Here is a 70,149-nt window from a genome sequence, read left to right on the forward strand (position 1 = left end):
GTACGGTTCAGTGAGTAACACTGCTGCATTTGTCCACCCTTTGCTGCTCCATCCTCTCCTTTTTGAAGATTAATCTTGTATGTGCTCTTGCCTGTAGGATTCTGCATGTGAGGACAACACAGGAATGAACATATCCATACAAAGGGTAGCACACATGACACAAATCACACCCATTAAGTTTAGAGAGTCAATGTGAAATGTTATTTTCTCCATGAGAACAAAGTGGTAGCATGTCCGAGTGCCCTGATCCTTGGCTGTCTGCTCGCTGGCCATGTGTCCAGATCCGAGCAGAGGATTAGCACCTGACTTTGTCCACGCCCATGGGAAATGGCTTCCTTAAGCCATTCTGTTTAAACTCCTACTCTGGCTTTTGGGACAAATGACTCCATTTCAACCAAATGTGGTATGAGTTTTTAAAAACTAGTTAGGGTTTTCTTGCTCACCCACTATTTTTCTTTAACATACATCCAGTTCCAAAGGAATGAATTCAATCACTTCTAGGGTCGTCATTGTCATCTTCTTTCTTTCTTTCTTTTTCTTTTCTTCCTTCCTTCTTCTTCTTCCTCTTCTTCCTCCTCCTATTCTTCCTCCTCCTCTTCTTTCTTCTTTTTTTCCTTCTCCTTTTCCTTCTTCTACTTCACTTCCTCCTCCTCCTTTTCTTCCTCCTCCTCCTCCTCCGCCCCCCCCCCCCCCTTGCAGAAATCTACAATTTTCCACAATGGCAGCTTGCCACAGAAAGCAGGGTTGCTCAGCGTCTCCCTTGTGGATTCACGCCGGGGCTGCTGGCTGAAGGCTGAAAGGAGCATTTTTCAAGCTGCACTTAGGAGCCAAGAGGGTCCTAAAATCTAAGTGTCTCTACTTTTACTGGGGGGGGAAACATTAAATTTTTTAACCTGGAGAAAGTGTATGTTTTCATTAGGCTTTCTCTCTCACAGTCATCCCAATTAAGAGAAACACCTATCAAAGAACTCTGACTAGTGTGTTATTGGCAGAGCAATTACAGTTTTTCTGAAAAAGCCACTGGTTTTTAAGGCCTTTTTCAGACTCCCATCAAACTTGTATCTATCTTCTGAATTGTGGAGGCAATATTTTAATAAATCTTCACTAACAAAGCAATTGAATTAAGTGCTTACAAAAGACTTGATTTTTTAAGCCAGCAAGATGTACATCAATAACATTACAAAAGCATTTAAGTGAACAAACAAGAGAAAAAGGAAAAGCAAAACAAAACCAGCAACGAAGAAAAAGTATTTGTTTACATAACAGAAGGTACATTGTATTATGTTAGAGCAAGGTACTTATTTTTTTTTTTTCGCTATCATTTATCTCATGTCCCTGTACAACTTTGACATCTTCTAGAAGGGGAGCCAAGTATTGATGGCTCCCACCTACAATTCTAACTAGTTAGGAGACTGAAATCAGAATCAAAGATGAAAGCTAGACAGGTCAGGAAAGTCTTTGAGACTCATCTCCAATTAACCATCAAAAAAAGCCAGAAGGGTACTGTGGCTCAAGTGGTAAAGTACCATGCTGGCCTTGAGTGACAAAGCAAAGAGATTGTGCTAGGCCTTGAGTTCAAGCCCCCGTAATCACACACACACAGAGAGAGGGAGAATAGGAGCCTCAACTTCCCCTAAAGTAAACACAAGCAGCATGACTCCATTCTGGGGCAAATGCCTGGATGCAGTTCCATATGGGTTGAATGGGCTGAAGAAATCATCTAACAACTATAAAACTGAAAGAAAGCCAACCTCTACTAAGTCTTCCACATCAGCGCTGACATTCTTGACACGAGATGGGCAGAGACAGCTCAGAGTTAGACAGCCCTGAATCACACTGTCAGGACTTTCTCTCTGGATGAAAGTTTCTTTCCTCAGAAATAGCCTCTTCTAAGAGGGTGTGTCCTGAGACTACGTTTCCTTGTCCGGCTCCTCCATCAACCTGTACATGCTTTAAAAAAACTCCTAATGGTCCTTACTCGGCAAGAATTTATTGAGAGCCGAGGGGGTGTGCGTCTGTACCAGCCGGCCCCTGTTACTCTCAAGCTCCTCTGTTGACTCTGACCGCGAACGTGGCCTCTGTCTCTGTCTTTGTGCTTCACAATGGAGAGAGGGTCAAATACCTCTCTAAGAAAACAACTAAGGAAAACGGACTGGGAATTTTCACCATAATCTATGGCAGCACTCAACTAGAGGTCGAAATTTTTCATCCTATGTTGAAACTAGGAGACTCCTTCATCGCACTTAGTCAACTGAGATCTCTGAAGAGCCACCAAACAGAACATGCATTTTTGTTCATTTAAAGGAAGTGAGTTCTGAAGATTATGATTACTTTACTTTCTGTGCAGCCAGGAAAAGAAAGAAACAAATATGGTTGGAATCAAACAATCGTGAATGGACATATCAGTTGAGACGTTATCATGACTCCAAGAGACTCGGTCAGTTATTTGGAGTAAATAGAAATTGTTAATAGATGGGAATATTTTATCCACTGATGTTTAATTACTAGTCGATAACTAATTGACAAGACACTGAATACTCACCACCATGCAGCATTAAAAAAAAAAACAAAAACCTCTGTGTACTCTGATTTGCTTATAATTTTTCTAGAGAAAAATTTCTAGTATGTGCCAGGTGATCTCACTTGTGTTATTATCTATATGCATAATCTAAAATTATAACTTTTTTCAATATGTTTACAACATACATCTTTTATAGACACATATGTACCTTCTAGAGACAGACATACACATACATTAAGTATGTGTTATATTCATAATTGAGGGAAGGGAGCACTTGATTTGTTTTTGACACAGTGTACCACTGCGTACCCAAGCTGGCCTTGAAGTCATGATCCTTCTGTGTTTGTATGTGTGTGTGTGTGTGTGTGTGTGTGTGTGTGTGTGTGTGTGTGTGAGAGAGAGAGAGAGAGAGAGAGAGTGTGTGTATGGGTGTGTGTGTAGGAGTCCTAGTCCTTGAACTCAGGGATTTGGCACTGGCCCTGAGCTTTTCTGCTCAAGGCTTGTTTTCTACCACTTCTGGCTTTTTGGATGGTTAATTAGAAATAAAAGTCTCACAGGCCTTTCCTGCCTGGACTGACTTCAAACTTTGATCCTCAGATCTCAATCTCCTGAGTAACTAGAACTATAGAAATGATATATCTAGGGAGGGTGTCGCAAGAGGGAAGGAACATACATACACATACAAACAAGCACACACATGATCTGAGCATCATTCAGCTAATAGACAGCTAATAGACCAATGCACTTCTTCTTGCCTACAAACCCAACTTTCTCTCCTTCCAGTCTGAAAGAGGAGCCAAATGAGGTGGGCTGGCTCCAGACTATTCATGACCATTCATGACTCTGGACCATCCATGTGTGATGATAAGGTTATGGTGTCACCAGGTCTGGCAGCACACCTGCTTCACAGATACGCCTGCAATCCTGCAGTAAGGTCTATCACAATCCCAAGGGAGCGACTGCTTCTGTAGATACCAGCTTTTTGCGTCGTGTACACTTCCCAGGGAGTTTTGTTATCTCAGCCGTCTTTATATCCTCACTATCTACGTGGTGTAACACATAACAGGTGCTTTGAAGATAGGTGTGAATTCCCTGTCTGGGTCACCCGAACAATTCATGGAGTCAGCTGGCAGAAAGTGGAAACTGCCAGTCTCTCTGTTGCTGCTCTCTGACAAATTCAAGTCCCTAAAAAAAAAAAAAAAAAATCACCTGTCCCTAAAAAAAAATCTGCTTTCTAAATCAAGAGACCAGTTCAGATGTTCCATGACAAGACCTGCAAGATGCTAAGGTATGCATTCGCCACTGAGGGATTACAATCCTAACAGTCAAACATCTGTTCCTGAAGTGTTGAGGCTATCAAAAATATGTCCACATAGTGCAGTGGGGTTTGAGGGAGCTGTGGAAGAGGTTGTGTGTGTGTGTGTGTGTGTGTGTGTGTGTGTGTGTGTGTGTGTGTGTGTGTGTGTACCAGTACTGGGGCTTGAACTCAGGGCCTAGCTGTTGCCCCTTAAACTTTGTCACTCGAGGCTAGTGTGAAATCCGACCACTTGAGCCACAGCTCCGCTTCTGACTTTTTGCTGGTTAATTTGAGATAAGCGTTTCATGGACTTTCCTGCCTGGGCTGACTTCGAACCACAATCCTCAGACCTCTGTCCCCTGAGTATCTGAGATTACAGGCTTGAGTCATGGGAGCCCAGTAAGTATGGCAGTGGTTTATTATCTTCCAAAATCATCTTCCTTACTAGTACTTCAACTCATTAGGGACAGACTAAGTGATTTTATGTTTAAAGTGGTTTAATTTAAATTTAATTAATCAATTAACTTTAATTTGTAATTAAGAACTATGGATCTCATGTCAGTTGCCCTCTGTCTGAATGAGGACCAAAACTTATCTCCATGGCAAGAGACAAAAAGAGAATCTGCCTAATTAATGAACTCTCATGTAGCTTCCTTTAATTAGAAGAAACTCGAGGTTCTGACTTGGATATACATAATGCTCTTCTGTTTCTTGATTTCCCAGTTGTCTCGTCTCCTGGCAGAATGAAGACCCCGGCTGAGAGGGAGGTCAGCATGGTGCAGAAACAGGAATGCTGGACTCTGTGAAGCAGGCGGCAGAGCAGGTTTTCCAGTGATGGATGTGGGAGACCATAAGGTGACAGGAATCTGGGATGTCCCGAAGCCATCCTTGGTTCTCACCTTGGAGAATGTTCCAAAACATAATACTAGAAACCATATCATCACCTCTGTCCTGACTCCATACTTCAACTCTGCTAGAAAACTCTATTTCTATGCTTCTTCCTCCAGACCGGGCCCAAATGAACACACATGCTACTTTGAATGGAGATTCCTTTCAACGTCTTATGTTGCATTCCTAAAGGCCTGTTCCAACCACATAACTGGGGTGGGGGTACATAGCTGTGCCCCATGGTGCTAATCCCCACATACACCCCCGCTGCGGGAGCTGACTCCTTCCTTCCAGAAGTCTAACTCCTGGTGCTGAGGACCTTTCTACTTAGGAGATGTGGTGCTTTCCTGGCTTACCTGTGGCTCACAGATTCCGCCCTCTTATAAATGAGTGTTTGTTACCTATTCCACACGTGCTGGCTGGGAAGCAAATAGGAGCTTCTATCCATCACTAACTCATCATTTCCCAGCTCTGTTCTGAAGAGTCCTGGCATAATAAGAGGCCCACTACCCGCCCCTAGGCCCTGGTCTTGGGCTCCTGAAATGGGATGTGGACAGAGGCCATGTTGCATGCTGGGAGAGAGCAAGGGAAGGAGTGGCATTGTCCAAAAAGAAATGTACTCTTTACCTGACTTATATACCTGCAACCCCTCTGAACATCACCTTTATAACAACAGTTAAATGTTCAGTGCCTGAATTAGCTAGTGGCTCACACCTGTATTCTAGATACCCAGGAGGCTGAGATCTGAGGATTACAGTTCAAAACCAGCTCCAGCTTCTTCAATTAACTACCAGAAAGCTGGAAATGGAGCTGTGGCTCAAAGCAATAGAGTGCTTAGTCTTGAGCAAAAACAAAACAAAACAAAAAGCTCAGGGACAGTGCTCAGGCCCTGAGTTCAAGCCTCACGACCCCCCACACCCCAAAAAGAAAAAAGTAGTAGAGCTTGCAGTAAAAGGCAGCTGGGGAGAGGAAGGTAGATTTGCAGGTACCACAGATGCAACTATAGTTCTTCTGCTCCTTTGAAGGAAGGAGCCAGGGAATCAGAATATGGAGAAATGCTATGCCAGAGCAAACCAGAAATACTGATCTCAGGGACTACGCCTTCCAGGGAGCCCAGTGTAAGTGAGTTAGGCTGGAGTGATCCAAAACATTGCTGAACACAACAGAGAAGCCTGCCATGGGAGGCGTTCAAGAGCTGGACACAGCCAGAAAAGTTGCAAAGAGCTTTGCCCCGCCCACTGTCCCCACTGGCATCCCAAGGATATGGAGGGAAATCCCTAGGCCCCAGAAGAAAGAGCCCAAGCTTCGCACTGTGAATAGCTGATAGGGGCGGCTTGTCTGTAGCGTGTACAGTGAATCCATCTCACAAGTAACAAGACAATTGCACTCATTCATTAGGAAAGCAAACAAGCAAACATACTATTGTGCCATTTGGAAAGAAATGAAAAGACCTGGAAAAAAATATATTAAATGAAGTTAGGCTCAGAGAGACAAACAACGCATACATGGTTTCCCTCAGGGGTGGAAGCTAGATTTAGTCTATAAACTTCTAAGTGAATACGTCGGGGGTATGCAAGTGTATGCAAATGTATTCGCTGAAATATGGTAGACTCGAGGGAAATCTCACATAGTTTAATTCCTGAGAAAGGCAAAATCAAAGTTCAGCAAAACAAAGCACCAGGAAGCAGGTACTCCAAAAGGGTGAAGTCAAGGGGCAAAGGGCATATGAAGAGAAAAGATGGTGAGAACATGCCCTGTCAATTATCTGCTTGTATGTACAGAAAAGTATCTATAAGCATTTCTTTTTAAGTTTGATTATTATCTTTAAGTAATTGTATACAGGATTTTCATTCACCAAAGAAGTTCCTGACATTACATCCTGATCATCATTCTTCCTCATCCTCCCCACCCCACCCCTTCCCTCAATTCTCTTAATTTTGTTGGATGCATGTTGACTTATTTTTGTCAGTCGTGGGCCTCGAACTCAGGGCCTGAGCACTGTCCCTGAGCTCTTTTCTTGCTCAAGGCTAGCGGTCTACCACTTTGAGCCACAGTGCCACTTCTGATTTTTTTCTGAGGATTTTTATTGGAGATAAGAGTCTCACAGGGCCGAATCCTGGCAGCTCACACCTGTCATCCTAGCTACTCTGGAGACTGAGATCTGAGGATTGTGGTAAGCCAACCTGAGCAGGAAAGTCTTTGAGACTCTGATCTCCAATTAACCATCAGAAAACTGAAAGTGGTGCTATGGTTCAAATGGTAGAGCGCTCTCCTTGAGCTGAAGAGCTGAGGGATAGCGCCCCAGGCCCAAAGTTCAAGCCTCACAACTGACAAAAATAAGAGTCTCATGGGGACTTTTCTGTGCCAGCTGGCTTTGAACCACAATCCTCAGATCTCAGCCTACTGAGCAGGAAGGATTACAGGCGTGAATATATTTCTAGAGGCATTACTGACACCATGCTGCTAGTGTGCTGGATACTGCACAAGCCTGCACAGGGAAGCTATGGGGTAGACAGATTTTCACATCCTGGTACCTAGTCTTCTGATCTGAAAGCAAAACATTTTGAGTTTCATTGCCCTATATTCTGGATCTTAGAAGGATATTTGAATCTGTGTTATGTCAATGAAATTAATCACAACAACAAACATAATTTTATTAAAACAATTCATTAATTTCCTGACACTATGCCCCTACGGTAGGCAGGCGTTTGTTTCTGACAGTCAGAGATTTCTGAAAGGACATGTTTATGAATTTAATAGTGCTTGGTGATGACAGTCTCAGCACAATTGGATTTATTTGAGCAACTTTTTTTTTAAGTCAATCATGAGGCTTGAACTCAGGGTATGGGTACTGTCCCTGAGCTCAAGACTGAGCGCTGAAGACTAGCACTCTACCACTGTGAGCCACAGTTCCACTTCCACTTTTTGGTAGTAATTTCGGTAGTTAATTGGAGAATCTGGGGTTGGCTTTTAGCCATAGTTCTACTTCCCGTTTTCTGGTGATTAATTGGAGCTAAGAGTCTGATGGACTTTCCTGCCTGAGCTAGCTTCAAACTGCTGTCCTCAGATCTCAGCCTCCTGAGTATCTAGGTGTGAGCCACCAGTGCCTGGCTTGAATGAGATTTCAATGATGTCACGGTACATCCTGTGAGCTTTGCCTGCTTCTCGATGTTTCTTCTGGGATTCATCTTCTAGATCAAGAGCCTCTTTCTCTCTTTTGATTCGGAGTTGGATAAACACCAACACATCTCAAAGTTTGTGTTTCTCTCTTTTCTACATCTCATGCAGACAGAGGCTATTAATACATCCTTGTATGAGGAATGGCTGTCTTTTATAGTCGCTCATAATTTTCTTGTGGTTAAGTGCTGGCACTATTGATTGGAATCGAGGTGCTATGTGTTGCTCCATTACCTACTCTTTAGACTATATAACCCCGGAAGGCTTCTAGAGTAATGCTAACTCATATTTTTTTGAGTCTGTAATGCACCATGAGGCTCATGCTCTCTTTCAGTGTCCACAAATGAAGAGCATGTTACAAGTGGGAAAGTAAGGGCCTGAGAGGAAAATGAGCACTAACACAGCTTGATCTCTCCAATGACCTCTGCCAACCTCTAGCTTAAACCTTGTTCTGTCAATTCTAAGTATGTGGCTTCTAATGCCTCTTCTTTCTCCTTCCTGGGGATATACGTACTGTCTCCATTTTGACAGAGCTCAATATTCCCCTTACACGCCGTTGGTACTATAAGCCATATTTGCGATTAGAAAACATGCAACACACAGTCTTCACATCCATCCGACGGAAGTCGTGTATAACTAGCACCTATTTGGCACTGAACAAGCATCGGGTATTCTATATGACCTACTGGCCAGGCAAGATTTTGCCTCTGCTTCTGAGTTTATAAAGCTATTGTCAATGTTGAAAGAACCCAAACAAGAGAAAATAAACAACTAATTAAACAACTTCTTACTGTGACTTGAGCCACGGCACAAAGCACTGTGGTCTGATCTGGAGCGGTTGGGATTGTTGCCCGTAGATGTGCACTGCCTTTGTGTCAACCAGGCCCTGAGAGTCACTGGAAAATAGTTGCATGCCCTGAGCTCTGTACCCACCGCATGCCAGCTTAGTGGCAGGCGATGGTAATAAATAACCCACCACGTTTTATAGACATGTAAGTGACAGAACCATCACAGAATGTGACAAGGAAGGAAGGGTATGGTGCCAGGAGAATACAGATGAGGAGCAAATGAATTCTGCCTGAGGGAGGGGCTTAGAGGCGTGCGTGGAGGAAAGGAGAAGTGAGGGAAAGGTGTGTCCTACAGCAGAAGAGGTGCTGGGGCAGGGGAGAGGCCAGGGGAGAGAGAAACATCATCTCAGACAGCAGCTGGAGGCCCTGGGGGCAGGAAAACGGGGTGGGGAGGGCTGCAGAAGGAAATCCAGAAGGAGCTGGCTCAGCCCTGGAAAGCAAAAGCCAGGCTGTGTGTTTTCTCTCGTATGTGGAAGCTAGAATTTATAAGTATATGCACATAGACTTCAGGGTGGCATCCAAGTGTACAGAAACATATTAACTGAAATGTGGTAGGTTCAGGGGAGAACTCAAATGATGTCATACCTTAGAAAGGCTATCAGCGATGCCTATAGAAATATATAGAAATATAGCAATCCTCACTACTCAGGAAGCTGAGCTCTGAGGATCACAGTTCAAAGCCAGCCCAGGCAGGAAAGTCCATGAGACTCTTATCTCCAATGAACCACCAGAAAACCAGAAGTGGAGCTGTGGCTCAAAGTGGTAGAGCGCTATGAGCAGAAAAAACTCAGGGGCAGTGCCCAGACCCTGAGTTCAAGCCCTACTGTTGACAAAAATTAAAAAAGAGAAGAGAAAGGTCTTTGTTAATGCTTTGTAAAACTTGCTGAGCAAAGGAGAGGACTACCTACAAATGAGGAAGGTCTTTCCACTCTCCACGGTTAAACACCACTGCCAGTGCCACACCCGCGAGAGATGACGTTAAATCATTTAAGTGACACTAGAACTCTTGCTTTTTACCTTCTTAAAATACAGTCGCATCAGCACTGCGAGAGACACAAACCAAACCACATGCCTTCGGAGTGGAGCGTTTGGAATGGAAGAACTGCAGAGAATTTCACAGTTTACTTCTTGGTGGAAGATGCTCTCAAAATAGGGAGCAGTGTTTCAAAGCTTCTTGGCAAGATAAAACGCAGGAGCCAAAAGGCATGCAGAGTGCAAAAGAGAAAAACCAGCCCCTGTGTTCCAGCCAAAATCTACCCTATGAAAACACACACTCTAGTAAGGAGAGAGAGAGGCCTGCCCCTTCCCACTAGCTCTCGAGGAGGAGGAGGAGGAGGAGGAGGAGGAGGAGGAGGAGGAGGAGGAGGAGGAGGAGGAGGAGGAGGAGGAGGAGGAGGAGGAGGAGGAGGAGGAGGAGGAGGAGGAGGAGGAGGAAGAGGAGGAGGAGGTGTGAAATGCTTCGGCCTCCAGAGAGCAATGTTTAGATCCCGGCTGAGGTGGGGATTCACACATCACATCCGCTACTAGAGCGGTCCAGATAGACGCAAGAGAAGCATTCCTTCCCGAAAGGTACAGATGTTCTCTTTCTTTCCTTCTTTCTCTCTTTGTTTCTTTCTTTCTCCTTTTTCTTCCTTTTTTTCCTTCCTTCCTTCCTTTCTTCCTTCCTTCCTTCCTGTCTCTTTCTCATAGCACTAGCTTATCAATATGCTACCAAATGGAACTGTGGCCAAATTTATTGAAAATCTTTTAGGTTGCAATTTCTTCAAATAATAAAATCATAATGAAGTTGATACATACTGAACATCCTAAATTCATATTAATGAATTCAAAAAGAAAGCTACAATGAATGCCACTTTAGTATCTTTCATAATGCCATAATCACCAAAGCAAAAGATCCAGAAGGCCACCAAACCTTCACTCATGAGCAGTGAAATGAAAGCACTCACACCAAGTCCCCCAAAGGGCTTTTTAATATAGCAGAGTGACAAAAAGAGCCAGGCTGAATTAGCCATTAACTTGAGTGTATTGTATTCCTAAACTACCAAAACTAAGGAGAGAGTCACCCACTGCCTACAGGCATGCCCAGATCTGGACCACTATGCAATGTTTTCATTTGCTAGAGACCTGCTTGAAGCAACTTTGTCACAGAGTCTCCTAGGCTGGGCACTGCGGCTCACATCTGTAATCCTAGCTGCAATCATGAGGCTCAAGGCAGCCTAGGCAAACAGTCCATGAGACCTCCTCTGGACAAGCATTCGGGTATGGTAGCCTGCACTTGGAATTTCAGCTACCTGGGAGGCTGAGATCGGGGGGGGGGGGGGATCCCCCTTCTAGGCCAACTCCAACCAAAAAAAGTTCATGAGACTCTACTTGGACAGAAGCTGGGTCTAGTGTGGCACGCCTGTCATCCCGGGTACAAGCGGAATTGTCATATAGGAGGATCACAGTCCAGGGGAAGGAGAAGGAGGGGGAGGAAAGGGGAGGGGGAGAGGAAGAAGGAAGAGAGGGGAGAGGAGGGAAGGAGGGGAGAAAGGGAGGGGAAGAATGGGTAAGGGAGAGGCAAAGTGACCTAGAGAGCCCCGGGGCCCCAGCACCCTCCACTTCCTATGTCCAATCTTCCTCTGCTGCTTCCTCCTGCAGCTCCATTTCCCCCAAGGTTCTTTGCAAGCACCACTGCTTGCTTTTCTGCCACCTAGTCCTGGCCTGCCTCCTCCTCAGGAAAGAGCATGCCCTCCCTTCCCCTCCCCGCTCCTGCTCTCCAGCCAGTTCTCCCCTGGCAGTGTTTCCTGGGCTGTAGGAAACCTGGCAAGCTGGGAGCTAGCCGCCCCCCCCCCCTCCTCCTCTTGCAGGAGGAGTCTTCCTCTCCCCTCTGTTACCCAGCTGCCCTGCCTTCCGCCTTCAGCAGCTCCACCGTGCACCCCAGCGTTGCCCAAGCTCAGAGGACAGGGTCTCCCACTTCTCTGCTTGGGGTGTCCCTCTCCTGTGTTTCCAGCCTTGAAAGACGAAAGACCCCCCCCCTCTCCTTTTTAATGATTTAGCACACTGACCTGCCATAAAGCCCCATGGCTCAAAACCCCTATTAAGGCCCCATACTAATAGAGTTTTCCTCAGAACAAACTCCCCCCAAGAGTACCTCCATCCCTGACTCCCTCCACAGATCTCTCTCCCCCAGGCAGCCCGGCATCTCCAAACAGCCAGCCTGGGACTCAAAGGCAGCTTGCACCTCACCAAGAAGCTGGCAAGGACACACCTCCAACCTTCCATGCAATTTGGAAGACTCTTTTAGATATGCATATAGATGGTATAGATATAGGTACTTCACTTTTGGAGATTTGAACCTTACCTGTGTTCCTCTGTGGAGCCCCGCAGTGTTTCTGAGATTTCATGCTCTCAGTGCAAATAGGTGCAAAGATCCTATGGTGTCTTGGCGGTGGTTGGGATTTGTGCTGTCATGACGTGTTGATCTCTACCATCTCGGTCTTTTTCTGCCTTTTCTTCAGGTGAAAACTTGCTGCCAGATTGCACTTGCAGACAAGCCTTAAACTCCCAGAGTTTAAGGCTATTAAAGAGGTGATTGTTGATACCTCTGTCTCTCTCTCTCTGTCTCTGTCTCTGTCTCTCTCTCTCTCTCCCTCCCCTTCCTTCTGCCCCTTCCTCTCTCTCTTCTCTCTCTCCCTTTCTCTCCAGAAGTTTGTTTTTGCCTTTTTTAATTCTATAGATTTTAAACTCCCTAAAATGTTTTATAAATTCTACAACCCAGCAGAGACTTCTCAAGCAAATGCCCGGCTACCTTGGTGGCGACAGCCACGGGGAGGTGTGCAGAGCAGATGGAGACCGTTAGGTAATCTGGATCCTTGAAGTTGATTCTAGGCCTATGCTGTGATTATTGATTAACGCCTAGGAACACATTAGCTTTGTGTGTGTGTGTGTGTGTGTGTGTGTGTGTGTGTGTGTGTGTGTGTGTGCGCGTGCGCACGCGCATGCCAATCTTGGGGTTTGAACTCAGGGCCTGGGCTCTGTCCCTGAGCTTTTGTGTTCAAGGCTAGCGCTCGACCACTTCAGGCACAGCTCCGCTTCTGGCTTTATGTTGGTGGTTAACTGGAGATAAGAGTCTCATGGACTTTCCTGCCTGGGCTGGCTTCCAACAGTGATCCTCAAACCTCAGTCTCCTGAGTAGCTGGGATTACAGGTGTGAGCCACCAGCTCCAGTTTACGTCAACATTTTGATTAGCCTGACTGGAAATAGTCACAAACCGAAGTCACCCCTAAGAGGCCAGTTCTCAGCTTTATTCTCAACTTCTATGACTGGATTTTCCTGGTGGGGGCAGAGGCCTTAGCCCAAAGCCTTTCTGTGAACTGCTTTCCAGGGCCACCTCCCTTTCACACACACCCCTCCCAGCAGCCTCGGAAGGTCCTGCCAGTCTGCCTCCTCTGGTACCTGACTCCAACGTGAGTGCTCTGCTGGCCCCAGCCCCTCCATCCGATCACCACCCTTCCTTTGCAACAGCTCAGCTTTCAGGACTCCTCTTGGGAACAGCCCTCTCCCCACGCCTTCCCCTCCGCCTTCCCCTCCTCCTCACCGCTCACGCTCTGTCTCCCTGGCTTGGCAAAGCTCCAGCTCCCTGCTAATCCCAGCCGCACCTGCTGGGCTGATTGTGGCTGCAGACCGCCTGCTCTCTCTGGTGCAATTCACCCCCATAACCACCTTGGAGGGGCCCCCCCGCGGCCCGGCTCCCATCATTTGCACGTCCAGGCTCTCCAGCTAGTCTGCACGGGGGGGGGGGGGGGGGGGGGGGTTCTTGTTTTCTTTCCCATCAACCATGCACGCCCCCACCGTCTCCATCCCCAGGTGGCACCCATTTCCTCCCCCAGCCCACTGCCTTCTTTTTCAGCTGAGGACATTGGGATTGTCTGGAGAGGATTCCCACCCGCTCCCAGCATCCCCTACACCCCGGGGGCCCCTTACCCTGCATCTGTGCTACAGGGTTGCCTCTCCTCCTGGGGGAATACCTTCTCCATGGTTCTTCAGGGCATCTGACTCCATCCCCTCCTACTTTGGGAAACACACGCAGCCAACCCCTCCGTCCCCACACACCACCCTCAGATTCCCATCCCCGCACTGTGCTTCATGCTGGCAGACACACACCAAGTCACTCATTCCATCCCAACCACGGCTGATTCTCACTCAAGACACCACACCAGTGTCAGTTAAGGCCAAGTGCTGGTGGCTCACGCCTGTCATCCTAGCTACTCAAGAGGCTGAGATCTGAAGCTTGCAGTTCAAAGCCAGCCCAGGCAAGAGAGTTCATGAAACTCTTCTCTCCAATTAACCAGCAAAAAGCCAGAAGTGGAGCTATGGCTCAAGTGGTAGAGCACCAACCTTGAGCAAAAATAAAGCTAAGGACAGGCTCTGAGTTCAAGCCCCAATTCTGGCACCAAAAACAAAACAAAACATGTTTGTGGAACAAATTAAGACTCATGAGCCTGGCATGGTGACTCCCACCTTTAATCCTAGCAACCCAGGAGGCTAAAATCGGGAATGTGGTGATTTGAAGCCAGCCTGGGCAAAAATTTCTCAAAGCCTTGTATCAACTGATAACAGCTGAGAAGCTTAAAAGAATTTTAATGGGCTATGATCACCTGTACCAGGACCTGATTTTATCACCCCACGCCCAAAGACTGTAAGAATTGAAAGCACCAAGTTGATCATGTAGCTCTGAAGATGCTGTATGTTTTTTTTCTTTTTTCTTTTTCTTTTTTTGTTGGTCATGGGGCTTGAACTCTGGGCCTGTGCACTGTCCCTCAGCTCCTCAGCTCAAAGAGAGCACTCTACCACTTGAGCCACAGTATCACTTCCAGTTTTCTGGTAGTTTAGTGGAGAGAAGAGTCTCTGGACTTTTCTGCCTGGCTGGCTTTGACTGAGATCCTCAGATTTCAGCCTCCTGAGTAGCTAGGATGACAGGCGTGAGCCACCGGTGCCCGGTGATTGTGACACTGTTAATGCTGCTATTTGGGCACGCACAGAGCATCATTAGCCTACCTTTGTTGTACTGTTGCTGACATCTCTCAAAGGCATCCTTTCTTCTTTCTTCCACTCCCTGCCGACTTTTATGCTCTTCCTTTACATGAATCCAGGCTTCAGCTAAATTAACTGGCTCTCTTTGAGGCATATTGTTATCATATTTAGTTATCTTTCTTTTCCACAAAAGCCAGTAGTAATTATTAGCCAGAAACTTGATATAGCGATCAATCCTACACATCAAGAAGAGACCAAAACCACATTTTCTCATTCCTATTTCTGATTTTCTCAAGACTTCCAATTGCATGTTTTTAACCCAATTTATCTAATGTGTCTTCCCAGACCAAAACTGCAAGTTTCTTGATGATAGCCACCATGTCATGATCATGTATTTAATTCCCTAAAGCTGTGTCCCTGGACTAACCCATCAATACTGCCTTGAACTTGCTAGAAATTTTCCTTATCATGTGAAGTATGTGTTGAATATTCTTCTTGAATAGAAATCCCTCTTGAGTAGAAATTCTGTGGTAGAGGAGACCCAGAAAGATGCTTTGTCAAGCCCTCAGCTGATTCAGAAGCTGAGGCAGGAGAAACGATACTCCGAAGCATTTAAAACTGCCCTTGGAACATCCAGGCAATCCGGATTCACTCAGCCAGGCTGGATGGAGTGCCTGCTACCTGCCTGGCATTGCATCAGGAATACAAGGCTAAAATGCACGTGATCCATTCTCTACACACACACACCACCGCCACTCTGTAAGACCAGTGAGCAGACAGACATTATTAAGGGATCTCATGAATAAATATAAAATGGCAGCTGTCATAAGCTGTAGAAAGAGAGGACACAGGAGCTTACAATGCCATGGAACCTTCTGATGCAGAGTTGATCTTGTCTGAGGTGTGCTTCTGAAACAGTGTCACTAGCCATGGAATTGCAGGATAAATGGGGGCGTGGGGCTGAAGCACTTCCTGGGCTGAGGGAACAGCATGTGCAAAGGCCCGGGGGGGGGGGGGGGGGCGGGGAACAATGTGGCTAGAGCTCAGGAAGTCAGGAGAAGCATCATGGAAGGTATGTGCTTTTTCCAGTTATCGTGAGCCACTGTTTAAATGTCTACAGCAGCCGGCACTAGTGGCTCACACCTGTAATCCTCCCAACCTCAGGAGACGGAGATCTAAGGATCCCAGCTTGAAGCCAGCCCCAGGCCCCAAAAAGCCCCATAAGACTCTTATCTCCAATTAACTAGCAAAAAAGCAAACAGCCAGTAGTGGAGGTGTGGTTCAAATGGTAGATCACCAGTCTTGAGCAAAAAAGCCAAGCAAGAGTGTGAGGCTTGACTTCAAACCCCAGTATTGACACACAATAAAAAACATTAATAGTACTAATAGTAACATTATAATAATAATAATAAATAAAAATGTGTTACATGGTAGGACTGGGGAAAGTTAGGTGACGATATGATTATAGTTCTCTTATGAACTAATCACCACTGAAAAATGAGTTCAAGGAGGCGGAGAGGCTGTGGCAGATGAGTCCAACACTTGTGTTGTCCAAGGGAGAAAGGAGCAGCTGATAGGGCCGGAAGGGCCCAGGGAAGATGGGCCGTAAAGGCTGACAGAATGTGACAACTGATAGAGATAGATAACTGATAAAAACTGATCATGTGGCAGAGGCGCTGGTTTGTCTGATGGGGAAGGAGAAACGCCATTCCCTAAAACAGCAAGCACTAGACGGGAAGTGTGAAACGCCACCATCCTCCGCAGAAGCACCATCTCCCCGTGATCGGTGGGGACGAGAGGCTGGATCTTGGTGGGATTTGGTTGGTAGGTTTCCGCTGGTGGTTGGTTTAGACCTCATCTCACACCTTCTGTATGTCCTGGGAAAATGAAGGTCCACTGCTTAGAAAGGAGTTGGGGGGGTGTAGACTGAGGTGATAATCCTGGAGATGGCATAAGAAGTGAGAAAAGAGTGGGAAAAAGATCTAGCTAGATGGGGCTGGGACGGTGGCTCAGTGGTAGAGCGCTTGCCTTGCATGCATGAGGCCCTGGGTTCGATTCCTCAGCACCACATAAGCAGAAAAAGCCGGAAGTGGCGCTGTGTCTCAAGTGGTAGAGCGCTAGCCTTGAGCTGAAGAGCTCAGGGACAACGCCCAGGCCCAGAGGTCAGGCCCCATGACAGACCAAAAGAAAAAATAAATCTAGCTAGATTCATTGAGTCAGAGAAACAGAGTCTCCAGGAAATGTGAAGATCCAGACATTGAACTTACCGCCATGCCCCTCGGCCCCATCGGGCAAACATCTCGGATCTGTCCACTACACTCATAGAGAAAGTACTCAGGCTCATCCATGTTTGAATTTCTGTCATCCGTGAGTGGTGAAAAGATGGACTGAGAGGATTTAGAGTATCAACAAAAGGGTCTGGTGGGCGCGGGGGAGGAAGGCGGAATGAATGCAGGGTGATGGATTGATTCCATTCTATAAATTCTTTCCTTCCTTCCTTCAGACATCGGGTATGAACACAATCATGGCGAGCCGTTGGCCGTGGCCTTGTAACAGTAACCTTACCCTGATTCTAACCTTGCTTTGAGGCAGCCCCCTCCTCTAACGATTCCAGCATTTGCTTGAAATTTTGGCTGTCACCTCCTCTCTTCCCGAGGTCCCTTTGATGAGCCCACGCTGCAGTGCGCACGGCTGGACAGTCCGGGGCTTTCCCTGGGGAAGAGTTTCCAGGATCTCATTACTGGTGACCTGATTGGGAATGAAAGGGCCAGAGCCGTGCCCGTGGCGTGGAGAGAAGCCGCCGCGTCCCTTCCAACGCTGCGCGCTCCTGCACGAGGGTGGAGGCCAGCTGCTGTGTGTCCCACCCAGGTGAGCTACACGCTCCCTTCCGAGTCGGATGAGAACAGGACTGTGGGTCTGCAGAGAGTGTTCAGAGGAAAGGTGGGCGGGGAGGGAGGGCTGAGCAGGCCAGGCATGGTGGGAGAATGCACAGGAAGCACCAAGAATTCTAACAACTCTCCATCTTCTCTGCCCTTCCGGCCCTTCCCTGTCCCCTTCACAGGACCTGGGTTCCCAGGGTCGCAGGAGGAGCTACTGTTAGAATGGATGGAGAAGGAGGTTCGTGGACCATCTCCTCATGAGCCCAGGTCAAGCTGCTTGATCTTTTTTATTTATTTATTGGGTCCGGTCGTGGGGTCTGGGCACTGTCCCTCAGCTCTTCAGTTCAAGGCTAGCGCTCTACCACTTGAGCCACAGCACCACTTGTGGCTTTTTCTGCTTATGTGGTGCTGAGGAATCAAACCCAGGGCCTCAGGCATGCAAGGCAAGCCTCTGCCACCGAGCCACCTGGCACGCACTGTGTGAGCTCGGTGGCCGCCGCCGGCGCAGCCCCCGCCTTTGTCTGCGGCATCCCTGGGTTCGCTGCAGGTGGGAAAGGCAGCGTGGTGGGCACGTTCTAGATGCTCCTTGGAACTGAAAACACAACCTAAAGTTGCCCAGAGAAAAACATTCCTTCTCCGTTCCTGCGGGGCCATTCCCCCTGCCGCGTCCGGGGCCTGCAACCCCACTTCGGAGTGCACTTAGGAAACGGGGTCGCTTCTCCACTCCCAGGCCTGCCCACTGCCTCCCGCACACCCTGCGTGCTCTTTCTCTTCTCTTCCATCTCACCCTTAGTCTAGCACTTATTCTAGAATTTCCTAAAGAGTGTCCGTCATGAAAGCAAAACTCAGACAAAACCCAGAACAAAGACATCATGTCAGAGCTACCAGCAATCAAAGGGTAAAGACGGAAAGAACATTCCAAGGTAATTGCTTTGTCCAGTCGCTCGGATGGCTCTTCCGGAAGGATCTGGATATGAAGAACTCAGGACAGGAAAGTCCAGGGGAATGGGGGGACTCAGGGGGGTAACTGGCCTTCTAGAGAAGGACCCTAGGCAGTGGGTCCCACAGAGACTCGCTCTCACCAGCATTCCAGTTCTGTGTCCACTCACTTAGCCCAAGTCAATCTCTATGTTTGGGGCAATGACCCTATTACACTATTGGTTCATATTGAGTCTGCTTTGAATGAAACTTGATCAGATTTTTTTTCTGTATACATTTCTGTTTGGACATGCTCAGTTTCTGCATACTGCTTCCCTCCATCATCCCAAAGCCCAAGAGGTCTCGACATGGGTCACAGAACCACCTTTGGGGTGGTGGAGAAGGGGTGAGGAGTCCTGAGGAGGGGGCTCCCTGTTTCTCCATTCCCACTGAAGGCAAAATCAATTATTCTGACATAAGAGCTCTCTGGTAAGGTTTCTTTGGACGGATGTATTCCTCGGTAACATACACTCCACTCTGCTGCCACAGTCTCTACCTGTATAGGCAGCGTTGAGGATCTACATGAAAATGGACCTTCTTTTCCTCCTCTACTTTATGCAATCACTCAGTGAGTTTCCAATCCTGATCTCGCAGAGACTGTATTTTCTGTCGCTCCCAGCTTTGTGCCATCTGTAAGGATGATTAGCTTGACAGCTCTGTCCTTAAACGGATTCAATAATAAAAACGTTGAAAATAATAAAGTCCTTGAGCAAACCCCCAGACGCTTCCCACAGGGTGTATTAATTCATTAATTGGTACTCTCTGGGACTGGCTTTTCAAATCACTTATCCGTCTGTATGACTGTATACCGTAGACCTCTCTCACCCTCAGCCTAAATTGAGATCCAACTATGCCTGGGAAACGTGGACACATCTGAGAAGAGAAAACTTGCAGGAGTCGCTTGTGTGAACAGGGTGTAGGTCCTGGAGAAGAAGAAGGATATAATGCAAATGCACAGAAACTAAAATTAGAGGAAACTCAGCTTCTTTGTTTCTCTTCAAACCTTCTTTTCTCCACCAAAATAAGTCTTATTCTTACCTATTTTATATATGCAGTTCTGTGGGGAAAAGTTTAGCAAGCAAGGTTTCTTGCCTTAGAAAAACATGAGAACAGTGACCAAAAATATGTCCCCCTGCAAGTCTGATCATAATTTGAAAGTTCACCTGTCTCAAAGGAAGAAAGAAAAAAGCTTCAGAACCACTCTTCTTTTAAAGTTCATTCGCTGTTCATTAATTCTCACAGCTGGAAACATCTATAAATTTTTATCTAAAGGTCATATTTATTTTCGTAATAGAGGGATGACCAGGTATAGCGGCCACCATGGTTCTCAAAGAGGTCATGCTTAATTAATGAAGGTTGGCTCTCATCAGTGTGGTAGAGGAAATGAATGTCTGTTTTCTAAGTGGAAGGATACAATCTCCACCGCTGTCTGGAAGGACAACCGGAATGGGTAGCGGCCTCCTCCAGCACGCAGGTTCTCAGCCAGGACCACTCAGCCGCAGAGCACTGCAAAACCCTCACCGTGCTGCTGTGAGGATTGCAAACGTTGGACGCCAAATGGTGTTCAACAGATTGTTTTTACACCCTGAGTTTATATACCGGCAAGGTGTCATGCTGTTGGGCTAACGTCGTAGCTTGATACTAATGCAGCACCAGGGACATGTGTTTACTAGATATGGGAATTAGAATATTTGTACTTACTAAAACGAGAAATTGAGAAACACTCACGCTTACTAAAATGAGAGTTTTTTGTTTTTTGTTTGTTTGTTTGTTTGTTTTTTCCTGATAAGAAGTCTGTTCAAGCCAGGCCCGTAATCCCAGCTGTAATACCTATAATCCCGGCTACTCAGGAAGCTGAGATCTGGTGTGGTCCAAAGCCAACCCAGGAAGGAAAGGCCCTGAGACTTTTATCCCCAGTGAACCATCAGAAAACCAGAAGTGGTACTACGATTCAAAGTGGTAGAGTGCCACCCTTGAGCAAAAGCCCTCAGGGACAGTGCCCAAGTCCTGAGTTCAAGTCCCATGACTGACAAAAAAAAGTCTGTTCAGTTTAAAATACTATCCATCAAACAATTCCAGAAAATGGAAATATGGGGAAGAGGGTTTGGTAGTGGTGGCAGTGGTGGCTTTGGATTTTGCTTTTTTTCTTGTTCTTTTTTCTTCTTGTGGGGAGCAGTAAGGGGACACAGAAATGGAGGAAGGAAGGGTGAACAAACACAAGCATGGTACTCGGTAGACACCATGGAAAATGAACTGTGCAACTTGTGGGCAGGGACAGGAGGGGAAACAGGGAAAGCAAAGGAAGAGGTCATATGGTCCAAAAAGCAATGTACCTCTTACCTGACTTGTGAAACAATAACTTCTCTGTACAACCCCTTAATAATAACAAAAATTATTTTTAAAGAAGAAAGAGAAGAAGCAAGGAAGGAAGAGGAGGAAGAGGAGGAACAGGAAGAGGAGAGGAAACTCACCAGCTTTCCCAAACCAAGGTTCAGAACTGAAACAGGCAACTATCCAACCACCTCTCCGGAAGGCTTTAGGATTCAGTAGTAGGGGTTGTGTGACACCACTACAGACTGATGTAATGTAATTCAAGTCTTTTTAATTTCTTTCCAGAGTGCCTCCAAAAATTCTTTAGAGGAAATGACCTTCCTATCGTTCATATATTTTAATTGTTAAATCTAAAAATGGTTGTACAAGGGAGTTACAATTTCACATGACTATTTGTGTGCATCTTAATCAATCACCCCTTACATCACCCTCCCTCCTGCTCCCACCCATCCTTCCCGCATCAGCCATAACAAGTTTTCCACTTCCTTTTTCACATGTGTACATTGAGTATTATCATTTCATGTACTGAGTGTTATGACTGCATTCATTCACCAGTCCCTTTTTTACTCTCTTCCCTTCTTTACCACTAACCCCACCATCACTGAACTTTAAGTTTTAACAAAGTTATTGTGAGTTATTACAAAAAACATTGCAAAAATTATATGTGGATGTTACATGATGGTTTGGGATTGTGAGTCATTTTATGTCTTATAATTTTCCCCATTTTAAGTATAAGGTACTCAATAAAGAATCTATATGGTTTAGATAGACAAGAAATAATTTAAAGTATGTTTTAATAAGAAAAGATACTGTGTGTAAAACATGGCAGTGGGAATTACTAGGAGATGAAGGAAGATGAGGGAAGGAAGGAAAAATAAACTAAAGAGGAGTGACATTGTCCAAAAAGAACTGTACCCTTTACCTGACTTGTCTAACTATAACCCCTCTCTGTACTTCATCTTTCTATCAGCAATAAAAAGTGAAAAATAGATGGAAAAGTTAGTTATATTTATAAAGAATGTCTTACCCAGTTTATACTTAATCATATCCAAGAGGGGACAAAGAAGGTCACCCTATGGCAGCAGGAAGATACAACAAGTATAAATCTACCTGTACTTTCCAGTCAGAGCACCTGGCTTTCTAAGACCAATATCTTCTTACATCTAATCAGATGTAAGTGGACAGACCAGTTCCAACACAAGAATAGTAGGAGGTTTCAACACCCACGGTCCTCACTGGACAGATTATCTAGATAAAAACTCAACAAATGAACATCCAGAATTAAACTGCATTCTAGCTCAGACGGGCTTCCAGCACTTACAGAACACTGGACATTCTATCCTACACTTGCACAACACATATTCTCCCATCAGTTCATGGACCTTTTGCTGGAATAGACTGTATATTAGGCCACAAATTAACAAATTCAGACATGCTATTTGAATATTGTACCTGAAATAGCCTTTGAGCTCTGATAGCTGATACATATGTGTTCAATGTAACCAGAAAGCACTGTGGGGGTGGGACAGCAGTAACCTGCATGAAGTCAACTGAAAAAAGGATGCATGTAGCTACCCCGAGAAGCGATATCTTGGTAAGAGAAAGGGAAGGAACTTACAAGGAAGCCATGGGGAATGGGAAGCTGAAGATAGGGAGACCGGACTTGGAGACATCTGCCCAAAATATGTAGCTGCACAGAGAGAAAATCTTCAGCTTCAAGCTCTGTCTTTCCAGTTAGAAATTCCCTCTCCCCATTTCATCTTGCAACAGATCTCTGTCTTGGTGTTGCTGGCTTATCACATATGTGTTCATTCTAAACTCTTTGTCTATCACACTATCACACTCAAAATTTTACTTAAAATGGTTCAATTCAGGGTAGATCTTGCTCAGAGAAGAGCATATAAAAATTACACGACTGATTTGAAATCGTATTTAAGTAGCCACTCAATTTATTTACACAGAATGAAATTCAAAGCCAATAACAAAAAAAAAGTTTGAAATTATACAAACAAAACTATAGTATTTAATGGTTAATGGGAAAGTCAGGGAGAACTTTTAAAAACTTCTCAACACAAATGAAAATGGAGACCCAGATTTCCAAAACCTGTGGGATACAGCAAAAGCAATATGTCTGAGGAAATTTACATTAAAAAAGAATGTCAAAGAAGCAACCTAACAATGCATTCCCACAACAAGGATGAGCCACACCTGAAATTAGAAGGAAAAAAAAAAGATAAACGAAAGGGTCAGTCTAGAATAATCAAGCAAAAAAGAAACAAAAACATAGTAAAAGAGATTGAAAAGAAGATATTACCAACAACACTACAGAACCACTGGGCATAATTTTAAAGGAAAAAATAGGCTACCAAATTTTTTTTAAAAAGCTTAAAGAAACAATAATTTCTAGATACTAATTTCTGAGGCTACTAAAATTGAACATGAAAAACCTGGAGACCAATAATAAGTAATGAGAGGGCTGAGAAGGTGGCTCAGTGGTAGAGCGCTTGCCTTGTAATGCATGAGGCCCTGGGTTCGATTCCTCAGCACCACATAAGAAAAAAGCCAGAAGTGGCGCTGTGGCTCAAGTGATAGAGTGCTAGCCTTGAGCTGAAGAGCTGAGGGACAGCGCCAAGGCCCAGAGTTCAGGCCCCAAGACCGGACCCAAAAATAAATAAATAAATAAATAATGAGATTTTATAAGTTACACAAAAATTGCCTCAACAAAGAACAGACCAGGATCAGATAGCATGATTGCTGAACTTTTACCAAACACTTGCCAGCCTGCCAAGTTCTCCTAAACTATTCCACGGGACTGAAGGTCAGGGAACCCTCCAAGTGAGGGAGCCTTGTGTGTATTTGTGATTGGCTGAATTCATATTGCTAAAATGTCCACATGACTCAAAGTGACCGTCAGATTCCATGTAATTGCAAACAAAAATACTGTCATTTTTTTTCACAGAACTAAAAACACAAAATGATCTTAAAATGCATATGGTAGCAGCAAAAACCCTAAACAGCCAAAGAACAAAGCTGGGGGAAATCACAGCACCTGATCCTAAGATACTAAAGCCAAATCAAACAGGATAGTATTGGCACAAAACCAGGTTCATGTGCCAATGGTACAGGTAAAGATGCCAGAAATCAACCTACATATGTACAACCAAGAGATTCTCAACCAAGTGGCAAAGCCTTACATTGAATACATTCAACAAATACAGTTGGGAAATTGAATATCTATAGGTAGAAGACAGAAACTAACGTCTCTCTCTCTCTTCCTCTCTCTTCCTCTCTCTCTCTCTATATATAATGTAATATAATATATAATAAGGTACTATATTAATAATGATATATTTGATATATTTATATTACATATATATAAAATGAACTCAAAATATTTTTTTAAACCATAGTGTAGAAGTTGATACTCTGAAACTCCTAGAAGAAAACAGGAAAAATACTTCAAGGCCTGGTACATGCAATCATTTTCTGTACAAGACTCCCTGGGAAACATAAAAAGTACAGGAAACAAAAGCAATATTGACAAATGGGATTATATCCAACTGAAAAGCGTCTGCCCAGGAAAGGTGTAAACAATCAATAGAGAAAAGAGTCAGCATACAGAATGGGAGAGACTATTTGCCAACTATTCATCTGACAGAGGTCGCTATCCAGAATATATCTTCACAAAGTTACTAATAAGAAGCAGTCATCCAACTTGATATTTTGAAAAAACAATCTGAATAGAAAAATATCAAAGGAAAACATTCAAATGGTCAATAAATACTCAATATTATGATGTATCAGGGACCTGTTCCTCCAAACAATCCAACCCCTTAGAATGGCTAGTCTGAAAAATAATAATAACAAATGTTGGCAAGGATGTGGAGAAAAGGGAACTTTTATACACTACAGGTGAGAATGTGAACTGGAATACCATTATGGAGGGCAGCGTAGGGGCTTCTCAGAAAGCTAAAGGCAGATCGATCTATGCTCTCGCTGGTTCATTCTGTAGGGGCAAGCAAGGTTTCATCTTTACAATTCAAGCCCTGCTTTACTTTTCTTGCCTTGTATATTCTTACTTGTCACAAGGTGAAATTTTCAACTGTTGAGGTACTGTCAAGTAAAATTAATAAAAGTCTGTTCTATATCAACTTTCTATGGGCTGGAAGAAATGCTAATAAATGAGAGGCAGGTACTTCCTAAATTCTCATGGAGAGTGTTTGTGCTCTTCTAGCTTATATACCTCGGCATTATGAAGAATAATGTTCCATATCATTTAGATATAATCTTTTAAATGTTTGTGAACAATGGTTCTCCTGGGGGGGGGGGGGCAGAGAGTGGGGTGGAAGAAAAGGATAATCTCTAAACTATCCATGTGGCTGCCTTCAGAACATGGTTCTCACAAGTGAAGAAGGCTTCGTTCCATTGAATGAGGATGGCAAAGAGAGAGACAGACAGACAGAGACAGAGAGAGCGCACAGCACATCAATTGACCTGGGTCAAAGACAGACGATGACTAGGCTTTGGCAACAACGTTGTAGAAGATAATTCCAAAGGAAAAGAAGAAGGTGAACGAGAAACTGATGACATCACCCCTCCAAAAAAAGGAAAAAAACAACTGGGTGACTAATGTCATTAACAGACACGACAAAGTCCAGACATTTGCCAAGGCGGAAAAGTGAGTTCAATTTCCACTTACGCTGAACCTCAAGCAGTATCAGAGAAGTCAGATGGAAACGGCCCAAGAAACGTACTTGGAGTCATTACTGGACAGTCGAACGTGTACGAAAGACTGTGGTTTCCATGGAAGCCAGGAAGCATGCGCAGAGGAGCTCTGCTCCGGAGCAGGCTGGTTGCACGGCCTCTTGAGTCCGCAAAAGCAGTAGGTGCTTGGCCCGCAGCGGGAAGAAGCCAGTCAACTATGGTGTCTGCTCTGGATGGAAGGCGATGCCGAGAAAGACGGGTCCGCACACTGGAAGCACATCACTGCTGACCTTCAGGACCAGCGGAGCCGAGGTGAGATGTTAGAATGCCAGAAGTCACTGTGAACAGCAGTTCATCCAAAGACCAGGAGCTGCGGGTGTTTGCGGGAAACTCCACCAGGGCATGGCTGCTGTGTGTGTGTGTCTGTTCGTAGCTGCCATCTTCCACAGTGCAATGTCAATTCCACCGAGGCGGATTTAGGGCCATGAAGAAGGTGTCGGTGGTACCATGTGGCTTCAGCATGATTGAAAAGGAAGCCTAAATCCGTGGAGACGAAGGTAGAGAAATCTGGACATCCGTGCTCTTCCGAGAAGGCGCACAGCTGTCTCACAGCTCAGAGCGTGAGACCGGAGTGCGATCGTGAGACCCAGGGAAGGCGCGTGGTGAGAGGTCGGAGGGGGAGGAGGCCGGCGACCGCAGGGGCCGCACGCCCCCAGAACGCACGCAGCCTCGAGCACACTTCACACTGTTAGAAAACCGAGCCACGAGGGTGGCAGAGTAAAGAAAGGGCAGAAAAGCAACCTCACCAAACCTGACCAGCTCTCATGGAGAGCTGAAGAAGGGCACCATGGTGACCTGAAGAGAACCAAGAGACACCGGGCATGGCGCAGAATGGCGCTGAACTGGCCAGGGCTCATGGTCAGGGGGCAGAGTCACAGGGTACTGGAGAGTCCCACGAGTTCCTGGTATAGGCCTGGCAGGTCCAGTAGCCTATTGTCCAAGCGCCAGCTAGACCTAGGATCTTTATTTCAAAATAGCCTACACATATCTAGATGTTTACCATGTTGAAAATGGACATTTGAACCAGCAAGTCTAAGAAGACTCCTCCGGCACTCAGAATGATGCTACAGATTTATCCTAAGTTAAAAATAGAAACAAAAGCCAAGTCTACCGGAAGAACTTTGACGGTCTCCGAGCTAAAGTATCCTGGAAAAAATAGAGAACATCAGTGTTCATGACAAATGCTTCATAACCCAACATGCGCTAGTTAGGCTTTTAGACAAATATAGGCACATGTAGGCTGGAGGCGTGGCTCAAGTGGCAGAGCACCTGCCTAGCACCCTGAACTCAAACCTGAGTGCTGCCCTCCCACACCCAAACCCCATAAAAACAGAGCCAAGTAAAGTTGTATATGTGGTCATTTAGATCCTTGAGGTCTAACCCTATTTACATAGTAATCCCTTTTGACATGACATGGTGGTTGTTTATGTGTCCAATTCAGGCACAAATCCATATATTTATATTTTGCATCACCTAACAAATTCACTGAAATCTAGCCACTGATGAATAACACTCCGTTTAAAACAAAATAGTCTTAAACTGGGAGAGAGCAAGGGAAGGAGTAACATTGTCCAAAAGGAAATGTACTCTTTACCAGACTTATATAATTGTAACCCCTCCATATAATAACCATAAAAATTAAAAAACAATTCTTTTGGAATTGTGAAAAAAGTGCTTTTCTACTGTCCTTCTAATAAACAACTCAGTCCAACAACAACAAATTCCTTTTTATTGAGATACAAATGTAGGGGAACAAAGTAGTTCCAAACAGCAACAAAGTTATTAGAAAACCAAATGTTGTAACCAAACTGAAAAAAAAAAAAAAAAAAAAAAAAGAGCAGTTTTAGTGAGCCTGGATGGATTACTACTGCCTTAGCTAGGAACCAGGATAGATTAGTGCTGCCTTAGCAGGAAAGCTAAAGGGAGCAGAGCTGAAGGGAAGGAGGCCAGGTCTCTTTTTTTTTTAAAGGCCACTATTTTGCCCTTTTTGTTTTGATTTTTATTAAATTAATTTTAATTAAGCTGGTTTGATGGGTTTCAGCAAGAAAATAACACAATTGCAACAAGCTCCTAATGTGAAATTTAAGACAAAAACACTACATCAAAAGCATTGGCTATATTAAAATATGCAGGAGAGTCAGACATGCTCAGCTCATGAGCAGCTATCTGTGTTTATTACAAAAAAGCCGTCTCTATATCACAGAAAAACACCATCACTTAGTTACCTCATCACATTTTGAAGCTTTTTTTAAAAAAATAGATCTTTACATTTCCCCTACAGGTTCTAGGCTAGTCTGATAAAATGCTTCAAATGTTGCATCTAAAAGAGTTTCTGGGATTTGTCTGGCTGGCTTTGAAGCAAGACCCTCAGAGCTCAGCCTCTTGAGTGACTAGGATTATAGGAGGAAGCCACCTGTGCCCAGTTGAAAAACACGACACTTGTTTGCAGAAGGCAGACAGCTTTGGCAGCTTGGAATCCTCTCAGGCCTTTGTGCTTTTTCCAAAAACCAAAACCAAAAAAAACCCCACATTTTATAAAGACCGTTTATTCTACAGTATTAAAGTTTACTGGATAATAAATATAACTTTAAGCAATCCAAGCCGTCAAAAACATTGGATGCCAACGTTATACAGCTTGATAACCCATCCTGATTTTTGCTGTTTTGGAGAAGGAAAAGCAGCAGAACGAAGATGATGAACTGAAGGTAATCTCACCTTTCAATGTCTTCTTCTTTGTATATTAGTTATAAAAATTTAAATATCCTCAGAGATTAATATTTGCTGGTTCATTATGAAAGCATCCAAAGAATATACTCATATGACTATTATACTTATATAAAATTATAATATTACCCACATATAAGGCAACAGAGACCAGAGCATCTTATTTGTAGCAAATTTTATTGTCAAATAACCATAAAAGGTATCCAGTTACTCATCAGAATAATTTATAAGATCATGCAGTATGTAAACAGAAAGTTCCAAAGGAAAGAAACATTCCTGACAATTCTAATATGGGCAGGGGACAGTACAGAGCAATGCATACTGGGAATCTTCTATCTGGATTTTTATTCTTGCCTGCTTTGTGTCATTCAGCACGAGATAAAATGGAATGCAAAGAAGCAAAAATTAATAATCCAAGAGGAGATACATGGGAGGGAGGGCATAATTATATTAATATTCACAGAGAAAGGTGGCAAACTGGGAAGCTTTGTTTGATTTAAAAGTATCTATTTTGCAACAGACTGGGGAAAAAAAGAAGAGTGGCAATCATGTTGCTACTTACATTACTGTTCAGAGCCTCGGGAGGTACCATGCATGGTCTGAACGTTGTGTTTTGATCCTTGCTATGAAACTGGATAAAATAAAATGGAAAAATTTTCCCAGGTGCCATTCAAAATATGTTTAATTTAGAATTCTATTTTCAAAATAAGAAGAATCATAGTATTATTTTGAAAACAAAACGCTATAAGATGGCAAAGGAGGTATGATTTTTAAAGGCTTAAAATCAAACTATAAAGGAAACAATTGCGCATCAGAGGGGCATATTTTTTAAATAATTTTTATCTTCTGAATTGATTCCCTATTGCGAAGAATAGAAAAGAGATCCACATGACCAACCCAGACTTCATGGATATTTACGGTCTCAAAGAAAATACAATGGCATTTTAGTCATTTGGACTAAATGTTACTTTTCTTCTCTTCCCCTGATATCTAGAGACTAACCTGTCTCAAGTACACCATTTTTCTACAAGTAGAGCTAACTTTGTAACATGCTTTTAAAAAATGGAGTAACAAAATTCTATACAAAACTAGGTGTTTAGGACAACGGTTACCATTCCTAAAATTCTCTTTAAGTGCTAGAATAACATGAGTCCAAGTTTCTACTTCAGAATATCCCACGTTTAACACCCTCTACCACAATGACCTTCACAGGTGCACTACAGTAGAAAATGGCATAATACTATCAGGTTCCTTTTTTTTTTTTTTTTTTAAAGAAAATGCTTTCACTCCAAAGAATGTACAATAGAGTCCACTGAGATTTCATTAAGTAAAGCTATTTATTTTTCAGGTAATGAAAATCACCAAGGTGATTTGAGAGTATTTACTTTGGTTATGAAGCCTTACTCTTATTTGAGTATCAAAAAAGTCTATCATCATTAGAATAGTTTTTGTCAACCGAAGCTTTCAGATACTAACTCTCTGAAAACCTATTTATTTGTGCCCATAATTAATTTACGAGAAGTGAAACTAGCCTAAACATCTGGGAGGTAGAAGCCAAAATATAGTGCACTCATCTAAAAAAGCTCACATTTCTTCTGTTCTATGCCAAACAAATTTTCAGTCACCCAGGCTGACAGTTGTGTTTCATCGGAAAGTGGGATAAATCTTCCAACTCTCCCTCATGTGCATTCTTTTCTCTCTCCTCACTCAATTACTACTCTTTGCCTATCTTCACACACACACACACACACACACACACACACACAGTGCCTGTTTCAAATTTATATTATTTTTTTCAGATGTCTAATTTCCCTCTTCAGTCTCTTCCTGTATTTCACATACCAGACAACTAGTTAAAGGTTTGTAGAACCAGGCAAGAGTCCAAAACATGTCCCTGAAATTGCCATCGGTGACATAACAGGAATAGAAGGTAAAGCTTACAGAACTACGATTTGAAAGGCTGGTTGAAAATGTATTGGAAAATCCATTTCCATTGCTAGAGTCATAGATATAGCTTCACTGTGGCCTAAGCTCTCGTGTGGCTAGAAAACAAACATTATCTCATGCTCACTCAGAATGGTCTCCTTGCCAGGGTGTATTGCTTCTCTGTTTTAGTAGCAAATGTTGTCTCTCCTTTCTACATTTCTTTATTTCTGTTTTAGTAATCAGGAAATGAAAGCATTGAAGAAAACATTCAAAATTCTGAGCATATACATAAGGGAAATATTTAATGTCTGTCATTCATAAACTTACATCATTTACATAGGGTTTGTTTGTATATAATAAAAAATTTCATCATCATAATGAAAAATTTTTCTGGAAAGTACTTTCTATGTTAATTTGTTTAACATATGCTTTGGATACACAGCTAAATATGAAGAGTTTTTAAAAGTCTTTCTTCAAGTATTCCCTTAAACAATTAACAAACAAAAAAATCTTATTCCTAAGTATTTGCTTTTCCTCTCACTTCTTCCTGTGTTTGTAATATTGTCAGTAACTGAACGACACAAAGATTGGACCTTTTCATAGTGCAGAATATATTTGTATATTCAATAAATTTTTTCATTGCATAGTGAATATGTAAACTCATAGAGGATCTATAGATTTTACCCTAAATAATCTAAAAAAGTTGCTAAAATTTTACACAGTAATTTATTCTGAGGTTTTCTTTTATGTAATTTGGGTTTACTTGTGATTTTTTTAAAGATGTGTAAATTGAATACAACAAATGAAAATAAGTCATGAGAAGTTATAAAGGAAGAAAGTAACTTCACCCTAGACTAACCAGGATTGAACCTCAGTATGCTGTTTGAGGTGCTGTCTCTTTAAGACAGCGTTCGAAATTAACTTCAACCATGTGTGTTTAACATAAAGCTATGTTTGCGTCAAATCAAATGTTTATTAATGAAAGCTATTTTTTATACAAGAAACAGCAAAGATAAGCCATCATTACAGAGATGTACACTAGAAGTGACACATGTAAAAAGTTCATGCAGAGGCTTCTGTTTCCAAAGAAAATAGTAGACAATAATACTAAAATTACTGGGTTTGGAACTCTATCTTCTTAAATGAGTGATAGCTTCTCTCTGAATTTACAAGTGGAAAATGCCATTAACAGATAGGACTAATACACATCAGCAGGCAGGTAGGGAGAGTGCTTGTGAACTTTATTTTACAACTATTGTGCTTAACAAATGTGTGGGGTTTTTTTTAATAATAATGTTCTCCAAATGAGGGGTGGATCTATTACTGCCAGGTTGCTCTGGTTTTATACATGGTTTATCTAATTCCTTTTTTAAGCCACATAATTTAAGCCTTCATTTGTGTCAGACATCATAAAGAACAGAAAGTTTGTTAACATTCAATAGATGACATTTAAGTCTCATTCTCTCTCTCTCTCTCTCTCTCTCTCTCTGTCTCTCTCTCTCTCTTTTGGCTCAATAATTTTTTTAAATGTATGATTATCATAACCTAATAGTGTCTTTGTCTTCACTGCAGTGGATTTCCGATCAAACTTTTCCCCTTCTTTTAATACTTTAGGGAATTTTCAAACGTCGGGATGTTTGGCTGTAATGCCCCAAGATTTGTTCTCCCTGAAAGAAATCATAGTGACAATTTATTAACTACAGAGCAACTTGGCTTGTAGGGGTCTTCAATTTCTATTTAGATTTACAAATATCCATTTGTGCTAAATAGACCTGACATTAACTCTTAATCATATTTAAGGCTTCTTTTCATGCAATTACTTTATCTGCTCATTTATCTTTTTATTCTAAAAATTGAATGGATGTAAATCAGTGGGGCATTACTTTTATTAGAAGCAAACATATTTAAAGGTAATTTCGAGATTGAATTACACTTGCATATGCAATGATGTGTGCATTTATGAATCAGAAGTTTGAAAATCTAACGTCTCTTTGTATGTTTGAATATTTTTCTAATTGCACTACTATTTTTATAGCTTAGACACATAGATATTGAAAACACACTAGTACAGGTAAAACTTCAATAAAACTGATGGGAAATAAAACTCCTTAGATTCAAAGTGGTTTATTCACACAAATTTAATAGGATATATCACAATTGTTTGGTCCATAAATATTTAGGGGCAATAGTTTCTATACAATGCAATTTTATCAATAAACAAAGAAACATGGACAATTTTTGCTAGACCACTTACTGTACTATAAACACGAAGCTCAATATATAAGATTATTGAATTTATCAACTATATTTGAAAGAGTGCACAACTGCTTTCTATGACATGTTTGTCCTCTCTAACAGGATACACCATAAAAAGGGTTTCAGAAATAAGAGGTAAAACAGTACAAAACTAGAGAGGTGTCAAAAGGGCTTAAAACAGTTAATTTAACAAACAACACATAGATCCTGATTTTTCACAAACTTACTCCCAAGTTAGATCATAAGGCACATATGAGAACTGAGTTATAATTAGTCTACTTAATAAAGTAGATCTAGAGTACCATAGATTGTTCTGTCAAAGAACAAAATTTATAAGTATCAATAATTTACCTGTAAAGTGTGTTCATAAGATCTCAGCCTTACCAAGTTGTTTGGTCTGGTTAGTGGGTAAATGCCCAAAATGTAATAGAAATATGAAAAGTCAAGATTTAAGCTCCATATAAGATGATAACCATACTTGCTAAATATATAATGGCAATCACACCTTTCTTCTGTTACAGTGTTAACTTATCTTCCATCCTCTTTATTTTTTTAAAAAATAAGCTACTTTCTGTGCTAATTTTCTAAAGACCCTGAGCAAAAGTTACAATAATGCACTTTAAAGTGGGCAGTGAACTGTCAGTATGTAACCACACATTTATACAGCCAGAAGGACACCTTTAAAATCTATTAAATAGCCACTTTGACCACCAGAGCAGATTTAAGGGGTCCAACATAAAGTGGAGAATTTGTGCAAAGTTATTCTTAACAATCCACTAAAGCAAGACGTATATCTTGACTTCTTTTTTTTTAATTATCTTAGGAAATCCACAATCTAATTGGTATTTAACTACAACAGAAGCATAGAGTTGAACATTCACCACTGCCCAGACCATTAAGATTTTACCTTAAATTAAAAGGAAAAAAATGCTACTGTAAACTAGGAAATATATTCAGATCAGCATCCACGAGGCTTCTGAGTTTATCTACTTGAAGATTCATAACTTCAAAATCTCAATGTCAGAGATGCTTTTTGTTTTTTGGTACATAAATCAACCTGTGCCAAAATAAAATGAAGTAAAGGAAAACCAAGGTATTCTTACTGGTCTATGAAGGGGGGGGAGGTGACATGTTATTTATATAAATAGAATGCCAGTTACAATACTGTGGAACAGCTGAAGCCAACCAAAGCCAATTAATAGAGCTACTAATTAAAATTTTAACCAATTTTTGACTTCTTAAAAAATTATATTTTGCTTATTTCCATTTTCCCGGGGAGGGGGAAGAGAAAGTAACATAGAAAGAATGGTCTCAGAACTGGGTTTTGGGGTTGTTTTGTTTTTCTTTAGCATGAGAAGGTCAAAAAGAATTTCAACTTCTAGGTAGAATTTTGATGCATACTCAGGGAGTTTAAGTATTTTTTTAAAAGCTAAAAACCAAATAGCTAAGTCCAAAGTTTAGGGGATTGTACCTTCCTAGGAAAGATTTCCCACCCAATTGTTCATACCTATTAAAATTTGCTATTGTTAGTACTTTAATCACATTCCTCATTGGAATAAACAGTTCAGGTGAAAAATACTCAGTATATTCTTTTTCAGTTTAAATTCTCTTAAGTGGGCAGTTTTCAAAATTTAACAATTACATACAATTTCAAGATTTTAAAAAAATAACAAATATTCCAGTTCATGATTCACCTAATCATTTAAGCAGGAATATGATTAATCACCCATTATAATAACCACTCTTATTTTTTTTTCCTTTGAGACTCTGGAAATAAGTAACATACAATTTTAAGAGGCACTTATATTAGAATGATTAAAAACTTCCCTTACCGATTGAAAGATCTAATTAGGTTTTTTGTTGTTGTTGTTTAAAAAAAAAAGAAAAGGAAAGAAAAGAAAAGAAGAAAAGAAAACAAGTCAAGTAGACAATTTATGTTCCTTTAAAGGAGACCACACTGTTAAACTCATTACCAAGTGGCTATAGATGCTACACACCGAGCTGTCATTTATATCCCCCAAATGTCTTATGGGTGAAAAGGGGGGGGAGTCTTGTAATAAAATAATAATAATAATTAGAATCATAATAGTAAGTAGTAAGAAGAGGAAAGCAAAGCCATGTTAGAAGAGGTTGGTTAAGGTAGTTTGGGGGGGACTCCCCGGCTGGTGGCTGTCCAGGGAAGAGGTCACGGCTGTCACTACAGTTAGGGTGGGGTTAGTCAGGTCTGTTAAAGTGGTCGCTGTGCCCGGTGGAGTGAGACCGCCGCTGTCCGCCGAGGGCGGGGCCGGAAGTGAGGAGCCATCGGCTTTATCGACACCCCCATTCTCCTGCCGCAAAAGGTTCCTTCTGAATTTGGCTCGTGCGTTTTGGAACCAAACCTGCAAACCAATCCCAGTGGATTTCTTTACCGATTTTTCTTTTTTTCTTTTCTTTTCTTTTTTTTTTTTTTTTAAGATTTTTCTGTCTTCCTTTTTTTTTCTTTCCTACTTTGTTTTTTTTTTTTTTTCAAATTATCTATTTCTCCTTTTAAATGAAAAGAAAAAAACATATCTTGTCCCCCTTGGGAGGAGAAAGGTTTTCTCACTCTTTTTAAACAAAGAAATGGAAGTAATACTACAGATCTGTTTTCTTTCTCAACTGTATACATATTCTAACCCCCAGCATCAACAAGTACAACTTGGGAGACTGGAAAGGAGACACACAGAGAAGGGGTGAGGTGCTGGTTACCCTTATTTCTCCACCCCTGTCTTTTGAGAATACGGGAAAGCAGGGCCACTGAAAGTATATCTCAAATGCGGGGCCACTTTGGTGAAGTAGACATCACCCACGCGGGGTTATTCCTGAGTCTAACAAGAAATACTCCACACAGAGGGAGAGGGAAAAGAAAAAACTTTTGCAGGTCCCGAACAGGATGAACCCACCATTTGTGTGTATGTATATTGTGTACACACGTGTGCACGCACGTGTGCCATTACTGGGACCTGCGGCATATTATCTCTTAGCTCTTTGACTCAAGCCCAGAGCTCTAACGCTTGAGCCACAAAAACTCCACTTCCAGCTTTTTGGTAGTCAATTGGAGATAAGAATCTCACAGAACTTACTGTCTGCAAACTACTGGCTTCAAATCAGAATCACCAAATCTTGGCCGCCTGAGTAGCTAGGATTACAGGCATGAGCCACCAGTACCCAGCTACTGCAGAATTGTGGATGCCTGCTATTTATCACTGAGGAGCTCACAGAAACCCGTTATAAGAATTGTGTAGTCACAAGGCCTTACCATGGGGACTTTGGAGAAGCAACTGGACAGCAGAACTAGCACCCCGCTTTTCATTTCTGTTTGTTCAAATGGGGAAAATGCTTGCTTCTCTTGGTTACTGAGACACTAACAATACTTGGCTTTTCAGGAGTTGAGGAAAAGAAGAAGAAGAAAAAAAAAAAGATGCACCTGAATTTGCAAGGTCCTAACACCTGAACAGGTGGCAGGACATTTCCATAGCGGGACAGCACCACCGGCTCCCTCACCGAGCGGTGCGCTGAGTCGAGTGGGAATGGCAGTCTCTAGAACCACAACTATGCCCACAATCTCACTGGTGTGATATTGCACAGCAGTGGGAGAGAGACCCTTCTCCCCATCTACAGGGAGAAGAAAGTGGCCGCGTCTTAAAATTCATATGAAATGAAACAAAAACCTGGCTCTCTTTTTGGGGGGGAGAGGGGCCTCTAGGGACCCCAGCCAAATCTCAGTGTATCCTGTGAGGAGAAAACTAGGAAAAAACACTAATCAGAAGCAGAAGAGCTCATGGGGAGGAGGTCTGCGCACTAGCATGGGGAAGGGAAATGCACACACAGCCAACGATGGAAGCGTCTTACCTGCAAAACTCTTTTGGTCAAGCCTGTTTTCTGAGCGAGCTGCTTCAGGTCCTTGGCGTCTGGGTTGTGGTTGATGGCAAAGTAGGATTTCATGGTCCGCAGCTGGTGGTGCTTAAAGGAGGTGCGCATGCGCTTGGTCTTCTGTGAGGGGGCATAAGGCTGCTGGTCCCGATCCAAGTGGTCTGCCTCGTTCTCATTACAACCTGTTGCAGTAAGGGGGCACAAACTGGGGTTAGAGGCCTGGCTCAGGTGGGAAGGCGCCTGCCAATGAGCACAAAGCCTCAGAGACCAAGTTCTAGTCCTGGTCTCCTACCACACCCCACCCCACCCCTGAAAAAAGCCAAGAATACACAAACAACTGCTTAGTGAAAACTCTTGCAAGCTGTCTGTGGGAAGCTGCTTATGATCATGAAGACGCAGAGAAAGAAAGGAAACTGTCAGTCCGAGGAGGACAGTCAGCTAGACAGAATTGCCAGTTGACCAAACTAGTCTGCAAAGGTGCACACAACCCCTTTACCTACTACAAAATCTACCAGATACCTCTTCTCCTGGGTTTAGTGATGGGGAAGATATACAAACTCTAAGTGGCAAAAGGGTATGCTAGAGAGAGGGCTCCAATAGTGAAAGAGAGCGAGTCTTCCTGTGTCTTCCAAGACTATCTCGTGTGTGCGTTACTGGGTTGCTTTTTATCATGAGGCATAAATCCTGGGGATTCACCAAGGAAAGAAGTGGCTCAGTTACTACTTTTTTTTTTTTAACATTTCCTCATCTTTCTAGAACTTTCTCCACCAGGAAGAAGAAAATGTCTAGGAAAGGCAGAGGTATTCGAATATATATATAGTTTGATTTGCAAGTCTCATGTACATGTAAGAATATCACCTCTGAGAGTCTTTCCCACTCTGATCCGTCAGCCTTAGCTACGTGAGGAAGGAAGTACTTTTCCTCTGGAGTTATTCTAAGGAACATTTTTGGAAGAGGATGAGCCCAGCCTACTCCTCCCTGGGCTCCACACCTGACACCCTCCCCACAGCTTAGAGGGTGAAAGTCCTTACTTGCAAGCTCAGATCTTAGTCCCTTCTGCTCTGGTAATGTGGGAGTAGGAAGCGAGCGGTGGCATAGACTGGTGTTACAGAGAGAATGCAGACCCTCTCTCCTCCTCTAAAGCCTGCCTTGGCACCAAGGGCCAAGGAAGTCAGCTTTGAGCTCAGCTACAAAGTCTTCCTTTCCAGGATGGGAAGCGCACATTTAACAGGAGACTTCTCAACCCCTCAGAGCTCTGCAAAGGAAATACAACTACCAAGTGAAAACACTTGGCAAAGGATTTACAGAGCTGCCAACTTGGCAAATTCATGGCCCTCTACATGTCCAGACCTTATTTTATCTGGAATCTGACACACGTCATATCTGGTTGTACTGTTTTCCTGTATTTCTTGAAATCAACTGGATCCTATCGCTTGACAAGGAAAAGCCTTGATTCCAAAGAAAAGTAGAGCATCTCTGAATAGCACTACCATCCTCTTTTTTAAACGTGTTTTGTGCCTACAGTCTTCTTAGGATCACTTTTTTGTGGACTATGCAGCAAATCATCATATACATAGAGGTATAGATATAGAGGACTATTATATATTCAGTAGCTACATCTTATATATATTCAGCAAATATTATACATATCTATGTTTTGCAGTCATCAACCAAAAGATCAACTTCATATGGAACTCATTTAACAAGAAATCCTCCCTAATAAAACTAAGCATGGACTCATGTCTCATAAACACACACACATACATACCTCTGTACACACACACACACACACACACACACACACACGTGGGAAGACACACATTTGGCAAAAGAGCAGATGGTAAGTTCTTTGAGGCAAAGGGGTACATAAAAGGATGAACTGCATTCTCCTTTGGCTCTCCTGAGTAAAGTAGAAGACTTGAACTCAATGCATATTCAATCAAAATTGTGTGTGAGCATCTGTGTATGTGTGTGCTGGCCCTGAGGCTTGAACCCAGGACCTGGGCTCTGTCCCTGAACTGTCTGGCTCAAGGCTTGTACTCAACCATTTGAGTCACAGCTCCATTTCTGGCTTTTTTGCTGGTTAACTGGGGATAAGAATCTCACAGAACTTACTGTCTGGTCTGGCTTCAAATAAGAATCATCAAATCTTGACCTCCTCCATAGCTAGGATTACAGGCATGAGACACCTGCAGCATGCTTTTCAATCAAGATTTTAAACTCTTTATTCACCAACAAAATTGCAAGTAATTATTCATGCAAAAATCAAATTACCTGAAATTGCATATAAGTCAGTTACCTGAGCCTCAGTGTCTGTAAACCCATGAGAATGGTAATGGATTTCCAGAGCTAACCAGAATACACTTTACATTTTATCCTATTTCAGCTCAGTGGAACTAGGTCAAGTTCAAACAGTCTGCAGAATTGCACTTCTATATCCTGAAATGGGCAAGACCTCATCTCCTGGCTGGCTATGAAACACCACTTACATCCAGTAAACGGAGCCATATTTCACGACCAGAATACCCACATGCCCACAATGAAAAGGTCCAAGAGCCACGTGCTAGGCACTGGGGTCTTCTTCAAGGCAGATCTCCTTTCTATCATATGTGAGAGATTTCTCCCAAACAGCACATCAGATTGAATATCACAATGGGGAGAGAAGCCTTAGCTTGATGTTTAAATTATGCCTTTGTTCATTCCCCCTCCTCCCACTCCTCGGCAGGATTTCTCAGAAAGAAAGATGGCTCCCAACTTAGCTATATAATCATTCGTCTTTACAATGGATTTTGTTTTCTAAAAAATCCACAGTAAGATTTGATGGAAGTGATTTCCTGAATATGTTCCCTTGACCATGATCACCGAGTTAAAACTCAGCAGAGCATTTTAGTGTATTAAATACAATTGCCAGGGTTCTTGTCTTCATGTGAAATTATACAATTAGGTGTGGAAGGAGAGAGAATGTCAGGTCTTTATTAAATAAACAGTGCTATATATGGTTTTCATGAGGCTAAGTTAGTGCTTGTATTATGCCACTTAATAGAGAACCTATTTCTTCCTCAGAGTGAGTTGGTTCCTTCTTCCATGCTGTCTTCATTTAATGACAAATGCATTACCATATACTTGGAAATGACTGGACCGCCCCCCACTCCACCACCTATTTCTAAGCTTTAGGGGTATTTTCCCATGGAAAACATTGCTTTAGATGTCCACCTATAAGTACATATCTGCCACTTTTAAGGTTTATAAGATCAATGTATTTTATTTTCAGTCACTAAGAGATGATCATTTATTCTAAAGGTTTATAAGCCTTCTGAGAATTAACTGACTCCTGAGAGACCACTAGAGGGCAGTGCCAGGCCAATTTAACAACCACAGGCCTCAGAAGTTTGGGGCAGGGGGAAAAGAGAATCTAAGGAAAGGAGATATTGAGAAATGGCACAATAAATAAATAAATGTCTCTTAATTAATAAATTATTCAAGTAGAACTTGTCTATCCTAGACTAAATCTTCTCAGTTCTGGAGGGCTTTATTTCAGTATTTCAGGTAAACTTTCCATGTCTCTAAAATATCTGGAAAATTCATTTACACAGAGGTACAAAATAAATCAGAAATCTTATATGACATTTGTCTTGTATTCAGCTCTAAGAGTCCCTGGCCAAGTTTACTTCTCTGATTGTCTTTGAATCATAAACATGCTTTTGCATACATGCTTTTAAAAACACCCCTAGGTAAATTATATTTTGGTTCCCATCAATGTTATCTTCTGTGAGACTTTACATTAAAACAGAAATGGCAACATAAACCCCAAAGAAGGCTAAGATGATGAGCTAAAACTGTGGGCCTGTTTGACTTTTGACATTTTAACATGTGCCTAACTTGCTGAAGGGTTTCTGTCTAAAGTTGTGAAACAAACTGGGATTCAAGTCATAAAGAATTTTTTAATGGGTGTGGGGGGGAGGGATTTCTGGCTAGGCATCTTTAAGCCAATTCCTTGAGATAACTTCCACCTAATCTTAAAGAAATATGTATTGTTTTCTCCTATCTGAGGGAAAAGTCTAGAAAGAATGGAATGGGTGTTGGGGGAAGGGGGAGAAGGTTTGGGGGAAGCCAGCAACTTTTCCTTCTTTCAAGATCAAGACATCAGCTTTCTCTCTGACTTGTTCTTCTCGACTTGTTTGCAAGCTAAAGGTCGAAGTAGCACCAGAGGAGATTTTCATCCTTTCTAAGAAATGAATTTGTGCTCTAATTCTCTTCAGAGAAGAGAAACTAAATTTATTATTCTTAAAGCTCCCTGGAACTTTCTAACAGAAAGATCCAGTGCAAAAAAAAAAAAAATCAAATTTAGCTAATTAGATTAAACAAACAAGCAGAAGGCAGGCTTGCTCATAGTTTACCTAGAAATCGCCAGGCTTCTTCACTTATCTGGCAAAGGGAATCTCTTTTCCAAAGAACATTCTCCCCCCCTGCCCCAGCCCAGTTAATCCCCCCCCCCCACATTAAGATCCTGGTGAGTGGGTCTAGACTCCAACGTCAGCGTCTATGACTAAAGACCCATTAGTGCCCTGCTTTTCCTGCTACAGGGACCACACAACAAAGGATACAACTGAGGCACTGGGCAGAGTGGCCCCTAACAAAAGCCACTGCCCAGAGCAGGGGGAAGAGGAAGTGAGGGCCACTGCGGCTGCCCTGCATTGGCAAAACCCGGGCTGCCCGCTGCCCTCACACCTACCCCAGAGCCTGTTTTGCAGCCCCTTGCCTTTTGTCTTGATTCACTAACCCTGCCTGGCAGGAAGACAGAGAAGCTAAGGCAGCCTCGCTAGGATTCATTCCTCCTCTCCCAGCGCGGCCACCGTGGTGCCCAACCAGAAGGGGTTTGTGGTTTTTAGTGAGGGGAGGATGGGAGCGGGCACCCGGGCAGCGCAGGATTGCACCCTGCTTTCACTCTGCCTGGGATACTTCTAGCGAGTCACTTGACTGAATGCCGGTCCTTGAGCAGCGATTTACATCACCATACCAGGCGTGAGGACAGGGAGGAAGGGGCGTGCTGTGCGCTGTGGGTACCCACGCTTGATCTGCAGACTAGTTGGGTGTTGGTGATCATGAAAAGGTAGTTGTCACAAGAATGAAGAGAAGGAGGTGCTGCTTGCTGAGACCCTCCCAAGATAGGTCTGGGCCCAGAACAAGAAGCATGTAGGATCTTGAGCTGGGGAAAGTTAGCCGGGACTTTTCTTTTCCCAGTGACTGAAAGCTCTCCAGAACTTCCATCCACTGCACGTTATGTAATGTCCCACTTACATAATGTGAGGTTATGGTCTGCAGAGCCTCTGGGCTTCAGCTGCAGGACGAGCAAAGGACACGGGCTCCCAACACGGATCAAGAGGGGGTGTGTCCCAAAGCGAGGAAGGGAGAGTGTGCTGAGCCTGTTGCCAGGTTTTTTTCTTTCTGAGTCCTTTCGTGGGTGACGGTAGACCCCAGGACCCACCCGAGAGGCTCAGTCCCCACGGGGAGAGGAGGGAGATGTCCACGCCGAAGGGCTGCAGGGAATTCTGCTGTAGCACCCTCTTGCCAATTGTGTTGCTGATTAACTCTGGGCTGGAGGAACACAGCCCCCTAGCTCTAGACAGATGGGTTGGGCTCTGAAGTTCTGTGGGTTGGGTTTTTGTTGTTGTTTTTGTTTTGTTTTGAAACCTCCCAGCTAGGATCTATAATTTGGCTTCCACAAAAGGAATTGCCCTAGGGCTGTTTTGCTCTCCCTGGGAGCCAGAAACCAACGGGCTCATTAACTGAGAGGCGCACAGATCTGGCTCTGTCCGTTTCCAGGAAGACACTATGGAGGGCCCTGGCTTCTATGGATTTTTTTGGGGGGGGGGGTTGCCCTTTTTTGCCACACAGTCGAACAGCAAGTGCTACCTTCCTCTTGCCGCCTTCCCTCTTTCCTTCCCCTGGCCCTTCTGGGGGTGGGGGGCAAAGTCCCCACCTGAGGGGGGGCATAGACCCCGGGGGCGGAGACCTGGGCGTCCTGGGGACAGGTGAGGGGTGCGACCCACCTGAGTTGTAATTGACGATGTCCACTCCGAGCGCGGGGCTCTTCCGCTTGCGGGGCCGCCCCTTCTGCACGGTGCCCGTGCCGTTGAAGTAGGGCAGGGCCAGGCCGCCGCTCTTGGCCGCCAGCTCGGTGTAGCTCAGCGGCGGCGGGTACTCCCCATGCAGGAGGCTCTCGAAGTGCGCGCGGCAGTACACCAGGCTGTCCTTCATGCCGAAGTGGTCGCCCGTGGTCAGCGTCTTGTTGCAGGTGGAGCAGGTGAAGCAGCTTAGGTGGTAGACCGAGTCTCGGGCGCGCATGACCATCTCCGACGCAGAGATGCCAAGGTGGCAGCGGGCACATCTCTGCACAGAGAACCTTCTGGAAGCAAACAGGAAAGTCAGGGCGCCAGTGGATGCAAGCAAGGGCGGATGAATACAATCCGCAGCACCTGAGATTGGTTTGCAATAACCAAAGGTTGAGGCCTAAGAAGGCTCCAAGGGGACCAGACACCCACACCCACATCCATCTTATCCGCTCTCTGGCGTACTAGGACAACGATTCCCGTTAAAGCCGGCGGAACAGAGAACTACCTGCACCTACTTGCCATGCAGCGTGAAGATTTTTACAAAGAACCAGCCAGGCCCTGGTGGCTCAAGCCTGTAATCCTGGCCACTTAGCTCTGTGGACTGAGGTTCAAAGTCAGCCAGGGCATGAAAGTCCTTGAGACTCTGATCTTCAATGAACTAGTCCCCGAAGAAAGCCCGAAGTGGAGATGTGGCTCAAGTGGGTAGAGTACCAGCCTGGAGCTAATCAAGCTCAGAGACAGCACCCAGGCCCTGAGTTCAAGCTCCAGGAATGGCAAAAAGAAAAGAAAATTGAAGCACAAATTCAGAACACTATGGAAAGAAAGAACGTGCGCTCCCAATGCTGGGTGAACCGCTTCGGTCTTATTCCACGAATGACGGCGAGATTATGTGCTGTGGGCACGGATTTGAAAACATACAGAGAGCCCCAGAAACATAACTCCATGCAGGAAATCGTGTTTTTAAAGTATTTCCCTTGCTACTTCCAGGAATAAAGCTAGGTCACCTGTGAACTCCCTGATCGTTCCCAATGCAGAGATTCACCAGAATCCATGAGCGCGCCTTGGGCCCTGCGTGCTCTCTAGCTCGGGTCTCTCTTGCTGTAAAGGAAGCTGGGGGACTTCCGCGTGGACTGAAGTTGCACCCCGGCTTCGGTTCCTTTTCCAGTCACTTATAACCTTGCTTACAACCACAGCTACCACGAGCCCAGTGGGGTCCCAAGACAAGTCCGCCCAGTTTGTAGTAAGCGGAAAATTTAACAATAACCCGCTCTCGTCTTGGTCAGCGGAGAACGATCCCTGTGCGTGTACCCCAATTTCTCCGGGTTCTCAAAACCGGGCTGGGGAACACTGGGAGCAAATGGTTTTTCGCTGATTCCCCGCGCCAGACCTTGGGTTTACCTTCCCCCTAGGACCCATCCTCGCCTGTGAATCCCTGGGATTACAGTTCTGCGGCGCGTGCAGAGTAAAGGGACAAAAACGTGTATCTAGGGAGACAGAAGGGAGAGGAGGACGGGACGTGGGGCACTGTGTCCCCCACTGAGGGGAGCGGGCCCAGGGCAGTACCTGTAGTAATCCTCCTTGCAGTAAATGCTACCGTCCTTGGCGAAGCAGGTGAGCTCGGACTCCAGCGCCAGCTTACATTCACAACACTTCAAGCACCTGAGGTGCCACTGCTTATCCACGGCCAGCAGGTAGTAGCGGTCGGAGATCTTACCCCCGCAACCGGCGCACAGGGCCGGCTTCTCGGGGCTGAGCGGGGGCATCCCCTGCAAGGCAAGCACACGGCCCCGGCTGACTCTCCTCCCGGCAGCGCGCAAAGGGAGTTTGGGGGGCAAACATTTGCAATTTCTGCTCTGCATCGTCCCCCTTTTACACACACACACACACACACACACACTCAACACACACTCCTCTTTTTGCCCAGTCCTGCCTCTCGATCTTGCAGACACTGTGAACTTGAAGACATCGCAGCTGCCCCCAATCTCGCTTGGGAAACAAAAATGATTACAAGTCAGTGTGCGTCCCTCAGTTAGAAGAATTAGATGAACATGGTGGGGTAGTGGTTTTATTTCTCTGTCTCTCTGTGTGTGTGTGTGTGTGTGTGTCTAAGATACAGCCTAAAATCGCATGCACAAAAGAAAACAGGAGGAATCGTTCGTGGGAAGCAGAAAGCAATGTGGAATGTCTGCCTTCTCCGGACGCAAACGATCTTCCCGTGGCGTTTCTCCACGCGCCTGCAGACTGGCGTGGGCATCAAAAGCCCAGGAGCCGCTGTTGTACCTGTGCTCACGATTGGGTCTGGATTGGTGGGCTGGGGGGTGAACTGGGCAGGCTCCTAATTTTCAAGGGCGGCTGTGAATCAAGGATCAAGCCAGCTTCCCGGTCTCCGCGGCACATACACACCCACACACACAGATCTTTGTCCTGAACATGTTTGATGCTCAAATGGACGGTTCCCACCTGGATCCAACGATGGCAAATGTCACCTAGCGCTGGGTTTCTTGTGGCCGTTTACTTTTTTTTTTTTTTCCAGATTGTTACCCACGAAGGGAAGAAGTGAATCGCGGGACCTTTTCCTCCCGACTAGCCGAATTCGGGTTGGGATTGGCGGGATTAGAGCTGTGCAAATGTCCACAGGCCTCCCTAAATTCGCCCCGTTGGCTAGCGGGGTGCTATCCTAAACTCTCGCCTGTTCGGCTTCTAAGTGCGCTCACCGGGGTCGGTTTGAGCTGCGTTTCCTTCCTTCCCAGAGGCAGATCTACAGACAGCGCTGTTTGGAATAATTTCCGGAGACTTCTGCAGTCCCCCGCCCCCCCCCCCGTTCGTAAATAGAGGAATACTTCGATGACTAATGTACATATATATATATATATATATATTAAAGAGGACCAGACTTTTATTACGATGAGCAGCGGTCACACGGGCGGGTGGCTATTTCGTTTTAAGGTTAGGAAGTTCTTGCTTTGGAGGCTGCTCCTGGGCATTTAAAAAAATGAACACCATGCACACGCGCGCGCGCGCGCGCGCACACACACACACACACACACACACACACACACACACACACACACGCGACACCCTCCCCCGGTGGAAAGTCAAGGCAGTTTCACGTCCACAAAGGAACTGAGAGTCAGGATGTCAGAAACTAAAAGCGCCCGCGTTTGGGATGAGGATCCCTGCGTAGCGGGACGCACCGAATGGGGTCATTTCTGGGCCCAGAGTCTAACGTCACCCCGCTCCGGCTGGGTTCGGACGCCTGCGCGCCCAGCCGGCCTTCCTCCTCGTAATTCCCGGCGCCCAGCCCATCCTGCCTTCGGGGCTGCAGCTCTAGCCCGGAGCCCCGGGACTGAAGTTGGGGGACCCGCGGCGGGCAGTCCTCTCCTCTTCGCCTCCCCACCCCAGTACCGCCTGGGGCTCTTCCCGCGTGAGCGAAGGAGAGCTTGGGGTTTCTGGAGCTTAGACACTTCCAGTCCGAAAGGGAGCCTTGCGCCTTTCCATCGCCCCGCCGGCCCCAGTGCTCGGGCGAGCAGCCCCCGCTCACGTCCTCCACCGCGGGCGCCCTGGGAGCCGCCGGCCGCAATCTCCCCGGGCCCGGGAATGGAAGCCCCGGCTCCCGGAGCGCGCCCGGGGCGCGCGGAGACCCGCCCTTGCTTACCGCGTCCCGGCCGTTGAGCTGAGCGCCTTTGGCCAGACGGGCCTCGGTCTTGGATCTGCGCTCCATCTCCTCCATGATCCCTTGGATGTGGCCTCCGGAGATGCCGTGGAAAAGCATGGCTGGGGGGCGGAAAGGACACGAGTTGTCTTCAGCTCGGCACCCCACTATTTCCATAAACACACGTCGGAGACTCCGCTCATCCGCAGGAAAGGGGTCCCCCCAAAAAAGGATCGTAGAGGGCCGCGCGCGCGCGCACACGCGCGCGCGGAGAAGCGCAGCGATGCTTGGAGACGGAAGACCAGAGTCAGGGCGAGGAAAAAAGAGGACAGACCGCGAGGGCAGAGATGTACTTGTGGAGTGGGGGGAGAAAAGGACAGTTTCCTCAAGAAGAAAAAAAAAAAAGATGGAGAAGGGGGGGAAGGAGAAAAAAAAAAAAACAAAAAAAAAAACACTCCCTCGGTGGCCCGAAGGGGAGAACACAAACCAACGCGGGCCGACGGGGAAAAAGTAAGAGAGGCGAAAAGGAACGGAATCTCACCGCGTGGGGAGATCGAGTTACTAATGGGAAACAACTGGGGGCGGGGGGGGGGACAGAGGAGGAAAACAAGATCTGCGGAAGAAAGAAAATAGTTTTGAACACAAAGAAGGAAAGAAAAGGGGGGAAGGCAACCGAAGTGGTGTTTTCAGCGGTCCCGGGCTGCGGGCGCGTTCCCAGTGCCTGTCGGTGGGGTTGGGGACTGGCTCCTGCCCGAGCTGTGTCCAATTTGTTAAGAGACTAAAGCCAGCCCATTTTTGATAATTTAGTAGGAGGAGTTCTCTCCCCGGAGCTGCCACGGATTTTTATTCAGACAACAAAGACCTGTCATACTCCTCTCAACCCCCTGGCGACGGGCAAGCTGGGACAAACATTACAAAGGGGTGGGGGGAGGGAGGGGAAGAGAGAGGGAGGGAGGGTGCCTACCTCTCCCCCTCGCACGCCCGTGTGCGCCTGAACACACACACACACACACACACACACACACACACCTCGGAAGAGTTCTCAGCAGTGTTTTAAAGGGGGTACGGGGTGGGGTGGGGGAGGCGCAAGGGAAACCCTTATTGGCCCACACCCCCGAGGTTATGATCAGACCTGGACTCAGCCTTCTCTCCCCGCCTCTCCCCCCCCCAACAAGAACACGACCAGCCCCAAACTTTGGGTTTCCTTCTGGTTCCCGGGTCAACCTTCCCGCCCCCCACCCCCATCCTTCCTGTCTCGGGACGGTGCGTCCTGCAGCCCGGCCTCGCCCCGGAGCCGCGTCCTCTGCGGTGTAAAATAAAGGGGGGGGGGGGGTTGGCAGGACCTAATCTTTCCAGGGATTATGGGGGGGGGGGGAATGGGAAGCCTAGGAGGGGGAGGACAGGGCGTGGTCTTGCAGACTCGGGTTGGTTAGCCGGTCTGGAAGGAAGGTTGGGGGGCTCTGTGATCTCCTAGCCAGGTCGAGTCTGGGGATGCCGCGCTGCAGATCTGGGGGTCCCCGTGGGAAACCTGTCCACGTGAGGCCGGGATTCGGGACTCGGGCGAGCTTGGCGCGGGCGGCGCTGGGAGCGCGCGAGGCCCTGGCCCCAAGGCTGCAGGACGAGGAGCTGGTAAACCTGGGCGTCCCCCCACACCCGCGTCCCCCACGCCACCCGCGGCACCCGCCCGCAGCACACTTTAGGGGAGGGGGACAGAGAGCGGCAGGGGAGAGGTGACACGCGGGACGGCGGAGCCGGTGCTCGCCAGGGGCGGGATTGTTCCACGGCGCCCCCATTAAAAATGTCCACAGTGCTCTGCTGGGATTCAGTCCCACGCGGTCCCCCGGGGGCCAGACCCGGGCGTGGCCACCAGACCCGGCGGAGCTTTAACCCGCAGCCCGCAGCCGGGCCGGCCCCACGCCAGCCAAGGCCCCCTCGCCCTCCCCACCCCGTCCCCCGGTCTCCCCACCGATCTGCCCCAAAGCTTCTGGGCGAGGGGTCCCCTGAAGGACTCCGAGGAGCCGCTGGGCAGCAGACCCGCTTCCCTCCGCCCGGGGGAGCCCGACGAGCAATTGTAGCCAACTCTAGAAAGACGTGGGGAGCGAAGAAGCGAGGGAAGAAAGGGGGAAGAAGAGGAGAAGGAAAGAAAAAAAAGAGGAGCCTGAGGCTGAAGGGGGACGCAGAATACGATGAATGGTGACTCCCCGGACTTCCTCTCTGCACGGCCCTCACCACCTGTCTCCCACGAACGCCAAACAGACCTCTGCCACATACACCCCCCCCCCTTTTTTGGGTCAGATCACATATAATGCTATTTGCAGACGGGATGCTTTTAAGGTCCTTTGGGTGCCGGAATATAGCTCGTTAAAATGTTTGCTTGCAAAGGAAAGGGGGGTAAAAAGAAGCCAATCAAGTGCATGAAGCTGAATCCAAGCCCCACCCCTCTCCTGGGCTGAGGTACCTGACAGCAGGACAGCTATTTACTGTAAGTAATGTAATTAGCCCATTTGGATAGAAATCAATGAGCTTTTCAAAGCCACGTGTGCACTCGGAGGACCCCTTGGAGGAGTTGAGGCCCCAGCCCTTTCAGAGACAGCAGGTCCTCTCACAAAGAACGGGGCAGACTGCCTTCCCACACACCAGCAGCTCGGCTGACTTTGAGCCTGAGGAGACGCTGAGCCTTCTGCAAGAAGAACACTGTAAGTTAATCGAAAGGAAACTCCCAGCACTAACTCAAGAACCTCAGCTCACCTTGTCCAGTTTCTCTGCTACATCTTTTCCCTACTCCCAAAATAAGGATGTCTGGGGTTGGGTTTAGTTCTTAGACTTCACGCTCAGAATAGTCAAGAGGAACTCGCAAATACCACTCCTTGCTTAGAAGAGATGGAACTTTGGAGATTGTATGAAGGACAGCATAACAACTCTTGAGAGAGAGAAAAAAGCAGAACTTTGTAAAGAGTTGTTAGGGAAGTCCTGTAAGCCTTCCAACCATTCACTCATTCATTGATTCATCTATCACACACACATTTTTAAAAACTAAAATATCAGGTACAGGCAGAACATTAGCTTTCTGCCTTGAACTGGAGCTCTGACTGCTCTTATAAAACTCAGGTTGTAAGTTCCTGGGCCCAGAAAGATTTACTATTTCTCACAAAGAAGAGAAACTGGCAGGATGCTTTCCCCGCTCAGTGAACACAGGAAGTCTGTAGAAAACTGCCCAGGGTGGAGGGAGGGAGGGAGGGAGGGCTGGGGTTTGAGAGGTCTTAGTCAGCTCTACAGACATGCCTCCCAATAGATCCAGCCCAGCCTCCCCTCACAGTGCCTCAAGAACTGAGGGGGGGGTGTGAGATGACCTAAGTATTACTAAGCATTAGGAGGGTGACCTGGAGTGTCCTAACCTTATTGTCTAGGAGCTCCTAGTGACTGCTTAGAATCCCTTCTCCTACCACTTCCCTTTTGAGAGATGCTAACGCTTCCAATAAAGGCTGTTTCTCAGAAGCTTTGCTTCTGGCCAGTGCTCCGGAGAAGGGGCTGGGGCAGGAAATGTCCTCTCTTCTCCCAGCTCTAGGCCGAATGGCCAGCGAGTCTTGTATAAAAGTTACAGCGTTAGATTTGTTAGTCGCTAGGAACAAGTTGCTGCTCAGCAGGGCAGGTGCAGGGGTGAGGGGGGGCAGGTGTCGGAGACGAGGGCTCTGTCTGGTGCACAATCCACCACAGAATATCAAGTTTCCTCTCCAAATTCAAAGCACCCTTTGGCATGGTGGGGCAGATCTCTGGCCTGGTGCTGTCATTCATCAGCACAATTGGACACCAGCAAGGCCCTGGTCGCTTGATAGCTCTCCAGCCTCCCAGCACCCACCCTTGGCTAGCTACTTCGGGAAGGCAGAGGAGACTGCGGTGAGACACACTTTGGCATTTAGAGTTACAAGTAATACAATCTCCATGGAGGTCAGGGGACCTCACGGTAGGGACCTTGTTTAGGCTTGACAGTGCCACTTGGATAAAGGGCCCTAGAGGGAAGGAGGGAAGCATGGAGTGGACGCTGGGCTTCCTCAAGGGCTTGCCCGGCTTCATCCAGGGAACCGGTGGGGTTTTCGCCTGGCGGGGAAAGAGCACAGGTGATTCGAGGTATTTGTGGATCTGAATTCGGCAGGCCATGATCCTGCGCCCCTGAATGTGTGCAGGAAAAGAAGAGCTACCTTAGGGTGGAAATGGGGCGACTCTTGGGAGTCGTGTCCAGCTTCTGGCACTGTGGGGGAGCACCCCCAAGGACGGCAAAAAGCTCAGCCTTGTTTGGGAGGAGGGGTACAAGCGCGTAGAGTGTCCTCACCCGGCCTTGGGCGTCCTGGCTAAGCTGGGTTGCCGGTGGCCGGTGGTCTCGGAAGCACAGCTTCTGCACACTCAGCCGAGCAGCTGCGGGCTGGGCTGCCTCGACTCCAGGCAGATGCAAGCGAGCCCAGCCGCTCGAGGCACGGAACCCCGCCCGGGACCCCCGCAGGCCCGCACCTTCTGCAGGTGCAGGCTCGGCGGACCCGCGCGCTCCTCAAGGCCCCGGCGCGCCGCCACACCGTCCCTACCCACAGGAAACCCCCTGGGCAGCAGCCCACCTCCTTCTTGGCCCCTAGTTTTCCACGGGAACAGGGCTGCCGCCAAGGGCAGAAGAGCGCGGGCTTCTGAACCCCGCAGCTTTGCACGCGAGATCGGCGGCACCATCCCGCGTGCCCCCCACTCCCCAAAGAGAGCATTGTCTCAGATCCCGCCCGAAAAGGGCTGCGCGGGATGAAGAGGGAACAACCATGGACCCGGTGGGGTGAACCCGATGTCCGGGAAAGCCCGGCTAGGGGTGCAAAGGGCGTCTTCCCGGAGGGCTTGCAGCCGAGCGACGCCCCCAGCAGCTCCGCCCAAGGGGTCGTCCACGGAGCTCAATGACACCGTGACCTCTAGCCGGAGACCCTGGGGAAAACATTCAAAGAAAAGAAACAAACAAAAAGCCAGCGTGGCGGGCGAGTGTGTCATTCATTGCACGCGTTCCATTTGGAAGACAAATGCCCCGGCTTCGTGGCGCGCACGCGGGTGCAGACACGCGCGTTGCACGCGGGCCCAGGGCAGGGGCGCGGGGCGCGGGCCGGACCCCCACTCACCTGCCTCGAGGGTGGTGCCGTTCAGCATCCTCGGAGCAAGCGGCGGCTCGCGCGGTCCCGGCGGCTCGCCCTGGCCGAAGGAAAGCGGGCGTCAGCCGGCCAGGGCGCGCGGCCCGGGGCCCCCTCCCTCCCGCTACCCCGTGCAGGCGATCGCTCCCCTCCCCGGGGCGGCCTGGGGACCCCGGCTTCCCTCGTCCAGGCTCTGGAGCCGTCCCCGGGACAGCCTAGCGGTCCCAGCGCGCTCCGGGGACGGAAAGCTGCCGGGACGAAGCCGGTGTCCATCGGGGGAAGCTTACCTCGACGCCCCGGTGTCAGAGGTGTCCCCCCAAGATTTCCGCTGTCCTCGAGGGCGGGCTGGGGGGGGCGTCGTCCAGGGGTGCGGGCCAGCGTCGGCGATCGGAAGAGGATCTCTCTGTGCATCCAAAGAAACCAACTGCTGGGTGAAAATGCTCTCTCTCTCTCTCTCTCTCTCTCTCTCTCTCTCTCTCTCTCTCTCTCTCTCGTTTTAATTTTCCGTGTACGCTTTTCTGTTTCACCAGGAGGAGAGCGGAGGGCGCGCCGGGCCCGGTGCCCGGGACGCGGGGAGGGTGCGCGCAGCCCGGCCGCCTCTCCGGGGTGGGGAGAGGTGTTAATGGAGGGCTCGTAAAGCCCGGAGCATCTCGCGGCTGGCGCGGGGGGGGGGGGGGCTCTGCCGCCCCGCCGCGCGCCCCGGCTCCCCCCTCCCGCACCTCCCCTTCCCGCACCTCCCCACCCCCCCTCCCCTCCCCAGCCTTCGCCTTTCTGGAGCTGGTACCTAAACCACGCCGCCGCCAGCTGCTGCCTGTCTGGCGGGTGCCGGGGAGGCGGCTCCGGCGGGAACCCCGGCTGAGCCCGCACGGCCCGCCCCCCCCCCCCCGCAACGCCTTCCCATCCCTAACCTTCCACGCGTGCCCAGGCCGGGCGCGCTCCAGGGCGGGTGGGGGGGCGGGGTCCCGCGCATCTCGTCCCCTGCGGCCCCTCCAGAGATGGAGGGTGAGACCCCCCCCCCGCGCGCTCGAGCCCCCGTCCGGGGTGGGGGGCGGGGAGAGCAGCGCGACTCCGAACGGGGCGCGGGGGGGGGGGGGGGGCGTTACCTGCTCCCAGGTTCCCGCCGGGCCGCCGGAGGGAGAATGGAGGCGCCGCCGCCGGGGCCTCGGGCGCAGAGATCTACCCGCCGCTCCTCCCGGGGACGGGCTGGCCGCGCGGCCCGGGGCGGCGGGCGGGGGCGCGGCTCAGTCCCCGCGGGCGGGCGGGGGGCGCGCGCGGGGCGCTTCCCTCCCCTCCGTCCCTCCCCCCCCCCCCCGGCGTGCGGCGCTCGCCGTGGCGTGGCCCGCGGGGGTGCGGAGCCCCGGGGCTTCGGTCTCTCCCTCCCCCCCACCACACACCTCGGCCGTCGGCGAAAACTGTGCCAATGGGGTCATGCGGCGAGCAGAGGGGCAAAAAGATCCCAGCACGGCTCCCGACGGACCAGAGAGAGAACACGCCCTCCCCCACTCCCACCCCTGGAACACTTTGCCTTCAGAACCGACCCCACGGCCGGGCGCCCCGGCGAGGAGCCCAGTGTGCGCCCCGACGCCGGCCCGACCCCGCTCCGAGCCCAGGTTGTCAGCTGGCCTGCTGGGGCGGGGGGGGGGGTTCCCCAACTGTTTTAGGTATTTGATAAGAATAAGCCCATCGCACGCACACGCGCGTGCGCTCACACGCACACACAGGCTGGTGCGCGCACACCTGCGCACGCCCTCCGTGCTCATCTGGGTCGGGTGGGGAGCGTGGGATCCATCTGAACCCCGAGCGCCCGGCCGCCCCCGATTCTCCCGCCCCCGGGTGCGCTCGGCGGGGACCAGGGCGAGCCCGGCCGGCGCCGGGGGGAACCGGGCCGGCCCGTGTCCGGCTCCACGCCGCCGTGGGTGCTTTGGCCAATTGGGCTCGGAAACCCGATTCTCCTAAGCAGAACAAAAGGGACCCCCTCCCCCCCATGGAGCCTCAGGGGCTGGGCCTTCTCCTGCAGCAACCGTCATCCTGCCAGTGCCTCCTTCCCCAGCCTAGTCTGGAGTTGACGGCCCTAAGACCCACTGGGCTTTTGTTTGTTTGTGTCGGTCGTGGGGCTCGAACTCTGGGCCTGGGCGCTGTCCCTCAGCTCTTCAGCTCAAAGTGAGTGCTCTACCCCTTGAGCCACGGCGCCACTTCCGGTTTTCTGATGGTTTATTGGAGATAAGAGTCTCACGGACTTTCCTGCCCGGGCTGGTTTTGAACTGTGATCCTCAGATCTCAGCCTTCTGGGTAGCTGGGGTGACAGGCGTGAGCCTCCGGCGCCCCACTGGTTTGGTTTTTTTGTTGTTTGATGTTGGAGCTGTGCGTGCCAAACACATCCTGCCCACACCTTTGGAGAAGAGCTGCTGAGCTGAAAGAGCCCCTTGCGGGGACCCACGGAGGGTCCCCTGCTTGGGACCTCCAGGTGCTGCCTGAAAGAATGAAAGTCCTTCTGCCCTCCCTTGGTCTACAGGAGGCCCTGCCCCGACCCCAGCCCAGGGAAGACCTTCCCACAGCGCAGGCTGGGTTAGAAACAATCTAGAAATCACAGGTCCGCCTTGATTGCTTGCGCCCTGGGACTGGAGGGGTACCAGGGCTGATGGGGGAGATCCGCGCATCCCGTGAGTGTGCGCACACACCCAACACGAAACCGAAATGTTTATTTTACAACGTGCGAATACAATATGGCTTAAACCTCTGGCAGCGAGGCCCATTTATGTGGTTGTATAGCGTTTAACGCGGCAGCACCGCCCCACGCCACCCCGGACTGTGGTTCTTCAGTGCTCTGCACTCTCCGACCCCACTACCAGCCAACTTCAGACCTCTGCCCAGGATCAGGTGCAAGGAAGGCGGAGAAGGGGCCGCGCCGCTCCCCGCGGTTCCTTGGAAGGCCACCCAACAAGAATCACCAGTGCCCACTCGGGAATCCGAATCGCGGGGAAGGCTACCTCCCGGGCCTGGGTCTTGGGCGGCCGGAGGCTGGGAAGATGGGCGGTTGTGACTGATTGCCACCCTCCAAGGGGCTTCCTCAAAACTGGCCTTTCTCAGGAGTCTTTTTCAAAATGAACTCTTACTACTTCCCTAGTTCCATTTCCTTTTCTTTTCTCCTCTGTGACTGCCAAAGAGAGTACCATCCCCTGCCCAACCACAACCTCACCTGGCTGGCCTTCAAATCGAGTCGGGGAGGGGGGACAGAGGGACGGAGGGGGAGGGGGGAGAGGGGAAGGGAGAGAGAGATTGAGTGTGGAGTGTGAATGGAGGCAATGGGTTGCTTCTTGACCTAAGAATATTCTAGGAACTGGCTCCCAAGGAATCTTCATGTCCTTCTGGAAAGATTAATTGCCTCCATGCTCACAGTGCCAACTCCTCTAATTCCTTCCCCTCAAAACACAAGGCACAAGGCCAGGCCACGAACACCTAACTCAGCTCATCATGGCCAGAGAACTTTCCTGGGGGTACAAAATTGCCAACAGTTTTGGGAGACAATTTAACATTAGATATTTTTTTTAAGTCATAAGTAAAGGAAATACGCAAATTCCTAGGCTTCTTTTTTTTTTATCTATTTTTACAATTAAACAAGAGCTTTTAGTTTGAATTGAATGTGGTAGAAGGCACTAGAACTCTCTGGTTAGCTAAAACCTGAAAGCTTGGTGTAGTCTGAAGGTCTGGGGCAACTCCCCCCCCCCCAGCACCCCACAGCTGTTTCCGTAAAGGGAAGGGGAAAAGTGAAGGTCAGCCTTCTTAAAGGGCTCAGCTAGCCAAGATGTGTGAAAAACCACTGTTCTCAGGGCCAAGCAAGAAGGTCTGGGAAGAAAGGTCGACAGCATCTCCTCACTCAGCTTGGAGACTGACCCCTCCCAGGAGGATGACCACAGTGAAAAAGTAATCCAAGGTTCAAGGGGAGACTCACACAGGAAATGGTAAAAGAAACGGAGGAGGAAAGGGTGGCAGAGAGGAGATTTGACTTCAGTGGCCCATCCCCTCAAGTCAAGAGAGTGTCAAGATTTTATTGAAGGAGCCATGGGAGGTTGAGAACATCTCATGTCGCAGAATGGTGCTTCTCTGGGGCATTCATCTGTCCAGGGCATGATATCAATCCAGTGAGGAATAAGCTCCACCATTTGCCAGTAACTCTTGGAATTCTAACATGGACCAAACAGTAAAAGAACAAGGACTGAGGAAAACCCAGGGCTACTCAATGATCCCACAGCTACTCTGCTTTTCTGGTACAGCCATTACTTTTCTTTCTTCCACATGTGATTGATCATGAAGCAGGATAGGAAAATAATTACCAATCTATCCCCTCAGAAACACACTGCATGTGTGACATGTTGTGAGTTTATTTATGTTGTTGGTGTTCATTGACTAACAACATAGAAAGCATGTGGTTTGGAGCTTTCTTTATTAAATAAAAGTTCAGTTAGAGAACTGCAATTGTGTCAAACATAAAAATAAGAATTGAATTGCTTCTTTTTGGATGGATCTTTGACATTGACTTGACCATACGGACACTGAAAAAGAAATCAAACAAATGATTATTGCATCATGTAACCATTATCTCTAAAAAGCACACATTTCATGGTAAACAGAAGACACTACTTAAGGAGGTTGTGTAGACCATTTGATCTATCAAGTCTTGAACCCTGAAGAGACTGAACGGTAACCTCAGGCAAATGGTCCTAATTAGGGTGCAGGAGCCATTTCCGAAATACATCCTTCCAACTTCAGGAATTTTACTGTCAAACACCACTCTTTAAAAAAAAATCCTTAGGTCCTCAATTTACACAAAGCTCTTACGCATTTGATTAGAAACAGCTAATGGCACAGGTAGGAAAACACACTGAGTTTTTCAAGAGTATTTACATTTAGTGTCTATTCCTTAATTATAAAGTGGTCCAGCCAAAGGAAATAACACCTTCTTGCAAAGAAACATAAAAAGAGCTCTGCAAGTAGAGGGTATCTGTTTATAATCTTAATCTTAAAGCAAGAAAAAGAGGGGAGGGAGGAAGGGAAGGGAGAAAAAGGGAGGGGGACAGATGGAGGAAGAGAAGAGGGCTGGGAGACAGAAAGAGGGAGGGAGACATATAGAGGAAGGGAGGGAAGAAAAGAGGGAAGGAGACAAGGAGATAGAAAAGAGAGAGGGAAGGGGAGAAAGAGAAGAGTACTAGAGGAGGTGAAGAAGGGATGAGATAAAAATCTCAATCATTTGTAGGAAACTCCCTTCTCAATGCTGGGCAAATTTCTATTTGTTCAGATTAATAAAAGAAAAATAAAAAGCTTTCGAGGGTCTAGTCTGCAACATGCTTGATTTCTTTTCCTGCTTTCTTTGTACCTGCCTAATGAAGCCAACTTATTTGAAACTTCATGAGTTTCCTTGTAATAAAGAGCTCCTATGAATTTCTTTTTGAGGGTCTGATGCTTACTTACAGGGAAACACTACAAAGTTCCATTCACTTTAAAGGCCCTAGGTTGGTACTAAGGACTTCATTGTCCTTTGATAAAGCAGCTTGTGAAAAGTGCACTCCAGGTCTATTTTCGCTTTTTATTTGACTTGTTTTTCAAATAATAGGTATTTACGAAGTTACAGAAGCTGGGCATACTGCTGCTGTAACGTGGGAGTTATTACTCAACTCACGTGTCGGCAGGCAGAGCCACAGCAAGAACCTCTCTGCAAGTGAGCCAGTCTTGTGAACACGGCAAGGCCGGTAGCAGGGTCGGCGTAGCTTAGCTGGCCAGCCTGCAGAGTAATACAATAAAGCGATTCATTAATCTTCATTAAGGTTCATCATATCTCCTCAACATAGTCTCTGCTCCTAAAATACTGCAAAAATAATTTTTGGAAAAGTTTTAAATTTCTTCCCAGCAATTTAAACTGCACCTGCAATTACAGACTGAATGCATTTTGACATTTTACACTGTTTAAGTCCATATGATTAAAGGAGAAAATATATCGTTTGGGGGGGGAGAAGTTAATGGAAAAACAAGAACTCCTCTATACCTAGTAACTATGTGGCTTCTGCTCTGAGATTTTTCATTTGGTTTCTCAGTAACAAGCTTAATAACAGATGATTTTAAGAGCCTAAGAGGCTGAAAATGAACTTTCACTCAGAAGTTGCAGTTGTAATTTCACTACTTACAATATGGGGATAATGATTTAGACTTACAGAGAGGTGCTAATCAAAACCAACAGTCCTTATAGGAAACCATTCCCTTCACTCTTATTGAACACTTTTCTATACCTTCATGATGCATTACTCCACTGCACGTTTTACACGTTTTCTTTTTTCCTCCTGGACTGCTATTAGCTCCATTTTGAAGTGAAAAAGTAATGTTGTAACCTATTAACATTCACGGCTTTCAGAAGTTTGATGAAAAGCAGCGTTTAGTAGGCTACTTTAAATGTTGAGAGATGTCTTCTACCTGCATCTAAATGCAGTTAAAAAATTTGCAGTACTTAGTGTCAAGGTGAAGGTAAACTTTTTAGAACTTCTGTGGATCTGGGTCATTTGAGAGATAGTAGCCTTGAGATTTTGTTGAGGAACTTTCCCATGGGCTTTCTATATAAGCCTTAAGTATTAGTAACTCAAGAGTGCCACTCCTGGACAGAGCTTCTTCATGAAAGTACATGTGAAACTAGCCTGCCTTCTGACACACACACACCACATTCTTTACCACTTAGGAATGACTTCTTCCATTATATAGTGTCTTATTTAATGGTGAGTATTTTATTCTGGTTGAGATTTTGAACCATGTTTTGTGTTAAAAAAAAAAAAAAAGCATCCAGCAAAAGGATGAAGTTCAAGTGTAGGTTTACTCTGAGACCTTCCAGCACAGCCAGACCCAGGCAGCAGAAATTCAGTTGAGTCGGCAGGTCTCAGAGGCCTCCTAAATCCTCGGGATCACAGAGCACATTCCATGAAACCTGGGGCACAACCACCCGTTGGCAGCGTGACTGATTGATTATCAAAGGACTTCACTTTGTGGCAAGAAAACAGGAAAGCACTGAAACTTCCTAGCACTTTTCTCCCATGCCAGCTTCTCAATGTTTGGCGAGGGCCAGGCGCACGCGCGTGCCTCGGGCATTCTCTGAGAATGGAGCCCTCGGAGCCTGCTGGCCTCCGCACACTTACTCTGCCCTCAGCAAATGAGCCTCAGATAATCCAGGCTGACGGCAGAGATTCAGGGGGTGCCCATCCATCCTGGGAGAAAGGCAAGGAGGAGCTGTGTGCCCGTGCCACGGAGCTCTGATTGGCTGGGGGGAAAACACCAGCCAGCTTGCTATTGGGTTTGCTCAGTGGTCTCCAGCACAGCCACCGGGCCTGCGATCGTGACACGGGTGAAGAAACACGTGTGAGTGCCCCAGAGAGAGGGGGAGAGGGAGAGACACAGACAGACAGAGCCAGAGCGAGAGAGACAGAGAGTGAGACAGAGGGAGCCAGAGCCAGAGAGGGCCAGAGAGACAGAGACAAAGCGAGACAGAGAGCCAGACAGAGCCAGAGCGCCAGAGCCAGAGAGCCAGACAGAGCTAGAGCCAGAGAGAGAAACAGACAGACAGACAGAGACAGAGTGAGACAGAGAGACAGAGCCAGAGCGGCCAGAGAGAGAGAGAGACAGAGACAGACAGACAGACAGAGACAGAGCCAGAGAGGGCCAGAGAGAGCAAGACAGAGCCAGAGAGAGACAGACAGACAGAGCCAGAGCTAGAGAGACAAAGCGAGACAGAGAGACAGACAGACAGAGCGAGACAGAGAGCCAGACAGAGCCAGAGCGCCAGAGACAGAGAGCCAGACAGAGCTAGAGCCAGAGAGAGAAACAGACAGACAGACAGAGTGAGACAGAGAGACAGAGCCAGAGCGGCCAGAGAGAGAGAGAGACAGAGACAGACAGACAGACAGAGCCAGAGCCAGAGAGGGCCAGAGAGAGCAAGACAGAGCCAGAGAGAGACAGACAGACAGAGCCAGAGCGAGAGAGACAGAGACAGAGCGAGACAGAGAGACAGACAGACAGAGCGAGACAGAGGGACAGACAGCCAGAGCCAGAGAGAGACAGAAACAGAGACAGAGAGGAGAGAGAGAAGGGACAGTCCTCATCTCTTTGCACACTGCTGGTGTTTGCTCCAAGGCGCGCACACGCACTCGCACACACGCGCACAGGCTCCCTGCACACCAGCGTCCGGCCATCTCCGCAGGTCCCTGGCCCTGTGGCCGCGCGTGGCGGCCCGGGGGAGCCGGCCCGGCCGGTGACGGGGCTGGGGGAAAGGCCGAGGACGCGGTGTCCGGAGGGGCTCGGCCGGGAACTCGCCGCCTACCGACGCCCGCGGACGGCGCGGGCCGGCACGGCGCGGGGGCTCCTCCCTTCCGCACCCCGGCCGCTCCGCTCCCCGCAGGACCATGCGCCAAGGCCCTCGTCGGCCATCCGTGCGACCCCGACTGGACAGGACGGCGAGGGCGCGGACGAAGCGAGGCCGACCGCGGACGCCCGGCCTCCTCGCGGCCCCGGGGTCCGGAGGGCTGGGGGAGGCCGGCGCGCAGGCGCACGAAGCGCGCACGGACCGGGTAGGAAGGGGTGCGGGCAAAGGAGGTGCGCAGGCGTACTGGGCATGCTCGGGGGGGGGGGGGGTCCAACCGGGCGCGCATGCGCACAGACCCGGAAGGAGGGAAGCCTAACGAGGTGCGCAAGCGCACGGAGCGCGCGGACCCTGAGAGTGAGCGGCAGCGGCCGGGAAACGCGCGCATGCGCACGGAGGAGCGCGCAGCTCGGGGGCCTCACCGCGCACGCGGCTTCGTGCAGCTCCACAATCCGCCGCTCCGCCGCGGTGAGCGCTCGGCGCTCCGGCCGCCCCTCGGGCTTGCGGGTCGGGGGGCCGCCGCCGTCTCCCTCGGGAGCCGAGCACGGGACGAAGCAGAGCTGCTGTTGCCAACCTCTCCGGACGCCGAGAGCCGGAGGCCGCCTCCCGAGCGCCGCGCCCGCCAGCGCGGGGACCTGCCGGGCCGCCATGGCCGGCGCGGGGCTGCGGAGGCGGAGCGGCCGCGCGGGGCTGCGGGGGCGCGGGGCTGGGCGGGAGGCGGAGCGGCCGGCGCGGGGCTGCGGAGGCGGAGCGGCCGGCGCGGGGCTGGGCCGCGCGGGGCTGCGGGAGGCGCGGGGCTGGGCGGGAGGCGCGGGGCTGGGCGGGAGGCGCGGGGCTGGGCGGGAGGCGGAGCGGCCGGCGCGGACGGGAAATAGAAGGCTCGCTCCTTCCTTCCTTCCCCCTCCCTCCCCCTCCCCCTCCCTCCCTCCCCCCCTCCCCCTCCCTCTCTTTCCGTGTCGCCCAGGCTGCTCTTGAACTCACATCCTCCCGCCCGGCCTCCCGTCCGTGCCGGGCAGCTTGACACGGACCTCTAAGGCCTCCGAGGAAGCGCTCGGGCAGTGCAGTTTTTGTGCTTTTCTTTTTGATTTCTCCTGTCAAAGTAGACTTCATCCGGCGAAGCCACACCCGTTCAAGGCCCCGCGATCCCTACCCAGGGAAGGCCGAAGCCCTCAGAGTGCCTTCGTGGCTTGGTTCTTTGGCTCGTCCTCAGAATTAGAAAAGGTGCTGTTTTCCTAGCTTAAACATTTGCAGAAATCCCAAGTGGAATTTCTGCTTTCTGTCTGAAAGGTCGTGGATGTCTTTATGCCCTCACGAAGTTCGTTATGAGGAAATGATCATTTCCGGTGATAGAATTAATTAATATCTCACCCCCTCGAGTTTGAAGAGGAGAGTTGAAGAGTAACAATTTTGGTTCTTCATAGGGAGAGCTGAGGGCAGAGGAGCTGATTTTGAGGGCATAAGTAGAATTTGTGATCTATCCAAATCGCTGGGATGGAGCTCAGGGCCACAACAAGCCTTTACCAAAATAGCTACTTTAGACCACCAGTGTCCCTGTTACGCTATCTACAACTCTGTAAGCTCATTGAGATTTGTGCAGGACTAGAACTCAGTGCCTGGAGCTCTTGTTTTACTCAAGGCTGGTGCTCTACCCCCGCTCCACTCCTGTGTTTTTGGTTGTTAACTGGAGATAAGAATCTCTTGAAGTTCCCTGCCTGAGCTGGCTTTGAATCTTTTTTTTTTTGGGGGTCCGGTCATGGGGCCTGAACTCTGGGCCTGGGCGCTGTCCCTCAGCTCTTCAGCTCAAGGCTAGCGCTCTACCACTTGAGCCACAGCGCCACTTCCGGCTTTTTTCTTTTTGCTTATGTGGTGCTGAGGAATTGAACCCAGGGCCTCTGGCATGCAAGGCATGCGCTCTACCACTGAGCCACCTTCCCAGCCCCTGGCTTTGAATCTTGATCCTCTCAGATCTCTGCCTCCTTAGTAGAGAAGATTACAAGTAGGAGCCACTAATGCCACGTTTTTACTTTTTAAGATTGGACTGAAACCGTCCTATTGATCGACTAAAAATCCCAGCGATTTAATAAATGGGAATCTTATTTTGCAGATGTTTTGTTGTTAATGGGAAAACTCAGTGTGCTGAAAAAAAGAGTTTAAATCCTGGAAAGTTAGGATAGAGACTACAGAAGGCTATGAAAGTGCTAGAAGCGAGACCAAGTTTGCAATCACCAGCAGTACAATTAAAAAAGAATACACCTCTCCTTCAACCAAAATGTCAAAGGAAACAAAGTTTAGCGGTTCAGATTTATTGAACTGCCTTTAAAAGTGAGGTTAGGGGTCTACAAATAGGTTATGACAAATATTCCAAGAATGAAGATAGAACTTTCAGGAAATGAAAGAGTAGGAACCAGATTTAAGTGAAAAACCAAGGGAGCCACGTTAGAAAGGAACATACTACTTGCAACTGTTTTGGTGGAGAGGAGAGAGAAATCACTGTATAGGTACTGAACCCAAAAGACCTCTGTGGTGATGTAATAGTTCTCTAAATCTTGACCATAATAACACACACATTTATAAGTGACCTTATAGGCTGTTCACACACAATGCAGCATTGCTCCAATGCAGATCACTGGTCTTCATATTGTAAGTATGGGAGGTAAATCCTTGTGTAATAAAGAACCTCTCTGTACAAAGAAATATGCAACTTCTTATGAATCTTAACTTTTAGGTTTTTAAAACAATAATAAAGATATAGTGGTACTCATTACCTTACTCATGTAACTTACCCCTCTGTACAGTATTTTTACAATTAAAAAAAATGAAAAGAACCAAAGAAGTACAGGTACTTTGCAAGAATTTCAGGGATCTACTAAAAGACTAAACTTAGAAATCATGGGCATAGAAGTGGAGCTGTGGTGGTCCAAATTGGTAGAGTGTTAGCCTTGAGCAAAAGCACTCGGACAGCACTCAAGCTCAAAACTGACACATACACACACAAGGAAGAGGAAAGAAATGGTAATATATGAAGAGAAATGGTGACTAAAACCATAGAAAACATTCAGTAGAGCAGTAGCAGAACAATTACCAAATTCTGAAGAAGAGAAACTCCTTGGGGCCTTTGGAACACCCAATAGCCAAGATGAGAAAGGGACCTCTCAAGAGGAGAGGGGTAGACGAATGAAGAGGAAGAGTGGAAGGATGTATGCATGTGGTGTGTGAGTGGTAGTAAGAGAATTGAGGGGTGGATGGGGTTGAGAGAAACACGAGAAAATGATTGAATGTATGATGATCAAGATACACTACTCAAACCAACATGCTGAAATAAAACTTTGTATGCCTACGTGAAGTTAATAAAATTATAAAAAAGACTTAGTGGTTTTGGATTACTTGGTGAAACGTCACTGGATTAAACAGAGTCCTCTTTCCTCATCTCCTGCATTCCTAGGTTGAAAGTCATTCTGAGCTGGGAGGATATAGTTTAGGCCTCTAATCCTGGCAGTGAAGCCGAGGCAGGAGCGTCTCCACTTCCAGCCTAAGCTACAGACTCTTGTCTAAATAAATTTAAAAATTCCCCCACTGGAGTGCTTCAACACCTCAGGGAATCCAAGCTGAGAAATCTCTTCTGTACTGTTCACGTTTGCACTGTGTATACTCTTAACTCTATAATCTATGTTGGAAACCTGTAGAGTAAGAAGATGAGGAAAGTGTCTCTTAACACTTCTCAAATCCTTGGTGATTTGATGACAGTAACACGTTCTGAGCAGATTCTCTGTCCTCTTCAGGTTTTATTTGATCTTGAGTGGGAAACATCTAGTTGTTTTTTTTTTTTTTTAATGAAGCATTTACATTGAAATTTGCTGTAGAAAGGTGTGTGTGTGTGTGTGTGTGTGTGCTGCAATTCTACTTGTAATATGATACAGGTTGTTTCCTAAGCCTTAATTTAGGATGAGGTCTGTTGATAATGAACATACTTGTGGTGCTTGGGGGGGAGGGTAACTTTCAGGGAATTGGGACTCCCAGCATGTCTTTTACATTAATGTGTATGCAAGCATGCACGTGTACCAATATTGGAGTTTGAACTTAGCACCTGAGTGCCATCTCAGCTTTTTACCCAAGGCTGGATCTATACCACTTGAGCCACAGCTCCATTTCTGCTTTTTGCTAGTTAATTGGAGATAAGAGTCTCATGGACTTTCCTGCCCAGGCTGGCTTCAAACTATAATCCTCAGATCTCAGCCTCCGGAGTAGCTAGGATTACAGGCATGAGCCAGCAACACCTGACCATTTATATTAATTTAAAACAGTTATGGTAGGACTCTCCAGGATTCAAGATGAACATATACAATTATATAGCTCAATCTGGCTATAACAAAAGGGATGTATTTGTGTGTGCAGTTATGCATATGTGGATATTTATGTGCACATACATCCATGTACACACACCAACATGATGGCTCACTTGCTGTAGGCGTCTATGGCCACTCATACTTTTTTCTGCTTTGCCTCTTCTGGTTTAATTCACTTTTTTTTTTTTTTTTTTTTTTGGTCATGGGGCTTAAACTCTGGGCCTGGGCACTGTCCCTCAGCTCTTCAGCTCAAGGTGAGCATTCTGCCACTTGAGCCACAGCACCACTTCCAGTTTTCTGGTGATTTATTAGAAATCAGAATCTCACGGATCTGCCTGCTAGGGCTGGCTTTAAACTGCGATCCTCAGATCTCAGCCTCCTGAGTAGCTAGGATTACAGGCGTGAGCTACCAGTGTCCAGCGTGGTTTAATTCACTTTTCAGGCAGACTTTTTTCTGCATTGGTGAAGGATGGCTGCACACAGTTCCTATGTGTCTTCGACTCTCATCCCTCTCAGAGAGAGAAGAACCTATGAGGAGGCACCAGAGCTGGAGCAGTTTTATTCTCTCCTGGAAGTCTGAACAGCCATGTCTGCATCCTAGGCACATTCATGAACCGATCACCAGTACAGGTCACAAAACCAGCAGGGCTGTCCTTTCATGGCCGGAAGTGGCCTGTGTTAGTGCAGAGGGCAGAGATAAGCAAATCCACTCTAGTATCAGCTTCAACAGCAAAATGATTTTCTGCAGCCCCGTCAGTCTATTGGGTGGTTTTAGTATGGAAATGTTCATCAAGCACAATATGCTCCCCCAAACTGCCTTCTGGTTCCCCTCTGGAAGAACTTCCTTTGGTCTCTGGTAGTGCCATTTTAGTTTTTTATCCAGGGATTTTTTGCCATTGTTTTCTCCAAATACCATAAACCCAAACCAGTGGAAGGTGTTGTTTTCGTTGTCTCCGCAGCCCATCCCCTGCGCTTTTGTGTAGTGCTGTGGTTCCCACTGAACAATGACAGATTCCTCATTGTGTAAGTGACTCAGAAGTACTTCATTCTTAAATACATATTCCTAACAAATGGACAGTGTCATATGAAAGTTTAATTTTCTATACATAATATTGGACATTTGCAAATAGGTTAGAATTTCATGCTTTTGAAGAGCGAAGTGAAAAATATTAACTCTGAAGTCATTCTCAAGCACACTGAATTATTTTACTGACAAGACAGATGTGTACATTGTGAAATGATTTGGTCTGAATTCTGGAAATGCGACTGCTAATTGACTTTACGTGTTATCTTTTAATGAATGAGACTATATTGAGCTGCAAATGGACACATCAGGGCCAGGAGATACAACACTACCCACAGATCTCTTGTCTGTAGCCTGCCTGTTCTATTCCATTCCTTTTGGACACTGATTTATGTATTTGATGTTTTTCAAATAGCCCAGTGGTGTTATGGCATGCCATGCTCGTGTTGAAATGCATTTTCACTACCAATTCTTATGATTGAGAGCAAATGCTACATGCCCTTAAGGTTGCCTATGGGGAATCTTCTTCTTCTTTTTTCCTTTTTGGTCATTTAATCAGACATCCAATAGCACACTTTATTTCACAAAACTAGTCTTAGAAAACTCTTTAGGGAATGATAACCATTTCTATTTGCAAGCCGGCACATCTCTGCTGACTTCACGGTTGATGCCTCGCCCAGGGCTGCAGCTGGCGCTCTTCTTTCTGTTCTGCTGTCACTCTGGCCAAGGCCACTTTCTCACCTTCCACTCCAGGTCCAAGCAAAAGGAATATTGGAAATCCACTGCGAAGGGAAGTTCAGTACACTTACCTGGCTGAAACTCCAGGCTGCTTTTAAACTGGTGGATACATCTGTACTTCCAAGCTTGACTTCTTGGATTATAATGTGAGTGTGTGTGTGTGTTTGTTGCTTCTGGTGCTTGAAATTCAGGGTCTGGGCTCCAACCCTGAGCTTTTCTGCTAAAGATGAGTGCTCTACCACTTGCCCCACAGCTCCATTTCGGGCTTCTTGGCATTTAATTAGAGATAAGAGTCTCACAGCTGGCTTTGAACCACAATCCTCAGCTCTCAGCCTTGTGAGTAGCTAGGATGACAGGCATGAGCTGGCACCCAGCTGGATCATCAATTCTTAAAACTGATGTTGCTATGATGATGGTTTCTCTGGCTCTCTAAGGGTCTGCCTTCCTTCTTTCTTTCTTTTTTTTTTTTTTTTGGAGGGGGGTCCGGTCGTGGGTTTGAACTCTGGGCCTGGGCACTGTCCCTCAGCTCTTCAGCTCAAGGCTAGCGCTCTACCACTTGAGCCACAGTGCCACTTCCGGCTTTTTTCTTTTTGCTTATGTGGTGCTGAGGAATCGAACCCAGGGCCTCAGGCATGCAAGGCAAACGCTCTACCACTGAGCCACCTTCCCAGCCCCTTCCTTCTTTCTTTTTGACTCCTTGGTTTTCTCACACTTCTCCCTTGATCTTTAGCCCATGTGCCTGTGATTTCTAAATCTCTGCCTTCTCGTCAAAGCTTTTGTGAGCGGCACACCTGCATATTGGCCAGCCCGCTGAGCATAATTCAGGTAAAAATACTCCAAATTCCTCATGCCCCCAAAGCACTTAATCATCACCCTGAGATCTTACTTCTCCTGTGGCTTTCTGTTTTAAAGGCACAGCCGCCTCGGCATCTGATGTGAAGATGTGGGGGAGACCCTGTCCTGGTCTCCCTTCCAGACCATCACGTCCAGCAGGTGTTACCTGTAGGTAAAGTCTTTTAACTAACTTTCAGATTTGTTAAAAATGCCTTACGTTGGTCCTGTCATTGCTCTACTTCTTATCATTTCTTTCCTCCAGCCATACGTGGAACAGAATGCTTCGTGGGTCTGGTAATGCATAATGCAGGCTTACTATGCGTCACACGCCTCTGCTCAGTGCCAGTAGCTGGCGGGTCAGAGGCCACATGTATTCTTTAGTCAGGAATACCCTACCCCTCCTTTCTACCTCAGACTTCATTCTCACCTCCTTCATCGCCACTTCCTGACTGTTACTGTGCCTGACCTCAGGCTTCTATCTACCACATCGCCTTCTGTACTGAGCTCCTTTCCCGACGATGTGCTCCCTACGCCGTGTGCCCTCCCGCGCCCACCTCAAGCCTTCTGCGACACCCACAGCTTGATTGCATTTGTGTCTCCCTCCTGCATCCTGTTATGCTCTGAGTTTTCTCTGCCAGACTTAAAAAGGGTAGGAACTGTCTTAGTATCTTTGTATCTGCAGTAGCATACGTGCGTAGGAAATGGGGCAGGAAGAAACACAGGAAGGGACAACACAGCTTATTTAATGCACAGACGAATGAGTGAAGGCAGCAGTTCCCGTCCACCTGAATGAATCACGTTTAGTGCTCTGCGGTGAAGCACTCTTACCGTGTCTCATCCGACGCATCGGGGCATCTGTGACTCAGAACACTAAGACAACAGGGTTGCTGTGATTCTAGTTGGCAATTTGTTAAGTAAGTTTCCCCTAAATTGTCATTGAATTAATGGTCTAAGCACAGCGAGTGGGCTGCCTTCCAAATGAAGTGCGTCTGTGCTGCCCGGGAGGCGCAGCCTTGTTAACTCTCACCCATCACGCCAATTATAAACCACGTGCACACCGTCACTGCCACAAAAACATACTCAGGTTAATTACTTCTAGCCCTTTTGTTACGCAAGTCTTAGAAACGAAACCTATTCTTACCTCTTTCAATATTAGCAGTAAGAGCTCCAGAAAGAACACTGCTTCAAAACAAAACAACAACAACAACAAAACAAGAGCAGCTCTTTTTCCATTAGTAAATGGATCCATACAGTGCTTTAAAATCGTACAGATGGCCCCTGTTCTGCAGGCCTTCCCACACAGCCACACATTTGTAACAGAGATCTTGGTGAAGGGCGTAATAACGCAGCGTGCAAATCAGAGTGTGGTTGTCTGTACTCGAGTGCCTGTCGGAGGGAGAAAAGCACGCCCACTGTTCCGTGACAGGGATGAAAGGCACACTGAGTTTTTAAGTCAAACAACCCCGGCCTTGACATGTCTGACTAGCTCGCCAAAGGTGAGCCATGTTAATACCTTCCCAGGGGCGAGCAGGAGTGATATGCCCTGGCGATCAACTCAACACGCGCAACCCCTTTAGGTTTTCTACAGGTGTAAGGCTGATGTGTCTTTGAAATCCCGTGGAACATGATTCCTGGACATGCGGTATGACCGCGTGGGTCATCATGTCTGGGCAGTCCTGTAAGGATGCTCAGTCTGCTCATGTTTAGTGACAGCACATTTTGGGCAACATTGTTAAGAACGAAACCTGTCTGCCTCACATTATGGGACCAAGAGTAACAGAAAAACCTGAGTTTCATGGCCTATTGAGCGCTACACAGTGTGTGTGTGTACCTACGCTGTGATTTCTGCAATGGCCAGAGGTGTATTTGGAAGGTGATAACGTAACTCATTTACCAGCCCAAGTTCTATGTCAGCAGGGATATGTAAGCTCCGAACTGGGACTAGCCCATGAGCCAGCAAATGAATAGATTACTGACCATGACCACCAAGAAAGTCATGACGGCCTGGCATTGAATCTTAACTGTTACATCCACTTTCTAGTTCTGTGGCATTAGGCTTCTTTAGTCTGTAAACATACGCTTCGTCCCCTGTGGATGTGAATAGCTCCCAGCACTGAGTTATTATTGCTGTTAAATGGGCCAGTATATAATGCATCTAGGAGGGTGCTTACCACATGGTACTAGCTCATAAGTGTTTATTATTGTGAACACTTGCACTCACGTCTATGTTTTTAGTATATTAGTTTTTGTATATTAGTCAGTAGCTCCTTAATAGTTCACTTTGATGATTTTGTCATCAGTCCTTAATAACACAGGCTAGGCCTGTGTTATTATATAATGTATTTTGGGTGCTGGCACCGAGACTTGAACTTGGGCCTTTTTCATCAATGGCTGGCCTGTACCACATGAGCTATGCTGGTTCTCCAGAGATAAAAGTCTCTCAGATTTTGTCTGCCTGGGCTGGTTTCAAACTTGAATCTTAGATCTCAGCTTCCTGAGTAGCTAGGATTATAGGCATGAGTCACTGGTGCCTAGCAACTACTAAATTTGTATTAATACATGTTAAAAGCTTACTGTATGTATGAACAGACATGCAGGTTTTTCCATTAATTCAAAGAAAAGCTATAGTGTGGTGATCCAAAATTACAGATCAAGATTTTAGAGATCATGATTTTCAAAGTAGCTTTTTAATCTTCACATGTCAAAGCTATTCAGAAAACTCACTGAGAAAAAGTCTTTTGACAGAAGTAGAATTTGAACTGAGAATAAAAGCTATTGTACACTGGGTGCTGGGGGCTCACACTATAATGCTAGCAACTCAGGAGGCTGAGATCTGAGGATTGTGGCTTGAAGCCACCCCGGGTAGGAAAGTCCATGAGACTTTCACCTCCAATAAACTACTCAGAAAAAGCTAGAAGTGCTGCTGTGGCTCCAATTGTAGAGTGCCAGCCCTGTGCACAAAAAGGCTCAAGGAAAGCGCCCAGGCCCTGAGTTCAAGCCCCACCAGCAAAAATAAAATAAAGCTCTTGTAGCCAAGAGGAAGATTGGGAAAGATTTTGTAGAGAGCATTAACTGTGCTGTTTTGGGCTGTAAATGAGAGCAAATACCACTTATATGTGCTTAGCATAAAAACATCCAGGGCTGTGCATGCAGGTCAGTGGTAGAGCACTTGCCTGGCATCTCAAGGCCCCGGGTTCAGATTCCAGCACCCCTGCCCCCTACAAGGAATATTATTGTTTTACAGAACCAAGCTAGGTGTTGCAGCATGGGTTAATAAAAGCATCAAGGAACTAAGTTCTTTGCCAATATCCTTGGTGAGCCCGTGGGTTCTGCTTACTGCCCACCTCAGAAGGACAGACTGCAGAGCTGTGGCATTAGGCATGTTCTCCACCTGTGAGAGAAGGAGGGTGTGTCTT

The 70,149-nt window shown here is 47.0% G+C and overlaps 2 protein-coding genes across 5 annotated transcripts; both read right to left on the reverse strand.

Annotated features, from left to right (window-relative positions):
* Window positions 1-31,299: 31,299 nt before the first annotated feature.
* Lhx9 (LIM homeobox 9) lies at window positions 31,300-51,449 on the reverse strand. Of its 4 annotated transcripts, none has more exons than XM_042701259.1 (6): window positions 51,400-51,449; window positions 46,265-46,383; window positions 44,173-44,375; window positions 42,547-42,902; window positions 36,476-36,678; window positions 31,300-32,016 (listed from the first exon to the last, which is right to left on the reverse strand). In XM_042701259.1, exons 1-6 carry the CDS (start codon window positions 51,425-51,427, stop codon window positions 31,960-31,962), a joined length of 966 nt encoding a protein of 321 aa, XP_042557193.1. In that variant the 5' UTR covers window positions 51,428-51,449; the 3' UTR covers window positions 31,300-31,959. The 4 variants fall into 4 exon arrangements, with proteins under 4 accessions (XP_042557193.1, XP_042557192.1, XP_042557191.1 ...); XM_042701257.1 differs by lacking the exon at window positions 31,300-32,016 and adding an exon at window positions 34,726-34,983; XM_042701258.1 differs by lacking the exon at window positions 51,400-51,449 and having other exon boundaries at window positions 46,265-46,438.
* A 4,381-nt stretch (window positions 51,450-55,830) lies between these two features.
* Window positions 55,831-60,444, reverse strand: CUNH1orf53 (chromosome unknown C1orf53 homolog). The gene is made up of 3 exons (XM_042701263.1): window positions 60,217-60,444; window positions 57,083-57,184; window positions 55,831-55,958 (listed from the first exon to the last, which is right to left on the reverse strand). Exons 1-3 carry the CDS (start codon window positions 60,442-60,444, stop codon window positions 55,887-55,889), a joined length of 402 nt encoding a protein of 133 aa, XP_042557197.1. The 3' UTR covers window positions 55,831-55,886.
* Between the last annotated feature and the right edge of the window lie 9,705 nt (window positions 60,445-70,149).

This window comes from Dipodomys spectabilis, unplaced genomic scaffold (genome assembly GCF_019054845.1).
Source record: "Dipodomys spectabilis isolate Male_0828 unplaced genomic scaffold, ASM1905484v1 ptg000288l, whole genome shotgun sequence".
Lineage (NCBI taxonomy): Eukaryota > Metazoa > Chordata > Mammalia > Rodentia > Heteromyidae > Dipodomys > Dipodomys spectabilis.

What these genes read in the sequence shown, in the direction of transcription:
- Lhx9 (XM_042701255.1), bottom strand. Translation starts at nt 46,438, where the DNA reads ATGGAAATAGTGGGGTGCCGAGCTGAAGACAACTCGTGTCCTTTCCGC. An exon ending in AGCTCAACGGCCGGGACGCG is followed by an intron (nt 44,376 to 46,264) that starts GTAAGCAAGGGC and finishes CTTGCCTTGCAG; the next exon opens with GGGATGCCCCCGCTCAGCCC. An exon ending in CATCGTCAATTACAACTCAG is followed by an intron (nt 36,679 to 42,546) that starts GTGGGTCGCACC and finishes TTACTGCAACAG; the next exon opens with GTTGTAATGAGAACGAGGCA.
- CUNH1orf53 (XM_042701263.1), bottom strand. Translation starts at nt 60,444, where the DNA reads ATGGCGGCCCGGCAGGTCCCCGCGCTGGCGGGCGCGGCGCTCGGGAGG. An exon ending in TGCACGAAGCCGCGTGCGCG is followed by an intron (nt 57,185 to 60,216) that starts GTGAGGCCCCCG and finishes ATTACTCTGCAG; the next exon opens with GCTGGCCAGCTAAGCTACGC. An exon ending in GTGGCTCTGCCTGCCGACAC is followed by an intron (nt 55,959 to 57,082) that starts GTGAGTTGAGTA and finishes TTTCTTTTTCAG; the next exon opens with TGTCCGTATGGTCAAGTCAA.